The following is a 64,735-nucleotide window of genomic DNA, read 5'->3' on the forward strand; positions in this document are numbered from 1 at the left end:
TATATTAGTAAATAAACATAATTTGTGTTAAAATATTATTATTCATTTAAACAATTTATTAATGTAAAATTACTTATAATTAATATTATATTTGTGTTAAAATATTATTTATAATTGATTTATTATAATAATACTAATATTGATTATAAATTTACTACTATCACTACGAATAATATTATTAAAAATTATAAATAATAATACTTACAAAAATATTAAAAATGACAATATTACTTGTACTGCACCTAATCGGCCTAGACGAAATACAACGGACACTTATCACCATTTACCGACATAATTATATCGACAAAGGCTAGGAGACTGGTGTACTGCACCTAGTCGGCCTAAGCCGAATAATAGCAAGCACCACGTAAATGCTAAGGTACCCGGACTAAACCGCTAAGAAGAGTCATTTATAAAAGAAACTGAAAACAACAATAGCGGCCTAAGCCGTTAAAGGGTAATCGGCTTAGGCCGACAACTCTATAAACAGGACGCTCCAATGAAAATCACCAGTCCCCAATAATCGAATTAAGGGCCTGGGCTAAGGCCCAGACCCACCTACGACCCAAGCAAGGGCCCAACTCATGACGTGGCTAGACATAATTAATGATCTATAAATATGCATGGACTCCACGAATTAAAGGTACGCATTCATTACTTCCCTAATCATCTGATTTGACTTTCTGAGAGATTTTGCTGACTTGAGCTTTAGAGTCCCTTCTGCAGGTAATCCCTCCCGGGTTCAAGCAGACATATGCCAACCGGGAAGAGACCTACTGAGGAGATGACGGACTATGGGTAAGGTGTTACTTGTGCCTAACTCATTTTATTTGTTCTTTGCAGGAACATTACTTATAATTAATATTATAGTTGAAATCATAAATAAATAAAAAAGTAAAAACAAATTGACTTTTGTAAGATTTGAACTTAGATCCTTTTGTACCAAAATTTTAAAATGAGGAACAAACTAATTTCTATGACACTTATTAATAAAAGATAATGGATAATATAGTAATTTTGGTAGTATTTTCTTTTCTTAATATGTAATAGATAATAGATTCATGATAAATATTTTTAATAATTTATTTAAAATTTGTATTTCCTTTAGTTATTTTACATGATGAATTTATTTTAAAGAATATAATATTTGTATTACTATTTCCGTTATGTTAATATATTTTTTATTATAAGAAATAGTAAAATGAAAAAAAAAATCTGAATTTTGCAGTATGAGAACCACGTATTTTTTCCTAATATTTTTAAAGTTTAGAATGAAATAAAAAAATAAAATTCAAGCATGAAAACAAAGCTAATATTTTTTAGTTTATTTTGACATATTAGTTAATATGATTTTAAAATGTTTACATATTTAAATTAATATATTGGAAAATTGATTCTCAATTAAAAATTAATATTAAATTAAAATAGTTTTAAAATAATTTATGTAAAGTGTCATATAAATTCTTTTAAAACATGAATGAAATAATTTTAAAATTATTTTTAATTAAAGTAAGAGGATTGCTTAAATATTTAAAAGAGGAATGTCTGTATAACAACATTACCCCTTGCTATTTCAGTGACGTCACCTCATCGGTGGGCCCTCACCACATTCTATATAAACCGAGCTGTTTGTATTTATAAGTGCTTCAATTCTCCTTTCCCCTCGTTTCAGTTATTTCTTCACCCCGCATTTCATGCATTCTCACGCTTCCCCGTATAAATCACACAACATCAAAGACGGACGCAAATTAACACAAATTTACTAACAAACATAGTTTTGTCTGTTTCATCTCTCTGGAGAAAGGAAAAAAAAGGGAAAGGTTTCTTTTTTGGGGATCTTATGTTTGTTTCTTGTGGGAATCTGATTCCTCATGGTGGTGTTGGAAAAAAAATTTTGAGACCGGAGGGATACTCAATTGGCGTGTGTTGATCAAATGTGCAAAAGGGGAGTGAGAAAATTCGATTGTGGTGTCAGGGGTGGGTTTTGTTGAATTGAATCAAGTTTGAAGTTGAATTGAATTTTGAACCGAGTCTGGTATCGGGGCATGTGATTGGAGTTGAGAGTGGGAACGGGTAAGGGATGGCGCGGGATGGGAGCGTCGTCCCTGCGGATCCGCAGGCGATTGTGAAGAAGAAGACACAGTCGTCGAGAAGTTGGATTATGTTCGATGCTACAGGGCAGGGCTCATTGCTGGACGCGGACAAATATGCGATCATGCATCGGGTTCAGATTCATGCGCGTGATCTCAGAATCCTTGATCCCTTGCTTTCTTACCCCTCCACCATTCTCGGTCGTGAGAAGGCCATTGTTCTTAACTTGGAGGTCCGCCATATACTTAGTTTTGATTGTTTAATCTTTTGTTACAATTTGTTTTTTACTTTTTTTCTTCTTATTCTGTTTTTCAGCATATCAAGGCAATTATCACCGCGGAAGAGGTTAGTCAGCTTTTTATCCTTCAATACTTCTATCTCTCAAGGGCGGGATTAGAGAACATGAATAAGAACATCATGAAATTGGTTTCGGGAACAAGATTTAACTCTTTTTATTTTAGGGTAGTCATAATTGAAAATCTGACATTTGACTGGGGTTTGCTCTCAGAGCATTTTATCCTACTCTTGTATTTAATGTCATGGCTAATCTGAGGATGGATTGAATTTTTGTTTTTATTGTCAAGTTCATTGAATAAAATGGGTAGGAAGACAGTAAACGACTTGTTGGCTTCTTTTTCCTTGCTTAAAGTAGTGGCTCTTGTACAGGAATATACCTTACATGACTTGCGAAAGAATATACCTTACATGGCTTGTACAAGAATATCTCAGCATAGGACATTTTCTCATATAAGTAGAATATTGCAGAGGCAGTCTCAATTGGCTCATTAACTATCTCTCTAAGCTGGTTTTCATATTTGTGAATTCATGTATCAAACCTTTGGTCCTTCGTAGAATGCTTAATTGTTTCTAGAAATTGAAATGGCATTGCTTCCACATCCTGAATTCCTGATTGTGTCTAAATTATGGTATAGGTATTGTTGAGAGATCCAACAGATGAAAATGTGATCCCTGTTGTCGAGGAACTGCAAAGGCGGTTGCCTCAATCAAGTGCCGGTCTTCAACAGCAAGGAGATGGTAAAGAGTATCTTGGTGGCCAAAATGATGCTGAAGCAGCTGAAGATGATGGTATGCTATATTAATGGTGAACCATAAGTAATCAATATACTCAATGATTGCATCTATTCTTATAAATCTATCCTTTTATTTGCATTATCTATTGCTCTCGTTATCTCAGTGATCTAAATTATGCAATGTAGAGTCACCATTTGAATTCCGGGCCCTGGAAGTTGCTTTAGAAGCCATTTGCAGTTTTCTTGCTGCACGTACAACAGAATTGGAGATGGCTGCTTATCCTGCACTAGATGAACTTACCTCCAAGGTACATATATTATTTAATTCTTTCTCTTCATGTTTACGTTTTAATCTGGAATCCCCTGGTCCGTATCCTTTCATTATAATATTGGAGATCCCAAACCAAGGAAATCTTCACTTTTAGAACTAATTTTATAAGGTTGAGTTAGACTTATGGTTCATTTCTTGATGCATTATATATAGCATAAGCTAACACATTATGAAGCTGCTTGAAAGTGGCTAAGGGAAAATTTATTTCCTTCATTTCAGTTACTATCCTTTTCATTTGTTTTAACTTATCATTGCTGAGGTGTTCTTTCTAGTTGTGCCTTTTTAATGTTTTTCTTTTGTTGTCTGGCTTGAAATGTGTATGCTCTACTTCCCTTTCTACCTTTTTTTTCTTGACTTTTTTGGATCTGTCATGAACCTTAGATTATTGTAATCTGCAGATTAGTAGTCGTAATTTGGACAGAGTTCGTAAACTGAAGAGCGCAATGACAAGGCTGACGGCTAGAGTACAAAAGGTAAGTCAAGTTTTTCTGTTAAGCCTGTGAAAAAATTTCACTTATATCCCTTTTTCCTCTTCAATCACCAATTCATGATATCTGGAACAGGTCAGAGATGAGCTGGAACAATTGCTGGATGATGATGATGATATGGCTGACCTATACCTGTCAAGAAAAGCAGGTTCATCATCACCGGTCAGTGGAACAGGTGCTTCAAATTGGTTTGCTTCCTCCCCCACCTTAGGATCAAGGATATCTAGGGCAAGTAGAGCAAGTCTAGCAACAGTACGTTTAGATGAAAATGATGTGGAAGAGCTTGAAATGTTACTAGAGGTTATAAACTGTACTTGCTTTAAAGAATAGTAGGAAAAAATATTCCATTATTTTAATGAGGAAAAGTTGTTATTAATGGCGTTTATCCATTTTGCAGGCTTATTTTAGTGAAATTGATCATACGTTGAACAAATTAACCACAGTAAGTATCATGTATGTGTAAAGATGTGCAATAAGGAGCCATAAATGTTAAATTTTCAGACATGGCAGATACATGTTAGATAGAAAGTGTTTGGGAAGATTGTTTCTTTGTAAATATGTAGAATTTTTTTTTTTTGTTTCTTATTAATTTAGAACCCATTATTTGCTTGGTCCTCTGGTTATTAGACAGTTAACTCAAGGTCTTTTCGGCAGGGAGTTTTAGTTTCAGACTAGTAAGCTTGTTAATGTTTGGCAAAATTAATGCAACACTTTGGGAAATTTTTTATCAACAAAGGGGATTTTCCTTTTGCTCTCTTCCTTCTTCCATCTGCTGCTGTTTTAAAGTTGAACTTTGTGGTTTATATTCAAAATCTTGATTTGGAAGTATTTTGTGCAACTTTTTAAAATTCTCCACATCAGTTTTAAGAACTTGTGAGATGATATAGTCTTTGTTGGATTACTTCTTGTGTGAGATTGAGTGATTTGTGCTATTTTTCCTTTTAGTTCAAGTAGACCATACTTGGGTCTATTCTGTACCACTTTTTCCTTTAAAATTAAATATTATGATAATTCTGCTTCTATGTCTAATTCACGTTGTCAAGATCCCTGAATTTTGTGAGGAGATGTTTTAAGAGACTCTAAGCGCATTAGATTAGACTTTTCTAAAACGGGACTGAAAACTAGTGCCCTGTTTTCATATTTGTTTGGTCTCTTTAAAAGTCTGTGTTATTTACTTGTATAATTTTACTCAAACTTCGAATGTGCTGTTTAGGGTAGCTTTACTTTTACCTAACTATCTCCTTTTTGTTTTCGTTTAAAGCTGCGGGAGTACATTGATGATACTGAAGATTATATTAATATTCAAGTAAGTAGCTATCAATTTACTGAAGATATCTGAATATATGTTTAATGACACGAAATTCAAGTGATAGTTTTCCATTTTGCAGCTTGACAACCATCGCAATCAGCTCATTCAGGTGCTTTCCATATTTCTGCACTTTCTGTTGTGTTTTTTTAATGAAATTGCTAAATGGTCTTCAACTCTTGTGCAGTTAGAGCTCTTTCTTAGCTCTGGAACTGTTTGCCTATCTTTCTACTCTTTGGTGACTGCAATATTTGGCATGAATATCCCATATACTTGGAACGACAACCATGATTACATGTTCAAATGGGTATGCAAATGATTACTGGTTTACACATGTGCCTATATATTATGATATGGAATTTGCTAAATTGCATCTATTTGTTTTCTTAGAAAGCAAAATATATTAGCAAGTTGTAATCACGGTTATCTTAAAATATATCAAAGATGTAACTTGCTAATACATTCCTTCTTAAAAAAGCAAGAAAGTATATGTTAGTGAATTCTAGTGGAGTGTGCTATCAGATACCTATTTATTTTTAAGGAGTATGTAATATTTTGGACTTGATGATGTGAGTAAAGAATAAAAATGATTATGGTTTGTTGCAGGTAGTTATCATCTCAGGAGTACTTTCTGCTTTGATGTTTGTCATAATTACAGCCTATGCTCGCAATAAGGGATTAGTTGGATCGTGAAAATAATTTACTGGGAAGGGTTATGAATCATGTATATAATAGTCTAATAATTATGTTGTGCAGCATTTTGTTAGAGTTAGTTCAACATATGGATGAGTTATGGGTTCGCGTTAGTACCAATGAGGGTGTTAGCCTTTGGATAAGCTATTTTGTTATGTGATTCAGTAATTATCATAACACATTGTAAATACTCTTTACACAGTCACAGTTGATTCCTCTTTCTGAATAAGCTTGAGTTCTAGATACTTGATTAAATTACAATTAAGTGGAATATACTAATTAATGCATGATTTTATCTTGTTTAAATAAGGTTAACAAAGTGATCTCAAACTCCATAACTAAACCATTTCAAAGGTTTAATTAGGAGTTGTTGTTGCATTTTCTTTGGATTTCCAATTTTAGACAACGAAATATTAAGAAATTATGTTCGAACTGGTTTGGGTATAGTTGGAAATGAAGTTGGAGACTATCTCGTAGTAAGTTCTGTCATCAAATGTTTTGTGGATTCTAAGGCCTAAGTTCAACACAGAAAACCAACATGGTAGGACAATGAATCCATTTTTATTTTAATACATTCTTAATGAATTTTCTCACAATTAGGAAACAACTTTTTAAGATAATTATTATACAAAGTTATATATTCTGTTTGGTTTGGAATAATTAATTCTATCTTTGTATAGGTAAATAATTTAGAGCGAAGTAAATAAATTTAAAGATAGATCTTCCTTGGGATTCAAAATGATTTCAAATTAATTTAAAAAAAAATATTAATAAATTAAAATGAATGTAGAATACATTCATGTTTTATATTTATCATTTTTTATGTTACCATTGAAATACACTCTAATGGATACAATATATGGATAAAATTGTATTGTAATAAGAATTTAATTTTAAAAATAATGTAAAAGAATTATGTAAATATGTAATTATTTCAATTTAAAATAACAATTACTTAAAAGAATAAAATTGAAAAAAAAATTACACAAAAAAAAACTAATCCTCTTTATATAATAAGAATTTACTTTTAAAAATAATGTAAAAGAATTATGTAAATATGTAATTATTTCAATTTAAAATAACAATTACTTAAAAGAATAAAATTGAAAAAAAAATACACAAAAAAAACCTAATCCTCTTTATAATATATATATATATATATATATATATATATATATATATGTAAATATTATATGATAATGTAATAATAAAAAATATAATGTAAGAGATATAATAATATTATTATTATTAAAAAGGATAATATATTAATCAATGCAATAATAAAATTTAATATATAAAAATTTTATGTTTGGAGAAAATAATTTAAGAGAATAATTCATTTATTTAATAAATTTGAATTTTTTTAAATAAAATTAATTATTTTGATGAGAAAAAATGAGAAAAAAATTAAGAATTTTAAAGAAGTATTTTAAATAATTAAAATATTACCATTTGAAATTCATTTGAAAAGAAAAGATATTTTACACCTCGTCATTATGTGATAACTATTTAGAATGATTTATAATAATAATGAATAGCGAGAGAGTGAAAGTATGAGATGAGAGTTAAGCCTACTTTAAAATATTATATTTATAGACTTGTAAGTCATGAGCAAATAGATATATTAATAACTTTTTTCCTTTCGAAAATCACATAACAAATATTATGTCTTTTAAATATTAGATAATAATGAGATATTATATTATTTTTAAATATTAGATAATAATGAGATATTATCTATAACAATATATAAAGGGGATTCCCCTTTTTGTGTCCACTTTTCAAAATACCGATTTTACCCTTTAAATATAACAATTTATTAAATTTTTTAAAATTGACCGTTATTTTTACAAAAATTTTATAAAATCAGATGTCTCTGCTTCTTCTTTATTTATTAATGGTTATTCTTTTATCTGTTCTGATATATTTCACTTTATTTTTAATAAATATAATTCTAATATATATATATATATTAACTTAATAACATTATCATATTATCACCTACTAATATAATATCACGTATATTTAAAAAATATATACACACAGGCGCTATCGCGCCTGTGTTACGCTAGTATTATTATTAGGATGACAATACGACCGTGATGGAGACAATACGACCGTGATGGATAGATTAGTTTGCTGAACCTGCAGTGAATAATACAAGATAAAACAAGATTTTGAGCCGAACTGATCCATAATAATTTTTTTTAAATGAAAACTTTAATGAATAGTTTTCTTTTTCAAGTGAATGATATTATTATAAAATGAGTAGAATTTTTTTTTTCACTATAATTTCTAAGGTTTCTTTTTAAAAAGACATTGTCATTTAATTTGTATTATAGTGTATTGGATAGAAAAACTTTTAAATTTGACCTTTGGATTCATGGTGCATTAAATAGAAAAATCCTTAAATGAGACCATTAAATTCATAATGTAGTAGATAGAAAAGTGTTAAATTGAACTACAGCAAATGCATAGTGCAAAAAAAGAATTAAATTCATGATTAATAAAGTTATGCTATAAATTATAATAATAAATTAATAAATAATGTATTAAAAATATATTGTGATTTATTCCGTTTAAACTAAATCTTGGAATTCATTCAATTTTAAATCATCAAATTGAAAATCTATATTTCTATACAAATATATATATATATATATATATATATATATATATATATATATATATAAATCATTTGATGTCCACATTTTAATTTTTAATTTTATCTTGTAATAAGTAATTTTTTTTAAATTAATATAGTTAACTTATAGATCTTGTCTTTACAGTTATAACAGCAAAAACCTCCATGATTTCAATTAGTGTTCAGTGTCACATAAAATTTATATTATTCTATTTTCAGTTCATCTTCCTAAATATAGGATATTATTTTCTTGCCTTATTTTTTAAAAAACTTAATTCACAAAAACTAGAATAAAATACAATAAATAATATTGAGGCTAGATTTGAATAATAACCTAATAAGAACTAATAAACAAATCACTAAATATTTTAAAATAAAATCATAGAAATATAAAATCAATTATAAAATGGAAAATATTTGATATAACATTAAAGATATATTTAATTTATAATTTTATTGTACTATCTATTTAACGTACTTAATTATTTCATATATATATATATATATATATATATATATATATATATATATATATTAATAATTAATAATTATTTATGTGTATATATAAATATTATATTACGTAGCCAATAATAATAATAGCATATAAATCATTTTAAGGAGAGGAAAACGTTTAAGTAGTTAAAACAGATTTTAACTATTTAAATTAAAAAAAAAATGATTTCAACTACTTCGTTTCATCTCTTTCTCCATCCTTCTAAATTTATATAGATTATTATTGTTATTATTATTATATTATTATTATCTATAAATATTTTTGAGACATTTTATAATATTCGTGAATATATATAAAATATATCTTTTTGTACAAAATACATGTTTTTTAAATGAAAATTTGTTTTAAAAAAATACTTCATCAAAATTTAAATGTAATATATATTAGTTACTAATATTTAGAAAATAAAATTATTTAATTACAACTAAATTAAATATATTAAAATCCCCGCTTTGAAAAAAGTCATGCATATTATAATTTAATCGAAAAGAAAAAGACTTAGACGAAATTAAATATAATATATTCAATTCAATTTATCAAATTATATCAGTAGTTATAACTTCAACCTTTCTTAAGATAAAATGGAGTATCTTAGTTCTCCCATACATCAACCAAAAGTAAATATTATAAGATTTTTGCATTAGAATAAAAACTGAAAAAAGAAAAAATCTTACCCATTATCACTCTACGATAAAGTGTAAATTACCAAATAAACTTTAAAAGGAAGTACCATACTCGTTTGGAAAAGATATTAGTTACATAAATTTATTTTCACAAAAATATAATTTGATAAGGATTTAATATAATTTGAACATAATTAATAATAATTAAATTTGTTAAAATAAATTTTAGAAATCAAAATTACAAATAATATCAAACCATTTTATGTTATTTTTGAGGTAAAAGTAGTTGTTGTTTTACTTTTGTCAATGATTTTAATAGATAAAATGGAGTATCTTACTTCTCCTATACATAGGCAAGCATGAAATAGTGAAATGCAAGGGATTGATATAATAAAGATTCTTAATAACATCATTTGTTTATTCTTAATCATAAACTTAAATTTAAAGTTAGAATTTTATTATATTTTTATGATTTGCAATCACAAGTAATAGAAATAAAAGATCATCTCCACACAATCTTATTGCAAAAAGCTATATTTTCTCCAGACAAATTATATTATATACTATATATTGTATATTATATATAAATTGTAATTTGATTTTGTTTGTTGAACAGTTATAACAGCAGAAACCTCCTTAACGTCCATGATTTCAATTAATGTTATTCTGTTTGTGTTACATAAAATTTATATTATTTTATTTTCAGTTCATATAAGAAATAATCTATTATACATGGATATGGTACGAATATAACACGTATTTGATATGCTGATATGTTTATTTTAAAAATAATAGGATAGCATATATGATATATGCATATTAATAAGTATATAAAGATAATTAAAAATATGATAAATATATGATTGTTATTATGTGAATCCAAATTAAAATCATATGCATTAAACTTTGTCAAAATACAAAATTGTAAATTATTGTCATCATAAAGATACTACTGCTTTGTAGATTATATACTTCAGAAAAAAATTATAAATTATCATAAAGTATCGAATACAGATATTAGGACGGATAAGTGATCCAAATTGAACTATTGATATATCATAAAAAATAATAAATGAAGTCACTAAATATAAAATCAATTATAAAATGGAAAATATTTGATATAACATTAAAAATATATTTAATTTATAATTTTATTTTATTATCTATTTTAAATAAATATTTATTTAATATATATATATATATATATTATATTTATATTATAATAACAGTTAAGAATTATTTATATGTGTACATACCTATTATGTAAATAATAATATATAAATAATTTTACAAGGAGAAAAAATATTCACGGATAAATATCTATCATGTATCCGTATCCATATCCATGCGGGTATTCGTTATGCGGGTACCGTGGATATTTAGAAAAGAAAAATTTAATATTTAATAAAAAAATTTAACCATAAATTCAAATATAAATACAATGCATAACCTTTATAAATTTCATACAAATTAAAAATAACTTATTTAATTAGTATTAAATGACAATTTACAAATAAATGAAGATTTTTTAAAATCAATTGATAAAAAATAACCCATTAAAATTAATGTGTTAATGCTTTAATAATTTTTTTTAATTTAAATTATAGTATAACGTGTACGAGTATTCACGGGTACAGATACTATAATACCCGTACCCGCCCCATTAACTTGGATTTTTTTGACATTTTTGGTTAAAACTAATTTTAATGATTGAAATTAAAAAAAAACAAAAAATGATTTCAACTATTTACATTTCATATATTTTTTTTGTTTCTAAATTTGTCTAGATTATTATTGTTATTATTATATCATTATATATAACCAGTAAAAATAATATCTATTTTTTTACTGTATCAAAAATTTATTATAGATAAAATAAAAATGTAATTTTTGTTATCATAAATAATTATTCTTAAAAAGTCATTAATAGATAAAATGGGAAAAAAAAAATATGAACACAAAAATAATCTTATACCTTTAACTGATGAGGTAATGCAATTATTCTTAACTGGTTAGGTCAACTATATGATTTTCCTTTAATTTAAAATAAAAAAAATTCAGTTTATAATTTTACAAAATTCGCAAAAGTAGCATTTAATAAATTAAGTATTTATCTTTAATTAGTAACGTGATTAAAAATTTAGATTAAAAAAAATTATATAAGTTGTTTTTAATTTTTTTTGTTGCATGATTAGGAAGATAACAAACATGGACTTATCTCGAAAGTATCTTTATAAAGCAATTTTTTTAAAACTAAAAATTAAGCAAATTAAGATAAAATTATAAGAAAAATATTCTGATAAAATTTAAAATTTTACGTGAATAAGTGAATAATAAAAATTAAAATATATTTATTAAATATTTGTTGAAGATTCAGATTTTTTTTTTATATATAAATTGAAATAAGTTACCTGATAGAACAAATGCACAACAGAGGAAATAGGTGTAACGTTCTATAAAATCCAAATCTTCCTCCCTAACTTCTTCCTCTTCTTCAGTTCGTTCTCTATTTTCAGAAGAGAAGAAAGAGAGGAAAAAGAATCCTAACAGGAGAATGACATCTCCATGTTATAACAACTAGGATTCATTTATATTATTTTTTCTTCTATATTTTCATTCCAACGGTTGTTATTCCTTATTTTCTTTCCATCGAGTATCAGTTATTCTTTTTGTGAAAGAATAGTGAATGGCAGCAGCGGTTTCTTCACCGATGACTCAGTCTGTGACTGCAACAGCGGCTCCGGCAACTGCATTGGCCGGAGGAACATTTTCAAATGCCTCGCTGTATGTGGGCGATCTCGACGGAAATGTAAATGAGGAGCAACTTTATGATCTTTTCAGTCAGGTTGCTCAGATTGTTTCAATTAGGGTTTGCAGGGATCAGAGCAAGCGATCCTCTCTTGGTTACGCTTATGTCAATTTTTCTAACGCTCAGGACGGTTGGTTTAATTCTAAACTTTTGTTTATTTTATTTTTTTTTCATAATTTTTTGTGTGATACGTGAATTGTTTCTATGTGTCGATGTTTTTATTATGATCGGCGTTGAGGGGAACCGATTTGTTTGCATTGAATTTAAGAATGGATATATTCAGAAAGTTTAAAAAGGTAAATCATTTAATGTTTAATATGTGGGTTTGTTTGTGTAATATGTGTTTGTGGGTAATATAGAAAATATTAATGTTAAATTTTTTATCATAAAAAATAGATGTACAAGATAATTTCATACACTACAATAGGAAAGTTGATGTCTTTGGTGTTCATTTTTTGGAGTCGATGTTTTATAGGATAGGAGATTCATATAATTAGGGCAACTGATAGAATAGCTGTAACTGTGTGAGAAGATTGGCTGGCTGGTTGATGGTTTGAAGGAAGTTGACTTACATGCATTTAAATGCCTGTGCTGTTATTTTTTTCTTCTTCTTATTTTTCACTTTTTTATCCTGTGTCTGTCTAACTTTTTGACAATTTTATCACAGCAACCAATGCCATGGAACTTTTGAACTTCACTCCTGTTAATGGAAAACCAATTCGAATTATGTTTTCTCAACGTGATCCAAGCATTCGGAAAAGTGGACATGGCAATGTGTTCATCAAGAACCTGGATACGTCAATTGATAACAAAGCATTGCATGACACTTTTGCTGCTTTTGGCACTGTACTTTCTTGTAAGGTGGCTACTGATCACAATACTGGTCTGTCAAAAGGGTACGGTTTTGTTCAGTATGATAATGAAGATTCTGCCCAGAGTGCAATCAAACAGTTGAATGGCATGTTGATCAATGACAAGCAAGTTTACGTCGGACTCTTTATCCGGCGTCAGGCTCGGACAAATGGATCACCCAAATTTACTAATGTCTATGTGAAAAATTTTTCGGAAGCATTCACTGATGAGGACCTCAATAAGCTGTTTAGCTCCTATGGTACAATAACGAGTGCAACCATTATGAAAGATATGAATGGGAAATCTAGATGTTTTGGTTTTGTAAATTTCCAGAGTCCAGATTCAGCAGCTGCTGCAGTTGAAAGGCTAAATGGTACCACCATTGATGACAAGGTTTTATACGTGGGGAGGGCTCAGAAGAAAGCAGAAAGAGAGGCTGAGCTGAAAGCTAAAATTGAGCAGGAAAGAATTAGTAGATATGAAAAATTACAAGGTGCTAATTTGTATTTGAAAAATCTTGATGACAACTTCAGTAATGAAAAGTTGAAAGATCTTTTTTCTGAGTTTGGGACTATAACATCTTGCAAGGTATGTGAGATATGCAAAATATTCGCATTGCATGTCTTGTTTTATTTGTGCAGTAACTACCAAGTGAATGGTCATGTATGAAATACTTATTGATTATATCATTGTTATCTGAGTCGAATGTTAATATTGGTTTATTTTATCATTATCATTTGAGCAAATGGTAATTCTTGTTGGTTTTATCGTTATTATTTGAGCGGATGACAATACTTATTGTTTTTATCATATAATTTGATCAAATGACTGTACATTGAATTGAATATGTTAGGTGACTGTCGATTCAAATGGACATAGCAAGGGATCTGGTTTTGTTGCTTTTTCTACCCCAGAGGAAGCAAGTAAAGCTGTAAGTCTTAATTTTGTTTGGTTAAATATATCTTGCATATATATTAGGTGCTACCTGTTTTTTTTTTTTTTCTTATTGAATGGGTAACCTTTTTATCGTGTTTTGTCCAGTTGAATGAAATGAACGGCAAGTTGATTGGACGAAAGCCTCTTTACGTTGCCGTGGCCCAGCGCAAAGAAGAGAGGAAAGCTCATTTACAGGTGACGCTTTTCTTTAATCTTATTGTTAATATTCTTGTATTGTTTAAATCTTAAATACTTTCTTATTAAGCAAATGGCACTCGTAGTTAACTGGCTTTTCTTTAATCGTGTTTCTTGAGATATTCATCTGTGCTTTATGATGTACGCGCCTTATGACTAATGTGCTTTATTTGTAGCATTAATGATAATTTTCTTTGGGTTATTTGAGTTTCTCCTTTTTGCTGTAACTCTTATTTTGAATTGGCATGTTGTATCCTCAAAGAAGTTCTTCCTTTTATAATTCTCTTAGCAGTTTTCCCTTAATTTGATGGTATGGTAACAAATTGACTTTGTACAGGCTCATTTTGCTCAAATCCGAACATCGGGTGGAATGACACCTCTGCCTGCTGGCATTCCTGTTTATCATCATCCAGGAGCACCAAGACTTGCTCCTCAACAATTATATTTTGGTCAAGGCACCCCTGGCTTCATGCCGCCACAGCCTGCTGGATATTCATTCCAGCAGCAAATTTTGCCTGGAATGAGGCCTGGGTTTGCCCCCAATTTCATTACTCCCTATCCCCTTCAAAGGCAGGCTCAGTCTGGACATAGGACAGGAGTTCGACGAAATGGAAATCTTCAACCAATGCAACAGAGCCAGGTGATTATTCTGTAATTCTAGGTTTGGAACTAAATAGTTTTTTTAATCCACAATTACATTGTCAATGTTGAAAAAACATGAATGTTTCAAAGCAGATGATGATACATCGTAATTCCAACCAAGGAGGGTTTCGATACATGCCTAATGGTCGAAATGGTCCAACTATGCCTATGCACTTTGATGGTTCTGGAATTAATGCAGCACCTAATGATGGTCAGCGTTCTGGACCATTGTCTACTACACTTGCATCGGCTCTTGCGTCTGCCACTCCTGAAAATCAGCGCATGGTATGTATAAACTGTATTTTTAGTTTAATCACACACAAGTTAAGTTTAGTATTAAATTTAGGATTGAAATTCAGTTCATCTAAACATGAACTAAATTTGAATTAAAGAGCTGCCTGTAAACGTATGTATGAAAATAATATATTTCATATGCCCACTTTAACTACTTAATTCTGTGAGCATTTTTTAGGATTAAACTTTGTTTTAATAATTTTTTGTTTGCCTTGAATGGATAAGTTTACAATGAAATTGACCTGTTATCTAAATGGTCGAACCTGAACAGATGTTGGGTGAACATCTATATCCTCTCGTGGAGCGTATGACATTAAACCATTACACAGCAAAGGTGACTGGGATGCTACTGGAAATGGACCAGTCCGAAGTAATCAATCTCATCGAATCCCCTGAGGACCTGAAGACAAAGGTGTCTGAGGCTATGCAGGTATTGTATGAGGCTGCACCTGAACCTGGAGTTGCTGATCAGATTGGATCGTTAACCGTGAATGAATGAAGCACATCTGGTGTAAAAAGTTTTCACCAATATCATATCATTCTTTTTGCGGGATTACTAATTTATGAGATGATGATATAGAGGGTGATGATACGGAGGATTTCTTTTGGTAGTCTTTTTTAGCAATTTTGTTTCAGTATTTTTCGACTTTTTTATCATCCTATTTAATTTAGGACTGAGTTTGCAGTAGAGTACTCGGTTTATTAGCTTTGGATACAATTTTGGAATTTTAGACATTTGAATTGGGATTTTGGTAGACACATTCTTCACTCTTTTAATTTCTTAAGTTATTAATTTTCTTTGTTGGAATATCCATCTAATGTCTGTGGTGATGAATTACACATGCAACTATTTGTTTGTGTTTTTGTGTCTTTACCTTTTCTGCAATAGCAATGTAATGGATTGTGTTAGTCTCGTTCTTCTTAATTGTTAAAGTCAAACAGCAGCTCTCGTTTTAGACAGTTTAGTTTAAGTTGGTAAATTTACTCTAGAATAAAACCAGTCTTTTAGAATAAAGTTAATTAGATTATTTAGATAAACAAACTAATATAGTTAGTTAACATTCATGTGAATAAAATTATATACACGTGCTTTTAAATGGCAAAATAAATATGAATTGTTCTTTTTTTATGGAACAGATTTCATATTAAAAATAAATTGTTTAATGAAGATTTATTTGTTGGAAAAAAATTATTTCTATGAAAGCTGTGAGTGGTTTACTTTAAAAATATTTTTAATGAGTTATTCGCATTAGTTGTTTATATATAAAAGATATTTTAATATAGATCCTGTACGTATATAAAGTACATATGTAAGGCCCCATTTTCTTTTCCAGCCCTAAAGGGGTAGTGGGCTGCCCCTAAGTGGGCCTAAGGGTTGGTCCAGGGTACATATGTCCTTAAGTCTGCCCTAAAACCCTAGGGTACCCTACAACTTTCAGAACCTTTGTCCCTGCTAGGAGCTGCAGCCGTCACCCTTCTGCTAGGGTGGCCAGCCATACTTGTCTCGATCGTTCATTTCGTTCCTTTCATAGCTAGGGTTCCAAATATCTCATACTGTGCTTCTGTCTCGCCACCTTTCCAGTTCTCCCGTTCGTTCTTTGAAGCTGTCGTGCTCGTGCGTTCAGTAGCTAGGGCGTGTCGGAGCGTTTGCTAGCTTGAATCCCAGGTACGGGAAGTTAGGGTTATGGTTTTGAGTCTCTTTTGAATGGTTTGTGCGTTATTTGTTGAATGTATGGTCGGATCTGTCATTTGGATGTATAAGATTGCTTTGCATGCGTGGTTTAGTTCGTTTTCATGGCTGCTACAGTGAAGGACAGTGGCGAGACCTGCTAATCTCGCCCAAGCGAGTCAATCTCGCCTAAGCGAGATAAAACAGGGAGCTCGCCTAGGGTTATTGCACGAAAGGTCGCCTGGGCGACCTGCTCGAAGTTTTGAGCGAGGGAACGCCTCGCCCAGGCGAGAGGGGTCTCGCCTAAGCGAGATCCCGTGATGTTCCCTGAGTGGCCATCGAATCCTCGCCTAGGCGAAGGGAAGGCTCGCCTGAGCGAGCACGTCTCGCCTGAGCGAGATTCCCCAGCCTGAGCGAGGGGTTTGGGCGAGACAGTGTGGTGTTGGATTGCGTTTTCGATCTCTTGTGCTTGGATTTGTTTGGGTATGACTGCCAGGATTAGACACATGTACTGATGTATGAATATATACCTAATGGGTTGCCATATATGCGTGACATGATTCATAAATGATGAATGATGAGTGTGGTGAGGACTTAGCATGTGAAATGAATGTGTGGTTCGAAATCTAAGGAACATGGTATTGACATGAGAGGAGATTCTAGACTCATGGGATGGTGATGAACAGTGGTATGGACTCAAATGTGATGCGTATGAGGAATAAATCTCATGGATGGATATGGAATTGAAAAACGTAATTTAATATTCTCTTAATTGCTGATTTATGAATGTTGGTCCGTGTCAGCGTCTAATTCCTTGGAGGTCTCTAGGTGAGACCTCCGGGGTTGCGCTTCAGTGGTCGGGACGTAATTCCATGGCCCCTGTTAGTGGGTGTTCATGGTGGTGCCCCATCTGTATAACTAGGTAAGGATTCAAGGTAAGGTTGCATCCTGACGCTCCGAGGAGTCAGTTAGTCTCACTTAGAGCGGACTGACTCTTGTGGTGGGAGTAGCAGGAGGCCTGAAACTCACTAAGGGCTAACCTTGTGGTGGGAGAGATTTGTTTCATTGTAACACTGGTAATACATGGCTCAGGATCGAGCAGCTCAGGTTCGAGCAGGGGTACCCACACAAGTGCAAGCATCCGCTGAATCCGACCAAGTTATACGTATCCGGATGAGTCGAGTCGAGTCGTAGTGTATTGGATGAAGAGTCGTAACATGTTTGGTTGCTATGTGGATATGAGATGATGAGAATATGTTTGACTGCATGATTTATGTTGTTAGCTCTAGCTTACCCGTTTTGTTGTATGTCTGTGTTGTATGTGGCCGTTTTTCCTTGCGATGATCATCAACTTGGTTGATGGGAGCAGATGGGCGAGGTCCTCGTGGTCAGCAAGGGAGTGGTGATCCAGCAGCTTAGCCATCCGGGCTAGTTTTTCGAACGTCTCTTCTTGTGTTTTCTTTAGGGCCAAGGCCCATGTATTTCTTTCCGTATTTCTACGCTACTTTCTACGTTGTATTCGTATTCAGCTACCCTGTTTTTGTTGGCATCGTGGTGTGCCTAGTTTAGTAGGGGTTGTGTTAGGGACCCCAAGACTACTCTGCAGTACTATTATCGCGTGACGTTTCCTTTAATTTCGTTTAATAATTAAATGGGACGTTACAATTATGGTATCAGAGCGGTCATTCCTTAGGTCTGTGGACTTGGATGTCCGCTTAGCTTCTCTGTGTGTCTTCTGAGTGTTCTTAGTTAAATTCATGCCTTTATCGAGTCTAACCAAGTGATTTTCTGTGTGCCAGTGGATTATGGCACCTCTTCGCCGAGTTTCTCAGTCATCCCAGGGGGACACATCAGATGTCGCCAGAGCTTTAGAGGCGATGGTAGCAGCTATGACGCAGCAGAGTGCTGTGATGATGCAGCAGCATGAGGCATCTATGCAGCGACAGGCGGCGTCGCTTGAGCAGCAGCAGGCGGTGATGCAGCAGATGGAGGCTGCAAGGGTAGCTGCTGAGGATGCTCATAGGCAGCATATGGAGGCCCTCCGCCAGATGGAGGAGAGCAGGACGGCGACACCTGTGGTTGGTCCTGAGCCACGACCTGCGGTCAGGGAGTGGAGCTTGGAGGACTTTCTGAAACACCACCCGGCGAAGTTTGATGGGAAGACCAGTCCTGACGCCGCAGACCAATGGCTGAAGGACCTGGAGCGCATCTACGACGCCAAGATGTGCCCTGCAGAGGACAGATTGGCGTTCTCGGTCTATATGCTCACTGGAGAGGCAGAGCATTGGTGGAGCAGTACCAGATCCATCCTGGAGGAAAGGGATGAGCCAGTGACGTGGGAGACTTTCAGGGAGAAATTCCTCTCCGAGTACTTTCCTGACAGCATCCGGTACGCTAAGGAGGTGGAGTTCCTCCAGTTGACCCAGGGAGGGAAGACTGTCACCGAGTATGCTGAGAGGTTTAAACACCTCAGTCGTTTCTACACACTGCCGCTTGACGAGGAGTGGAGATGTCGTAAGTTTGAGAACGGCCTCAGGGGAGACATTCGCTTGATGGTGGCACCCTTGTCCATCAAGGATTTTGCTGCCCTGGTAGAGAAGGCCAGGGTAATGGAAAAGATGAAGCGCGAGGTGGAAGGCCAGCGCCCACCGCAGTCACAGCCGCCCCAGAGGATTGGTGGACCATCTGGGTCCAGGCCCAGACATGAGGAGAGGAGGAGACCGTATGATAGACCACACCATCAGCCTCAGGAGTCTAGGAGCTTTCCTCCGCAGCAGGGTCGGGTTCGGTGTTACTCATGTGGAGGACCCCACCCGAGGTATGCGTGTCCACGTAGGGAGGGTTACCGTCGATGCAACAACTGTGGCAAGGAAGGCCACTTTGGGAGAGATTGTCCCAACCTTGCTAGGGCAGCGACACGCCCTCCAGTTCAGGCACCCCATCAGCATCAGGGGAGAGACAGAGGCAACAGGCCTCAGGCGACGGGCAGAGTGCACGCCATGTCAGGAGCGGAGGCATCAGGCTCAGGTAACTTGGTTATGGATAGTTGCATGATAGCTGGTTCTGCTTGTTGTGTGCTATATGATTCTGGAGCGACACACTCTTTTGTGTCTTTTGCCTGTGTGGAACGGTTGGGTCTGCCGGTGCGCGAGCTACAGTGTGAGCTTGCGGTGTCTTCTCCGGCGTCGGGTTTGGTCAGGACGTCGTCCTTGTGTGCTAGGCTTCCAGTGGAGGTAGAGGGACGCAGGTACAAGGTGAACTTAATCTGCCTACCTCTACAGGAGTTGGAGGTGATCTTAGGGATGGATTGGCTCTCTGCCAATCGCATTCTGATAGATTGTCGGGAGAAGAAGTTGTTGTTTCCCGACTCAGAGGAACATGAGTTGGTTTCCTCCCAGGGAGTTATGAGGGAGCTACAGGACGGTGCGCAGTGCTACATGATCTTCACACATATAGAGGTGGAGAGGGGAGAGACGACGTCGGTGATACCAGTCGTACAGGACTTTGTGGATGTGTTTCCGGAGGAGGTACCAGGGTTGCCTCCCAGTAGAGAGGTGGAGTTCTCTATTGATCTAGTCCCAGGAACAGGGCCGATCTCGATGGCCCCATATCGTATGGCTCCGGCAGAGTTGGTAGAGCTCAAGAAACAGATAGAAGACCTGATGGAGAAACAGTTCATCCGACCCAGCACTTCACCTTGGGGAGCACCAGTGTTGTTGGTGAAGAAGAAGGACGGGAGTTCACGCCTGTGTGTGGATTACAGGCAGCTGAACAAGATGACGATCAAGAATAAGTACCCGCTCCCGAGGATTGATGACTTGATGGATCAGTTGCATGGGTCTTCAGTGTTCTCGAAGATAGATCTACGATAAGGGTACCACCAGATTTTGGTAAAGGCCGATGATGTACAGAAGACAGCCTTCAGGTCAAGGTATGGCCACTATGAGTATGTGGTCATGCCGTTTGGTGTGACCAACGCCCCAGCAGTGTTCATGGACTATATGAACAGGATCTTCCGACCCTTTTTAGATAAGTTTGTCGTGGTCTTCATAGATGACATCCTTATCTACTCCTGGACTCAGGAGGAATATGCAGAACACCTTAGGTTGGTGCTCGGTGTTTTGAGAGAGAAGCAGTTGTATGCCAAGTTATCCAAGTGTGAGTTCTGGTTGGACGAGGTTCAGTTTTTCGGGCATGTGATATCCGCCCAGGGGATTGCAGTGGATCCGACGAAGGTCGAGGCAGTGGTGAAATGGGAGAACCCTAAATCAGCCACAGAGATCAGGAGCTTTGTGGGGTTAGCAGGATACTACAGGAGGTTCATAGAGGGATTCTCCAAGATTGTGGCACCTTTGACTTTGCTTACCCGGAAGGATCAACCCTTCATCTGGACGGATAAATGTGAGGAGAGTTTCCAGGAACTGAAGAAGAGACTGACCAGTGCACCGATACTCGTGATTCCGGATGTCGGAAAGCCGTTTGAGGTCTACTGTGATGCCTCCCGCCTTGGACTTGGATGTGTTTTGATGCAAGGAAAGAAGGCAGTGGCGTATGCTTCAAGACAGCTTAAGGTACATGAGCGTAATTACCCCACTCATGATCTTGAGTTGGCAGCGATAGTTTTTGCCTTAAAGATCTGGAGGCACTATCTGTATGGTGCTCAGTTTCGGGTGTTCAGCGACCACAAAAGTTTAAAGTACTTGTTTGATCAGAAGGAGCTGAATTTGAGGCAAAGGAGGTGGATGGTGTAACATCCCTATTTTTAATAAACTGTATTATTTATTTTAAATAAAACAATTAGAAAATCTTATGGTTTTACTAATGTTTAATATTTTATCATAATGTAGTTTTTACTTAATAAAAATAACAATAAGAACAAAACAAAACAAATAATATATATATATTAGGTAAAAATATTTTAATTAAATAAGTATGTGAAAAAAAATAATAATAAAGAATCTTCTAAAAAAAAATTAGAAAAGGAAAAGAAAAATAAAAACAAAGAAACGAAAAGAAATAAAAGAAAAAGAAAGAAGATAAGGAGATTTAAAGGAGTTTTATCTAAATACATGGAAGATAAGAATAATTAGAAGTGATAACCTTACATTTAATGCATACATTCATTACTTGGCAAGATGACACATGCATGGCTTGTAAATGGATGAAAGAAATGGATGATGAAAGAAAATTGACCTAAGATTACATCATCCACATGGATTACTTTGGAAAGTTTTGGATTACCTTTCATTAATGAAAGGAATCTTATCCTAACCTATAAATACATGGAAGAAATGAAGAAAGAGTGAAAGTGAGTTACGTAAGAAAGTAAGAAAATGAGAAAGTGAGAAAGAAAGGAGAGAAAGAAAGAAAGGAAAGAAAGAAAGGAGAGAAAGAAAGAAAAATAGAGAAAGAGAAAATAGAGAAAGAGAAAATAGAGAGGGAAAGTTTAGAGCAAATATTCAAAAAGATCTTGGTCTTCTAGAAGTATTACTAGTGTGTCCCTCCAACTAATCAGGTAAGGGGGAGTGAGGTTAAGCTCTTTTTATATTAATCTTGATAAACTCATGGATTTTATATTAATCTTTTATTTATTTTGACTCATATATTATTCTATTAACTTATTTTCATTTATTATCCTCTTATATTTATTTTATTTTATCTTAAATTATACACTGCTCCTGTTTATTTATTTATTTTATTTATCTCCAGTTACGTACTGGTCCTATTTATTTATTTTATTTTATTTATCTCCAGTTACGCACTGATCCTATTTATTTATTTTATTTTATTTATCTCCAGTTACGCACTGGTCCTATTTATTTATTTTATTTTATTTATCTCCAGTTACGCACTGATCCTATTTATTTATTTTATTTTATTTATCTCCAGTTACGCACTGGTCCTATTTATTTATTTTATTTTATTTATCTCCAGTTACGCACTGGTCCTGTTTATTTATTTTATTTTATTTATCTCCAGTTACGCACTGGTCCTGTTTATTTATTTTATTTTATTTACCTCCAGTTACGCACTGGTCCTATTTATTTATTTAATTTAATTTAATTTATCTCCAATTATGCACTGGTCTTGTTTATTTATTTTATTTAATCTCCAATTACGTACTGGTCCTGTTTAATTTATATTTTTGTTTATTTATAACGTTCTTACCCTTATCTAATTATTTATTTAAAGTTCTTGCTTTGATTCTTATTTTATCATTATTTTTACAATTAAAAATAAATAAATGTGAAGTGAAAGTATATATTATTTTATTCAGTGAGCTTGGATATAAGAAAATTGTATGTACATTTTATCGTTGTTTTATATTCTTTGTATAGTTTATACAATGACATGAATTGATAGTCATCACATTTAATGACCTTTGAAAATATCCAAGAGTATGTTAGTTAAGTAAGAGTTAAGTCTGGTTTCAATAAGTTGAGATTAAACCAGTGTCAAAGTGTTTATATTTGGGAAGTCACAGTTTGGTACACTGCGGGATGAAAGGCGGGGACCATGGTGGGGTCTAAGGAAGTTTTACCAAGTAGGTGAATATCTGGATAGTTCAGAATAGCGCCCTGGACTAGGATATTCATAGGCCAAACTTGGGACTATCCGATACCTGCTCGGCATCGCCAAGGTTAGGTAGTGAGTATTGTGAGCCGATGAATGGCTAATATTCTCGAGAAAGAAATAATTATGATTGTACCAATATTTTATGAGAAATACTCAACTACCTAATCACTTCCCAAAGTAACTTTTGATGTTCATATTGGATCATCAGAAGTGGAATATGGATCCATATGTCTGGTAAAACAAGATCAAGTTTGGTGGTTATAGGTCCAAATCTAGGCCCCCGGTGTCTGCATTGTTTGTTGAGTTTATTAAGATTGATATTTAAGGCTTATAAAGACCTCACTCCTTTCATATTTTTCTTTCATATGTACCTGTTGCATGAACAGAAGATGAACCTGCTCAGTGAGAGTTATTCGGGATATTGTTGGTGGATCTTCTGAAGATTAACTCATGAATAATTTCTATTAATATCTTTAGGAGATATTAAAAATATAGATAAATCTTCTATTTTGATGTAAGACTCTTAATATTATACAAATATATATTTTTGTAATATTTCATGAACAATTACAGAGATGTAAACCATATATATGAATATGATGTTATGTTATTATTAATGTTCTCTCAAGGATAATCTTATAAAAAAAAAATAATTCCATATCTTTTTATCAGATAATAATTATTTAGTATAATAGTCGGGGTGTCACAGATGGAATTCCTGAAGGACTACGACTTCGAGCTTCTATATCATCCGGGGAAGGCAAATGTAGTGGCAGATGCTTTGAGTAGGAAGACGGTACACACATCACATCTCATGATAAAAGAGGCAGAGCTACTAGAGGAGTTCAGAGATATGAGGATACAGGTGGAGTTGGAGTCCGAGTCAATTAGGTGTAGTGCCCTTACTATATCTAGTGACTTCTTGGGATCGATCAGAGAGAGACAGTTGTTGGATGCTAGTCTGAACAGAGTTAGAGAACAGCTTGGATCAGATGAGGCTAGAGACTTTGCTGTGAGTGATGATGGCATACTGAGGTTTCGAGGCAGAGTATGTATACCGGATGATGCTGAGTTGAGAAAGTTGATCCTTGAGGAAGGACACAAGAGTCGCCTTAGCTTGCATCCTGGCATGACTAAGATGTACCAGGATCTCAAGGAAACTTTCTGGTGGCAGGGAATGAAGAAGGATGTGGCTCAGTTTGTATCCGCTTGTCTGACGTGTCAGAAGGCGAAGGTGGAGCATCAGAGACCCGGTGGCGTTCTACAGTCGTTGGAGGTACCGGTGTGGAAATGGGACAGCATCTCCATGGATTTCGTGACTCATCTTCCACGAACTTTTAGAGGACATGACACCATCTGGGTGATAGTGGATCGGTTGACCAAGAGTGCTCACTTTTTGGCGATGAACTTGAGAATGTCTATGGCCAAGCTAGCCCAGTTGTACATTAAGGAGATAGTAAGACTTCATGGAGTGCCCTCGAGCATAGTTTCCGACAGAGACCCGCGTTTCACGTCCCGGTTTTGGCAGACGTTACAGAATGCTATGGGTAGCAAGCTCACCATGAGCTCAGCTTATCACCCTCAGACCGATGGCCAGTCTGAGAGGACGATCCAGTCATTAGAGGATTTGTTGAGGACTTGCATTTTGGACCATCTGGGAGCTTGGGATGAAGTATTGCCTTTGATAGAGTTCACCTACAACAACAGTTTTCATGCGAGCATTGGCATGACGCCATACGAGGCTCTTTATGGCAGGAGGTGTAGGACTCCTCTCTGTTGGTATCAGGATGGAGAGGCAGTGTTGGTTGGACCGGAGTTGTTAGCGCAGACCACCGAGAAGGTGAGGATGGTGAAAGATAGGATGTTGGCTTCGCAGAGTAGGCAGAAGGCCTATGCAGATCGTAGGAGGAGGCCTTTGGAATTTGCAGCGGGAGACCATGTATTCTTGAGGGTGACCCGAACCACGGGCGTGGGAAGGGCTCTCCGCTCAAGGAAGCTTTCACCTAAATTCCTTGGCCCGTATCAGATCACGAGGAGGATTGGACCAGTGGCTTATGAGATAGCTTTACCCCCGCAATTGGCAAACCTCCATCCAGTGTTTCATGTGTCACAACTGAGGAAGTATGTATTCGATCCGGCTCACGTGTTGGAAGCTGAGGATATACAGGTCAGGGAAGATCTCACAGTAGAAGTACCACCCATCGCTCTTGAGGATAGCAAGGTTGAGGAACGTCGTGGAAAGACCGTCAGCCTTGTCAAAGTCATCTGGGATCGGAGGACAGGTGACTCGACTTGGGAGTTAGAGGAGGACATGAGAAAATCACATCCACATCTGTTTACCTGGTGAGTCTTTATTTTCGAGGTCGAAAATTTTCTTGTTGGGGAGAATGTAAGGCCCCATTTTCTTTTCCAGCCCTAAAGGGGTAGTGGGCTGCCCCTAAGTGGGCCTAAGGGTTGGCCCAGGGTACATATGTCCTTAAGTCTGCCCTAAAACCCTAGGGTACCCTACAACTTTCAGAACCTTTGTCCCTGCTAGGAGCTGCAGCCGTCACCCTTCTGCTAGGGTTCCGCCCCCACTGTTGTTGAGCCAGTTCGAAGTCCTCTCCTACTCCAGGTAAGTACTGTGGCCAGCCATACTTGTCTCGATCGTTCATTTCGTTCCTTTCATAGCTAGGGTTCCAAATATCTCATACTGTGCTTCTGTCTCGCCACCTTTCCAGTTCTCCCGTTCGTTCTTTGAAGCTGTCGTGCTCGTGCGTTCAGTAGCTAGGGCGTGTCGGAGCGTTTGCTAGCTTGAATCCCAGGTACGGGAAGTTAGGGTTATGGTTTTGAGTCTCTTTTGAATGGTTTGTGCGTTATTTGTTGAATGTATGGTCGGATCTGTCATTTGGATGTATAAGATTGCTTTGCATGCGTGGTTTAGTTCGTTTTCATGGCTGCTACAGTGAAGGACAGTGGCGAGACCTGCTAATCTCGCCCAAGCGAGTCAATCTCGCCTAAGCGAGATAAAACAGGGAGCTCGCCTAGGGTTATTGCACGAAAGGTCGCCTGGGCGACCTGCTCGAAGTTTTGAGCGAGGGAACGCCTCGCCCAGGCGAGAGGGGTCTCGCCTAAGCGAGATCCCGTGATGTTCCCTGAGTGGCCATCGAATCCTCGCCTAGGCGAAGGGAAGGCTCGCCTGAGCGAGCACGTCTCGCCTGAGCGAGATTCCCCAGCCTGAGCGAGGGGTTTGGGCGAGACAGTGTGGTGTTGGATTGCGTTTTCGATCTCTTGTGCTTGGATTTGTTTGGGTATGACTGCCAGGATTAGACGCATGTACTGATGTATGAATATATACCTAATGGGTTGCCATATATGCGTGACATGATTCATAAATGATGAATGATGAGTGTGGTGAGGACTTAGCATGTGAAATGAATGTGTGGTTCGAAATCTAAGGAACATGGTATTGACATGAGAGGAGATTCTAGACTCATGGGATGGTGATGAACAGTGGTATGGACTCAAATGTGATGCGTATGAGGAATAAATCTCATGGATGGATATGGAATTGAAAAACGTAATTTAATATTCTCTTAATTGCTGATTTATGAATGTTGGTCCGTGTCAGCGTCTAATTCCTTGGAGGTCTCTAGGTGAGACCTCCGGGGTTGCGCTTCAGTGGTCGGGACGTAATTCCATGGCCCCTGTTAGTGGGTGTTCATGGTGGTGCCCCATCTATATAACTAGGTAAGGATTCAAGGTAAGGTTGCATCCTGACGCTCCGAGGAGTCAATTAGTCTCACTTAGAGCGGACTGACTCTTGTGGTGGGAGTAGCAGGAGGCCTGAAACTCACTAAGGGCTAATCTTGTGGTGGGAGAGATTTGTTTCATTGTAACACTGGTAATACATGGCTCAGGATCGAGCAGCTCAGGTTCGAGCAGGGGTACCCACACAAGTGCAAGCATCCGCTGAATCCGACCAAGTTATACGTATCCGGATGAGTCGAGTCGAGTCGTAGTGTATTGGATGAAGAGTCGTAACATGTTTGGTTGCTATGTGGATATGAGATGATGAGAATATGTTTGACTGCATGATTTATGTTGTTAGCTCTAGCTTACCCGTTTTGTTGTATGTCTGTGTTGTATGTGGTCGTTTTTCCTTGCGATGATCATCAACTTGGTTGATGGGAGCAGATGGGCGAGGTCCTCGTGGTCAGCAAGGGAGTGGTGATCCAGCAGCTTAGCCATCCGGGCTAGTTTTTCGAACGTCTCTTCTTGTGTTTTCTTTAGGGCCAAGGCCCATGTATTTCTTTCCGTATTTCTACGCTACTTTCTACATTGTATTCGTATTCAGCTACCCTGTTTTTGTTGGCATCGTGATGTGCCTAGTTTAGTAGGGATTGTGTTAGGAACCCCAAGACTACTCTGCAGTACTATTATCGCGTGACGTTTCCTTTAATTTCGTTTAATAATTAAATGGGACGTTACAACATAGTTATTTATTAATGTAATTTTTTTGAATAAGGTTATTTTTTTAATATTTAAACAATTATTATATTAAAATGATGTTTTCATTTATAAAAAACTTTTCACCAAAATGTTGCAATAAGCATCCCAAAGGCTTCACTGAACTCGATCGGAATGGCTATTATTACACCATTTGGTTTAAAATGCTTCTCCGGAGGTTTAATACTGTATCAAATTATAGTAAAGTATTTTTACCAGAAAGTTAAGTATTGAGATTTTTATGCATTTATTTTTTTAAATATTATACTAAATCATTTTAGTTTTCATCGCAATTTCAGTCAAACATTTTTCGGTAGTGATTTTGACATCATTTCAGGCCTTCTATTACTTTTCCAAAATTTTGATCAAACATTTTATTATTCTCTATTCTTAAAATATGTACCTTTTCAGTTGAAAAATTATAGTCTTTTTAACGTTAGAGTACATTGGTTAAGAAATATTTTTGTGATACAAATTTAATAGAAAAGTACTCTTAAAATTTTTATTTACACATTGCTAAAAATCAGCCACAAAAAAGCCAAAAACAAGTTATCGTCTTTGTAAAACAAACAAAAGATTAAAAAGGCCTTTATTTTAAAATGAAAAAAATATTTTCTATATTACCCATTTGTGTATGTTACCCATGTGTAAGAGAATAACATTAATGCATTTACGAAAAGAAAAAAATATCGAAAATTGAGTGAGTAAACTAAGACTTATGTGTAATTTTGGTAAATTAAAATTTTAATGTAATCTGAAGTAAAAAAATTAAAGTCTTTTAAATAACACTATTTAATGGGTTTAAGTTAAATAGACTAAATATGTTTCTAGTGCAATACAACACTCATATTTCTTAAAAAAAAAGGAATATTTATTTAAACAATATTAAATTCAATAGAGTAAAAAAATTATGTGAGCATTACTCAACGGAACAAAGTAACATTTGTTGTAATTTGTGAAATAATGTAATTTAATATATTCTAGATTAAGTATTAAATAAAAAATAATAATAGTCATCGATTTATAAATTATTTTTATTCTTCGAAAAAGAAAATATTACAATTATATGAATAATAACAAAAAATAAAAATTACAAAAGTAATAAAAAAATAAAGATAAAAAAATAATTATTCTCTTTTTATTAATAAAATTTAAATTAAATATAAAACAAATTTAAATTCAATTTCTAGATTCTTTAGGTCGACTTTTAAACCTTTAATATTTATCTTTTGAGGTGAAACCAAAAAGGACTTCGGTAGAATATCATTTTCCTTTTTTATTATGGGTTGCTGATTATTATCTTTGAGGTGAAACCAAGGACTTCGGTAATTTTTTATTATGGGTTGCTGATTATTTTAATCAGATCTAATAAATAATAGAAAAGAATGTTTAAAAAAATATCTAACTTTCTCCAAATAGAACGAGGAAACGGTAGAGAATCTTAAAAACCCTAGTAGTAGTTGCAAAGCATCCCATAAACCCTTTCTAATGAACACGACCATGCATTCCCACATCAAGACTATTCTGTGGAGCGAGGACCAAATTTCTCGCCGTGTCTCGGAGCTCGCCGCCGAAGTCTCCGCCGACTTTGCAGGTTGTTCTCTAGCGCCCATAGTCGTCGCTGTGGCCACCGGTGCCTTCCTCTTCGTGGCAGATCTTGTTCGCAAAATCGAGTTCTCAGTACCCGTTGATTTCGTCCGAGCTGAATCCTACGGCTCAGGAACAGAGTCCAATGGTGCACCCACCATTTCCCTCGATTTGAAGGTCGACATCAACGCTCGTCACGTCATCTTGGTATTCCTCTTTTCCTCCGCTCAACACCCAATGCCACTGTTTTGCAAACGCGACACTGTTTTCAAATTGCTGGAATAAAACTAATACGTTGTATTTGCAAACGAAAGTAATTAGTTCGTTCACTCTTCTTTTCAGTTGCATCTGTCCTTTCAATTTCCGATATACTTATTTCTTGATTTCTTGTTCGCTTTTTTGATAGTTTTTTTTTTTTCTTCGAACTCGAATGATAGCCCTATGGTATGTTTTATATTATACATGATTGTATTGGACGAGCTTAAATGGAGAATCAAAGAAGCTATGCAACATTTTTTTTACAAATTAGTTGTAATTTTAACTTTTATTTTTTTAATTTTTATTTGATTATCAAAGAAAGAGACTGTGGAGAAACTACTCGAACTTGTTATACATGTTTTAATCATTAAGATTGGATTGATAATTAGGTTGAAGATATTGTAGATACTGGTCATACCTTATCTAGAGTCATTAAGCACTTGAAATCAAAAGGAGCATCCTCTGTTTCTGTGTGCACTTTCCTTGATAAACCTGCAAGGAGAAAAGTAAATGTTCAGCTCGTGGGCGAAGGAAAATTCTACCGTGGATTTGAGGTATGATGCATGTTTTGGGTTTTTACAAAGTATGGATTTTTTACGCACACCAATACATGCTAATGAGCTTCTTATATAGTTGTTGAACTTAAACACAATGTTCTTAACTTCTATTGAGACTGGCTCTGATAAACTTATCAAAGTATAAAAATGTAAAGTCAACCAAATTTATCTCATCTCTTAGAATTATTTGTTTACCTTGGTTTACCTTCATCTAGGATCAATGGCCAATTAACCTTTGGGGTGGAAAATAAATTTTGTTTTCAATTTTTTTGCTGTAGCTGATTCTTTAATCCCTAGATAATTTTTAGCACGGGTCTGGATATATGCTCTAAGCAGCTATGGGGACTATATTTATGGTACTGACATGAAGTGCTATGGTCTAACTACGTAGAAGAATGAGTTGGAAGTACTGATTCTGTCTACATTTGTGTTGTATGCAGTGCCCAGACTGTTTTGTTGTTGGTTATGGAATGGATTTTGCCGAACAGTATAGAAATTTGCCTTACATTGGTGTTTTGAAGCCTGAACTTTACGAGTGATCTTATATCTCTTAGTGAGCACTTGTAGCAAATGGAACCTTAAGAGTTTCGGAGCTTTACAGAGTCGTTCACACCATTATCTTATTTATAAGAGAAACCTGACAGTGTACTTTTGAAAACTAGCATTGTCGTTTATTCTTTTTAATGATAAAGTTTTTTCTTTTTACTTTTTCTATTTAAATGCGTGAAGTGACTCTTAGATAAAGATACAGGTAAGATGTTTACTTATTTGGAATATATTCCAAATTTCACGTTAGTATAGGGTTGTATAATGGTGCCTCACGGGAATAGTAAATGGAAGGAAATGATTGCCAATACGTAGATAAAATCAAGTACTTTATGACTATTGCCAATACATTGTTCTATCTTTTAATTGTTTTGACAGTTTTTCCTATCTTCAAGATTGTACTAGGGCTGTAAAAAAGCTGTGTATTGGAAGGATTGCATTGTGGTTAATATAATTATTTCTGTTGTAAGAGGATATCGGTTCTCTGTCTTCTATAAATAATTAAAAAAAAAATGATAATTAAATTTTAATTAATTTAAGGTATATGGATGTGATGAAAGTAAGCTTCTTTTAGATTTGAGTGGACTTTATTAATCATATTTTAGTTTAAGGGGAGTGAAATTAGTAATTTGAAGTACTAAGTACAGAAAAACCGGTTGAAGTCTTTGGTATTGGGCTGAAAAAGGAGATAGATCAATACATGGAATGAGCTTACCAATAGATGATCCCTCTATACAATTAACAACGAAGAATACGTAACCAACGAATTTTATTGACAAATCCATTACCAACAATTTCTTTTTTTATAATTAAATTTGATTTTATCGACGAATTTATTTCTATCGTCAAAATCTCATTGGTAATTACATATTTTTTGTTAGTGCTTATATAACAGAGGTTTGTGCATGGAAATGATTTTGAGGAGATTATATAAATGATTTGTTCTTATATTATTTATTTTACCATATTAACGATGGGATTGTTACAGTTATTCTACAATGAAATTGTGTTTCTGTCAATGAATATTTCTATAAAAGTAATTGGGAGCGTCAATTACAGAGCCTAGGCATAACCTTTGGACTAGTTTTCTGTTGTTGGGCATAGTGAATTTTGATATTTTTTTTGTACGATGCGGGTTTAAACTATTTAGATTATATGGGTTTAATTTTGAGATAGCAAGGTAATAGTAATAAAGTTTAATTTTTATAAACTGGAAAACTATGTATACTTTCACGTGAGTAGAAAGCCTCTTATGCATGATATTCAAAATGTTGGTAAAAATAAATAAGATTACTGCGTATAATAACTTATAATTTGATGACAATAAAAATAGCCTTTAATATTTTAGTGTAATTTAAATAAATTCATAGAAATAAAAACACTAGCAATAGACAGGCAGTGTAATGACAGACAAAGAATAAATTAAGAAATAAGGTATCTATATCCATTAGTTTATGTCTTATTATGTAGTCATGTTCTAACTTGAGTTATATATATGTAATTTATTATTATGTGTTTTAGTACAAATACAAAAGTATATCAAAAGATGAGAATGAATATTTATCAAAATATTTATCTACATTTAATTTTTTTATTATATAAAATATATGTTTAATAATTTATTTATCTTAATTTTTGTTAGAATTATTTGATGCAATTCTTCAAATTTCTTCTTCTTCATATAGTCCTTATTTTTATTTGAAAAAAATAATCAATATGACAGGTTATGTTAAATTGGTACCGTTTAAAGAATAATAAGATGACACTATAATGTCAATACATCATTCTGTAAACAGTGTCAACTCCAATTTAATAAAAGATATCATATTAATTTTTTAACAAAAAATAATATTATATTAAAACAACAAGAAAAACAACAAGATTAAATTATTACATTGAATTATTTCGAAAATAATTGGAATCGAAAACAGCTATTAAACCTAAAATCTAACAATTCTATACAAAGTAACAATAAATAAATAAATTTAACAGATAAACTTGTCAAAATAAACATTGAATGTCATATTTAGCAATTAAGAGATTAATATAAACAACTATAATCCCCATATGTGATTTCAGAAACAACACAATTAATATATAAAGGGAATGGAATATTGTTTTTGCACTGCGTTTATCTATGTTGCTATTGTAGCGTAGACTCATAAAAGTGTAATGGTCTCATCAATCCTGCTACAGATAATCACCCTTAAGTTTCGTGTTGCACATGCATATATATAATGGCCCAGATTTCCCTGCTTAATTATTGAAAGACCAAACAAAACAATTATTAAGTATTTTGTTTTAATATTCTAATGCTCCTTCACACCATTAAGTCAATGTCTCTTCTGAAAAACCCAAATTTTACTTCACCTTCTCAGTTTTAAATCTAACATATCAGAATAAGAGAGAAGCTTACAAGATTGACCAAATATGCAAATGTATGAAAATAATTTGTAATACCAACGAATTTGGCATTATACATAAACCATTTTTCTCTAATTAAAAAGCATGAAAGCAAAGTCTGAATTTCTGATCCCATATCTGGGAAAAGAACAAAATGAAAAGGGAAAAATTTGTAACAACCTGAAATTAATTATATGAAGATAACTTCATTCTGAAGAATTGTAACAACCTGTTCCCTACCTAAACCTTAGAAACAAAAGTTGTTGGTGATGACTCTAGCGCTAAACAACTTTAATTCAATTAGATGCTCTTAAAGGAAACGTTTTCTTTGATTTTCAGTTTTTTTTTTTTTTTACTGATTTACTCCAATCATTACTACATTATAAGCATAGAAAGGGACTTACATAGTTGTGTTTTCTCTATCTGATTAATCATTTTCTTCCAGACAAACCTTCTCTCTTTCTGGCTTTCAATATCCAATTTACCTTCAAATTTTTATAATCAAGTCAAAGTCATTTTTATGCCCTTAATCCAGCAACCATCACGAATTTAATATTCTATTTACCCCTCAATCTAACACACGGCATTATAAACAATTATGGGGAGAATAAGAATGTGGGTGGCTATTACAAATTTAGTGTTACTCCACAATAACGTCTATGAACACAGCTAATTAACTAGCTACCATAGAGGAATAAAAGTGCTTCCTCAGCTACAGACTAGAGCTAATTTAGTTGGCAAATGCTTAGTTGTTGAATTATATTGTATTATCAAAAAGGGCCTAACGCAATTTCATAAGGGAACAATAGTGTCCACGTTTCATTCATTTATGTTACAATCATTGATAATTGATGTAAAAAAAATGTTTTAGAAGCTGACTTTGATCAATTGCTTCAACCAATAAAGATTAATTTTATCTATAATTGGCGAATGCTTAGTTGCCAACTACGTTTCTCGCGCAAAAAATTACGCGGCAACTTGAACTTCATGCCGGTTTGACAACATCACATGTTAAAACTCATCATTGATGAACCACATGGCTGATGATAAAAATATTGAAGAAAGAGAAAGAATGTAGTGAGGTGAAACAAACCTGTTGATCAAATTGTTCTTTTCTCATTCTCATTCTCCGTGTTTGTCATATTCGTCCAAATGAATAATTATGGATATACACCATTTTTTGGAGTTACCTTTGGTCAAGATAGGCAACTGAGAGAAGGGGAAGTAGGAAGGAATGGTGATTTATATGTTAATTAGTTGTTGGGGATTTGAATGGAGTCCGATTCTGGGCATGTGGAGGAAAACACATAAGAAAGAGTTTACAAAAAGAGTGCTTTCTAAAATTCACAAGGCCAGCTAGGGACTCTCTTAATTTAAAGAATCAAAATCAAAATGAAACCAATTGAATAATTTGAAGTCTCTCATGACAGCTACCCTTTAACGACTCACTCGCACTATAAATATTTCATGCATGCAGCTTTTCTCAACACTCAATAACACCAAACCTCTTCCCTCTCCTCTCTGCACTTCCAACAACAATATCTATCATTGAGGATCTCAGCAGCATTGGGCAGAGGTGGAGAGCTTTTTTCTTCTACACATGACTGCTAGGGGCAACGACCCCAAAAGGGGTCGTCTTTGGCCACAAATGATCATGGCATTGGCCATAGCTTTCATTTCTACTACTGTGGTTTCTGTCAATGCTGATGTTTACCCTTCCTATGAATACAAGTCACCACCTCCACCTTCACCATCACCTCCTCCTCCTTATGAGTACAAGTCACCACCTCCTCCATCACCATCACCACCACCTCCTTATGAGTATAAGTCACCACCCCCTCCTTCCCCATCACCACCACCTCCCTACTATTACAAGTCTCCTCCACCGCCCTCTCCATCACCTCCTCCTCCATACTATTACAAATCTCCTCCACCGCCCTCTCCGTCGCCTCCTCCTCCATACTATTACAAATCTCCTCCACCGCCCTCTCCATCGCCTCCTCCTCCATACTATTACAAGTCTCCACCACCACCCTCTCCCTCACCACCTCCTCCTTACTACTATAAGTCCCCTCCTCCACCCTCTCCCTCACCACCTCCTCCATACTATTATAAGTCTCCTCCACCACCTTCTCCCTCCCCACCTCCTCCATACTATTACAAGTCTCCTCCACCACCTTCTCCCTCACCACCTCCTCCATACTACTACAAGTCCCCTCCACCACCCTCTCCTTCCCCACCTCCTCCATACTACTACAAGTCCCCTCCACCTCCCTCTCCTTCCCCACCTCCTCCATACTACTACAAGTCCCCTCCACCTCCCTCTCCCTCACCACCTCCTCCATACTACTATAAGTCCCCTCCACCACCCTCTCCCTCCCCACCTCCTCCATACTATTACAAGTCTCCTCCACCACCCTCACCTTCACCTCCACCTCCTTACTATTACAACTCCCCACCACCACCTTCACCATCTCCCCCACCACCCTACTATTACAAGTCTCCACCTCCACCAGAAAAGTCTCCATCTCCAACTCCATATTACTACAAATCTCCTCCACCACCATCTCCAACACCTTACTACTACAACTCACCTCCTCCACCACCTTACTACTACAAATCTCCTCCACCACCATCCCCAACTCCTTATTACTACAAGTCACCTCCCCCACCACCATACTATTACAAATCTCCTCCTCCTCCATCTCCAATACCCCATCCCCCTTACTACTACAAATCTCCTCCTCCACCTTCACCCAAACCTTACTACTACAGTTCTCCACCACCTCCATACTATTATAGCTCTCCTCCTCCACCAGTTGTATATCACCCACACCCGTACCCGCATCATTACAACCACGGATTGATTGTTAAGGTAGTAGGTAAAGTTTACAGCTACAAGTGCTATGACTGGAACCATCCCGAGAAGTCCCATAACAAGAAACACCTCAAAGGTACATCATATTCATCTCATTACCTTTTTGTTCAGATATACAATTTTATTATGGTTAAAAAATGACTAATCAAGAAATTTTTTTATATATCAACATCTTACTAGCACATTTCTTTTGTCATTTTAAACTTAAAAGAGAATATTGATTATTACATATCTAATACCTTAAAAAGTTTATTCATTTATATGTCAATTATTATCTTTTCAATCCTATTTTATCTCATTTAAAATCTTAAATGTTTTAAAAATAAAAAGCTAATAGTGGTAGATAATTTATTAAAAAATTTAAAATAAATAAAGATTTTAATTGAAATTCTTATTTTATGTGTCATCTCCAAAATTGTATGCATAAAAAGAAGAAAATAAGGAATAATATAATTTGATTAGAAGAAGATAAAACCTATATATAATTAATAGATAAAGAGAACAGTTGAGAGAAAGGTAACAACCATAATGTTGAGCAATATAGTGTGCTTTCGTATAAGAATAGTTTAACTTATTAACATGTAGAAGTGCATTTATGTGTCCTAATGAATCGTTTTGGGGGCATGTAGGTGCTGTTGTGGAGGTGGAATGCAAGGCAGGGTGGAAAGTGATCAAGGCCTATGGTGAAACTAAGAGCAATGGAAAATACAGTATCACAGTTAAGGATTTTGACTATGTGAAGTATGGAGCCACAGTGTGCAAGGCCAAGCTTTATGCTCCACCTAAACACTCCCCCTTCAACATACCCACTAAATTCAACGAAGACACCAAGTTGAAGGTGAAATCTAAGGACAAGTATGAAGTGGTGCTTAAGGCTAAGTCATTTGCTTATGCTTCAAAGAAGTACTTTAAAGAATGTGAAAAGCCTTCACCCACTCCTTACTACTATAAGTCACCTCCTCCTCCAACTCCCGTTTACAAATACAACTCTCCACCTCCACCATCACCATCACCAAAACCTACACCTTCATACTACTATAAATCACCACCCCCACCTTCACCATCCCCTCCTCCTCCATACTATTACAAATCACCTCCACCACCATCTCCATCACCCCCATCTCCTTATTATTACAAATCCCCTCCACCACCATCCCCATCACCACCACCTCCATACTACTACAAGTCCCCTCCACCACCATCTCCATCTCCACCACCTCCCTATTACTATAAATCACCTCCACCACCATCTCCATCACCGCCACCTCCTTACTATTACAAATCACCTCCACCACCATCCCCATCACCACCACCTCCATACTACTACACATCCCCTCCACCTCCCTCTCCATCTCCACCACCTCCCTATTACTATAAATCACCTCCACCACCATCTCCATCACCGCCACCTCCTTACTATTACAAATCTCCTCCACCACCATCCCCATCACCACCACCTCCATACTACTACAAATCCCCACCACCACCATCTCCTTCACCACCACCTCCATATTACTATAAATCACCTCCACCACCATCTCCATCACCGCCACCTCCTTACCATTACAAATCTCCTCCACCACCATCCCCATCACCGCCACCTCCATACTACTACAAATCCCCACCACCACCATCTCCATCACCACCACCTCCATACTACTACACATCCCCTCCACCTCCCTCTCCATCGCCACCACCTCCCTATTACTATAAATCACCCCCACCACCATCTCCATCACCGCCACCTCCTTACTATTACAAATCCCCACCACCACCATCCCCCTCACCACCACCTCCATATTACTATAAATCACCTCCACCACCATCTCCTTCACCACCACCTCCATATTACTACAAATCCCCACCACCACCATCTCCATCACCACCACTTCCATACTACTACAAATCCCCTCCACCTCCCTCTCCATCTCCACCACCTCCCTATTACTATAAATCACCCCCACCACCATCTCCATCACCGCCACCTCCTTACTATTACAAATCCCCTCCCCCACCATCCCCATCACCACCCCCTCCTTATTACTATCAAAGTCCTCTTCCACCAGTAAAATCGCCTCCACCTCCAACTTACATTTATGCTTCCCCACCTCCACCTATCTACAATTAAGCTGCGAATGGAAGGATCACTCATGATAAATCATGTAAGTTTACGATCCTTTATTCCTTTCAGAAAAAAAAAAAAAAAAAAAAACACACACACACACATTACACGCTACATCCATAAATTTTTGTAATAAAAGTTACTGTTTAATTTCTAACAGATTCTTGCTTTCATTGAGGAATAAAGACAATCTCCATTTGAAGCCAAGTGATCTATCTTCCTATTTAAGTTTTTTGAATAAAAGTCTGAAGGTGTCATCTCTGCACTTCTATACTCGTGATTCAGACCCGATTGATTCTATCTGTTTGATGGTCGTCTTGCACGTTCCAATCATATTGTGTTCAAATGCCTCACAGATCAGAACAAGAGAGATTTGAAATGTGAATGACAAGTGAAAGTGAAAAATATAGTACACTTTTAATTTATTTGTTCATAGATTAATTGGCCATGTATGATTGGTTTTCATTTATGCGGCATTTCCGTATTGTGCCATGTCGTTTGTGATAAGAATGTTATTACATTAGAAATAAAGCATCGCATTCAGCTTTTCTCTTCCCAACTGCAAGTATTTATGGTTACCAAAGTTTCAAATAGCTCCACTATTTATGAGAGTCTTCTAAACATTCTGAATAACAAAAAATAAATCTGCTGATAAAATTTTTAGTTCTTTTCAAATTAACTCAAACAAATTAAGAATGAAAAACATGAATTTCATTACTAATTACTATTAGAGTGTCCAACTTATAAATCTTAAATTTTTTCTATTCAAATAAATAAAATACGCAACAATAACTAAATCACAACAGTAGAAGTCAACTGCGCATAAACTTTACCTATAACATTTATGTAGTTTTCTGTAGTTTTGGAGATCACAGACATAGTGTTGTTCTAACCAGATCTCACTGAACCTAGTGTTGTTTGTTACTTTTCTTCTGTAATACAGTTTTGGAATTCTTTCTTCTCTAGGGCTCTCTGTTTCTATATGTTCTTCGAGTATACCTATTCCTAGAACTTTTTTTTTTCATATCAAATTTGTCTGATAAGAACTGCATGGAATTGAAGGAAAGGGATTCATGCACTACGAGGAAATTTGGTTTCTAAAACCAAATTATTAACCTCTAAAATGATAAAATTAGTCACTAAATTAGTGACCGATTTAGAGTCTAATAGTCATAAGTAGCTAAAACTTTAGTATAGCTAATGTTAGATACCAATTTAGCTTCTAATTTAGAGACCAATTTTGTAATAAAATATATAGAAACTAATTTTGCAACTAATTGCATAGAAACTAATTTAGCAACCGATTATATTGAAACCAATTTATCAATCAAATATATAGAAATCAATTTAGTAACCATTTTATATAGAAACCAATTTAGTAACCATGGTATCTAGAAACCAATTTAATGATCATATTACCTATATAGAAACCGATGTAGTAACCAAAATATAAAGATAAAAGATGGTCACCATATTGGTCTCTAAACAATGATAATTTGTTTTCAGATATTTTCTACTTCCTTTATCTACTTAATCTTTCACATTTTATATTTATTTCTAAATTTAATTTCAATAACTTTAAAATAAATTATCAATAATTAAAATTTACTTTTTACTATAATTTAAATTATTCATTACAAATTTAAAATATTCATATCAACAAATTAAATGATTCATTATCTGGCTACCCTAAGTCATGTTAATGCTAATACATCTAGCATTTAAGTTTACTTAAAAAGTATGTTTGTTTGTGTCTCACATCTGCTAGACGTCATAATTAATAGCTTCGCATAATAAGTGTATATATATATATATATATATATATATATATATATATATATATATATATATATATATATATATATAAAGGAACGCTAGTAAACAGAGCAAAAACGACACTCTTCAAGACACAGTTTGAAATGGTTCAGTCGATGACACAGAATGAGATTTAGAAACTCACCTTCACAATATCACCACGACCGCAAATAACGCCTTCCCCCAGAATCTTCTTCCAGTACCTTCACCGAGTTGCGCCAATGTGAAATTGAAAGCAATTAATAGGTAATTTGTTATTAAGAATTGTATTTAAGTTAAATGGGAGAGAAAACGGAGAGAAATGTGAGAAAGGAGACAAACCCTAAGGCTCTTCTCACTTGCGAAGATAGAAGATAGATTTGAGGGAGAGGATGGGATTAGAATTTGAGAGAATAATTTGTTGTGTTTCTTTGATAGGATTTTTGATAGGATTTAAGAATGAATGTGAATGAATTTTAGGATGAAATTTGTAAGAATTTGTGAGTGATTTGGATACGTTAGATAAAAATTAAGTTTAATAAAGTAAAAATATAAAATTATTATTTTAGCTTTATAGTTAAAATTAATATATTATTATTATTGAATATTATTAGTATTATTTAGTATCATTATAATTATTTATTATTATCATTATTTATTATAATAATTATCTATTGTATCTTACTATTTGCTTTGCATCCATTTCATCACAGAAAAAGAAAAAAAAAAGATGAAATACAAAAGTTATATAAGTGCACGAGGAGGATATAATAGTAAAAGCCTTCATCATCCACTCAAATCAGCACACCTTTAAGAAGATAATAAATTTATTTTATCCTTCAAATTAATTCTTTCCCTTTCCTACAAATCAACAGATTAGAACATAAATTAAACCTCAAATTCATCTCATCAAACTCCTCTCTACAGTAGTATCTTCTCGTACGAATATAGGCTAAGACTCAAATGGCAAGCCCGGAAAGCTCTGAAATAGTTTGGTCTTTTCGCAGAATTTGGAAAATAAAGTAAGTGTGGCAAGAAAGAAATCTCTCCTCAAGTGATTCTCTTTCCACCCATAAAAAATACATACCATTTGATGAAAAAAAAAATTGCTAAATTTTAAAAAATTGGGGTCCACTAATTTGTTTATATTGTTTAATTTTTTTTTTCAAGTCACCTAAATAATAAGAATTGGTTGTTGTAATTTTATAATTAAATTCAATTCATGATACATAAAAGATATATTTCATTGCATAACAAAAAATATTTATTAATAAGTTTTAAAAAAATGTACAAAAAAATAATACACAACTTCCTATTTATTTTTTAGTTAATAAAATAATACACAACTCCCTATTTATTTTTTAGTTAATGAACTTTATTTATTTGTTTATTTTTTTTCTTCCAACCAAATCACCTAGTGCAGACAAAGATTAATTTTTGTGATATATATTAAAATTCATGTTATACAAGATAAACAATTGGATGAAATAAAAAAAATTGATTACAAAATTATACGATAAGTAATTTTTACTTTAAAATTTCTAGTAATATTATATTATATGTATATTAGTATTATAATAAAAATTAATTATCAATTTAGCAATTGATTTCAGTCACTAATGTGAATTATGACCATTCGAATAACTAAATATTTTGGCACTAAATCTAAATCAATCATCATATTGAAAAAAAAATGTCACACGTTCGATCATATATATATATATATATATATATATATATATATATATATATATATATATATATATATATATATATATATATATATATATATATATATATATATATATATATATATATATATATATATATATTAAATTTAGTCACTATTTATAACTTTTTTAATCGAAGTGACTAAATTAGTCACTAATGTTTTGTGAATGAAATATCTGGTCACTAATTTTAAGAAACAATTTTGATTAGTAATTTAATCAATAAATAATAACTAATATATATCATTAAAATTAGTTATTATTTATTATAAGACTATTAATGATCATATGTCTATTAGTGATGAACCTGGACATTTTTTCAATGGCGTAAGCATGACCGGGCCTTCTTGTCCATTTATTTTAATTAATTAAAACTTTTGGACGATTTTATGCTCCTCTAATAAAAGAACAACGGATAACTATTATGTTAAACAAAAAATAAAATTAATATATTTTTCACTAACTTTCTCATTCTACTTCACATTACTTGTTTTGCAGAAAAAAATTACTTAATCATTTAATTGCCAATTATTATTATATATAATAACTCTCAAACACTTGTTGGTTATGATTTAGACAATATATAGAAAAGTTTATGATATATACGTTAATATTAATGTCAGTAGGTATTTTATTATTATTTTTTATGATACAGAGATATTTTAAAAAAATGTAAAAATGTAAAGTGACAGATAAACAGAAATAAACAAAAGTTTCTGGAAATAACATTAAATCACTTTCACATTAGACATTATATGCTTTAATTTTGATTCGTTAAAGTTAGAAAAATCTAACGTGCAAAGAAATGATTTTTTTTTTTTTTTACTTTTCTCACATTTTTTTTTCTTGAATCTAAGGGTGGAGTTATTCATATAGGCCTGATATTATCTTACGTTGTTTATTTCTCTTTATTAAAAAATAGCTTTTATCCATTTATATAAAACCAAATTAGTCATATATTCAATTAAAATTTACGCAAAAATCATCTTAAAAAAATATACAATAAAATTCCAATCTTTTTTAATATTATTTTTTTCATAACTGCTAAAAAATTTCAAATTAATGTTCCACCTTAAAAAAAATCACAAAATGAAGTATCACAAATTAAGTTTCTTTACTATGGAGGAAAATAATGCGATAAGTGAGTTTTGCTGTCAGTTTACTCTTCGTTTCTGAAGAAGGATTGCCAAAAATGAAAATTCGAACCAATGGAGTTGTACCATCGTGTTTTTTCTCTCACAATATAAAACACTCTATTGAACCATGTATTTGTTCAAATATCTTAATTAATTTCTCATTTTGATTGGTTTGAATTGCATCCTTATTTTCAAACATGTGTAACAATTAAGTCATTTATTTTAGAATTATACTAATTAAGTTAAACACGTGTCTATTGTTAGTCTGTATTTTTCTTTTTTAGTTTTTTATATAAAAAATTAATGTTGTCTTGGGTCGTAAAAGTGGTCCCAAAATAATAATCAAAATTGATAAAACCTGCACCGTCTCTATTTTTTAGAGTTATTAACACTTGTAATTGACCAACACGAAAATACTCCCTTGATAGAATGCAAACAATAACAAAATGTTCAGATTCTAAATGAGGAATACATCACTTATTCGGATCTCGGAAACATGGTTTAATTTTGGGAATGAGAGATTAAACAAAATTGGAAGCAACACAATCAATATTTATGAGTCAGTATGTAGTTCACTAGTTTATTTGCATTTGTCAGACGAAATTCCTTTTAAAGCAGTATTCAGTATAACTCACTTGTCACCTAAACGGCCAAACCTACGTAGGCAATCAGCAAAACTGGTAACAAGACTAGCACACTTCAAAGGATCCTTGAAATGTTCCTTGTAACATGATAAGGTCGCAAATCTCTCGGCCGTGCATGGCCCAGGCTTTGGGTTTGGAAGCTTATACTCTTTATCATGAAGATCCTTTGCCTTCTGGGTTACTTCCTGCAACATAGTCTCCTCTTGCTTCTGCAATCTTTCCAAAACCTTCTCACTTTCCTGAAGCGTAGACTGAATACTCTCTAACTCTGACTGTAGAGGTTGAGCAGGAAACGTTCCAGGTAGATGCAAAGGGGGCTGCACTGGCCACCCTGGAATAACTGCACTCTCTGGCTTTCTAGTTTCATTAGATTGAGACTTTTCAGTGTCTCTTGCTATCTTTCGTCTGCTCTTTCTAGTTTTTTTCTTTGGCATGCCATCATCAACAAGCTGATTGACAAGGTCATTGCTAATCTGAATCGTAAACTCACCCATGATTGATAACTAACTCCTGCATACGGTACCCGAAAGATATCATTAAAGTAATGATGTTAAAACATACTGATGCAGGTAATGTAGAATAAAAGAAAATTGAAATTATCTTTATGATTTATGGATATTTTTGTTGATTTTGGTGGCTCCTGTTGTTATGTATCATAAGCATTTAAGTTTCTTATTTGTAAATCCAAGGACTCTGACGCTATGTTTAAACAACTGAAGGTGGGTTAAATGGAAGGTTGGAATAAAATGGTGGAATGGAATGAAATGGAATAACCATCAATCTGAACATAGCCTTGATGAGCTAGGGTTAGTAGAAAAGTAACAAATTACATATATTGGGAATGTCAACCATACAAACATCCCAAAAAAAAACAATAATCCTTAGAGATTGAGGTAGAAGAGTAAAATACTAGACAATGCAGACGATCATACAAATACTCGAACCTTTATCTGAGATGTCAGATGACAAACGCCCACACAAACATCCCAAAAACTTACCTTTAAAAATACACTTAGATAACAAGGTCGGATACCAGAGATGCGGACGACCATACAGGCATCCAACCTTTTCAAAAATGTAAAATCATGAAATTAAAATGTGAGAAAGGAAAAAAGAAACGTTGAACTTAAAATACTTTTAAGATAGACATTAAATCACGTTTAGTGAAAAAGGTAGCAAAAGAGTACCGGCAAGTGTTTGCAGCTAAAGCCCATTCTTTCCATGTATCAAATTAAACCAGATTGATCAAATTCTCAAAGATAAGCCATACATTCATAAAAAAATAAAAAAAATAAAACTATCATAAACCAAATAACAAACTTAAAGGGGGATCCGCATCATATATTATTAAAACCCTAAGTAGATCATCATCATAACATCCACATAACGTTACTTATCATGTACGTCTTAAGCTTACAATCATTTTCATTACATTCAAAATTATATTATATAAAATAAAAGAGACCCACCCATGCACCATTCAATCACATATACAAAGAAATGTATCAATATTTATAAAATCTCAGTATATTAAATGCACTAGCATATGAGCTTCACATATACTCATCCTGCAAACGAGTTCAGCCCATTGTAAAATAAAAATACAACCGCAAAACTTAGTTCTCAAAAACTTAGTTTCTGCAAATAAATTCTTAGGCCACAAAATCAAGCTAAAACTTCCTGTATATGAAATCCTCCATTCCCAGAATCAATAGCTTAGCAACAATTGAATAACTCCAAAAACACTTAAACCAAATATCAATTACACCTAGAATCTCATGTAAACAATTTTCAAACAATCATTCAAATTATTTAGACAAATCACACAATTTCATCAATTCAATTCCAGAACCCAACAGTATTTAAAACATCATAGTTCCTCTGTAAATTCAGTCACAATGCTCATTTCCAAAGGAGACAAAAATCAGAGAAAAAATAATAAACCCCAAAAAAAATCATAAAACGCACAAACAGTTTATCGATTTTCAACCATAGCATCTCGAACACACACCCCACGCAAATCAGTAGACTAATCAATTCAAATCGGCTTAAACAGCACATAATCCAAAACAAATTACAATTCATATTCAAGCTATGGGTCCAGAAATGAACAAAACGGAGATAGATGGGAGTAACAGTTTTCAAAACACAGTTTGAAATGGTTCAGTCGATGACACAGAATGAGATTTAGAAACTCACCTTCACAATATCACCACGAACGCAAATAACGCCTTCCCCCAGAATCTTCTTCCAGTACCTTCACCGAGTTGCGCCAATGTGAAATTGAAAGCAATTAATAGGTAATTCGTCATTAAGAAGAGATGTATTGAAGTTAAATGGGAGAGAAAATTGAGAGAAATGTGAGAAAGTAGACAAACCCTAAGACTCAAATGGCAAGTCCTGAGAGCTCTGAAATAGTTTGGTCTTTTTGCAGAATTTGGAAAATAAAGTAAGCGTGGCAAGTAAGAATCTCCGTTTCATATATCTCTTTCACGTGATTCTCTTTCCACTTACTATTCGTCAGGTTCTTCTATGCAATTAAAGAAATAGTTTATAACTATATAAACTTTAATTATTAATTATTTCATAAACAAAATCTAGATCTACGTAATATATTGACTAAAAATTTAAGTCTCTAGTGATGTGATAATTAGAAACCAAAGAATTAGTTTTTAATTTGTTGTTTTTATTGACAAAAATTAGTCTCTAAAATAAAAGTGACTAAAAAAATTGTTTCTAATTACATGTTAGTGAATCATTAAAAAAATATCAGTTACCAAAAAATTAATATCTAATTATATTATAAATTTTTATTAATAATCAATAACAATATATAAAAGGATTATTTTTTTGTGTCTACATTTCAAAATATCAATTTTACCCTTTAAAATATAATTATTTATTAAATTTTTAAAAAATTTTCGTTACTTTTACAAACTTTTCACTTTATTTTTAAAAAATGTATTTTATTTTATATAATCATCACCTACTAATATAATATAACGTATATTTACAAAATACATACACACATGAGCAACAACGCCTGTGTATGCTAGTAGATATTAATTTCGATATTAATAACTCTTAATTTATAAGATGATATCTATTTAATAAATACTAGCGTATACACAAGCGCGCTTGTGTGGACGCATTTTTTTAATATACATGATATTATATTAGTAGTTGATGATAATATAATGTTATTAAGTTAATAAAAAAAATAAAATTACATTTATCAAAAATAAAGTTAAATATATGGAAAAAATATGAGAAAATAATTGTTGATAAATAGGAGAAAAAATAAGTAAATATTTTTTAAAAACTTGTAAAAGTAATGTTAATTTTAAAAACTTTAATAAATAATTATATTGTAAATGGTAGAGTTGAAATTATGAAAGAGGGAATCCTCTTTATATATAGTTATAGATAATGATTAATTATTTATTATTTCTAAATTAATTATTATTAATAATTTTTTTAGTGATATGATATTATAATATATATGTATATTAATATTTATGATAAAATTTATAATTATTTTAGTAATTTAATATTTTATTATTGAATTAGAAATCGTGATTGAAATTAATTATTAATTTAATAACCAATTTTAACAGCCGAATCAGTGTGAATTATCGACCGATTTTAGTATCTAAATACTTTGTCATTAAATCTAAATCAATTACCAATTTTGAAAAAAATAATTGATCACTCATTTCATTATTAACAATTATTAATATTTTAGTCATTAAATTTGATCACCATATATTACTTTTCTAATAAAAGTAACTAATTTAGTCGGTTAGACTATCGTCACTAAAATTACTAATTTTAAAAAATAAATGTAATTACTACTAATAAGTAATATTTTCGATCACTAAAATTACAATATTTCTTTATCATATTTACGGTAGTTAGCTCTAGACATCTTGTTAATAGTTTAAGTATGATTAGGTCTTTTTGTCCATTTATTTTAATTAATTACGACTTTTAGATGATTTTATGCTCCTCTAATATTTGACAAATTTAAAGTTACCAAAATTAATAAAAGAATAACATATAAATTTTATGTTAAACAAAAAATAAAATTTATTTTTTACTAACTTATTCTATTTCATATTCTACAAAAACAAATTACTTTATGAATAATAATATTTTAATCCATTTTTTTATTTTTTTTTAATTTATTATTTTAATCACTAATAAATAATCTATTTTCATTATTTGTAGTGATGTAATATGATAATATGATGATCCAGTGATAATTAAAATGATAGGTTAAAAGTAAGTCAAAAATAATGGGTTAAGTATCATTATTTTTTAGTATTTTTTGTGAATCAGAAATATTTAAAAAAAATGTAAAAATGCAAAGTGACGGATAAACAAAAATAAGAAAAACAATTATAATAATTACAATAAATCACTTTAACATTAGATATTATATATATGATTTAATTTTTACTCATGAAAAAAAAAATCTAACGTGCAAAGAAATGAAGTATTTTCTAAACTTACTCTCTTTTATATTCTTAAGCCTCATTTTGTTCTATCTCTCCTTTCTTTTTCTTTTTCTTTTTTTTTTTACTTTTCTCACATTTTCTTTTTTTTTTCTTGAAATTAAGCGTGGAGTTATTCATAAAGGCCTAACATTATCTTACATTGTCTATTTCTCTTTCATAAAAAAATGTTTTTATCTATTTATATAAACCAAATTAGTCATCTATTATATTAAAATTTACGCATAAATCCTCTTAAAAAATTATACAACAAAATTCGAATATTTTTGGTATTATTTTTTTTTACAACTGCTAAAAAATTTCAAATTACTGTTCCACCTTAAAAAAAGTTTCAAAATAAAATATCACAAATTGAGTTTGTTTACTATGGAGGAAAACAATGCGAGAAGTGAGTGTTGCTGTCAGTTTACACTGCGTTTCTGAAGAATGAACGAACCAATGGATTTTGACCATTATGTTTTTTCTCTCACAAAAACCTTAGCCTCAAAGTAGATTTTGTTTATGCAGCGCCTATTTTGTGTTCGCTAATGTATGAATATGCTTTAACTTCATCAAATAAAAAACAATTTCACTGACATGAATAAAAAAATGCTGACTGACATGGTAAAAGAAAAAAACGGTAGTTTTGTCATTATTAATTAAAAAAACCACTAATTATTAACATCAAGATTAGTGAAAAACATCAATTGAAAATAACATCTAAATATTGTAATATTAATTGAAGAAACCCTGGTGCTGTTCATAAAAAATAATCCACTAACATAAAAAAATAAAAAATAAAAACATTTAAGTTGAATTAAGTTAAGCTTTTACACTTTTTATTAAATAAAATTTAACTTAATTTATTCTTACATGAGTGAGTCATATATTATGATTTTTCAATTATTTATTTTAATTTATTTTTTATGATATAATTATTTATCTATTTTTAGAAATTAATCTCTACTTTTATATGTTTTTAATAAAATTATTTTAACAGTTATTTTTTTCTTTTTTTAATTTAATTTTTAATAAATATAATTATTTCATATATTAACTTAATAATATTTTAAAATAATCTCATACTATATTATATTTAAAAATTAGTTTCATAGTGTAAATACAAAGTAATAATAAAGTAAATGAAATTATAATTATATTTTTATTATTTTATTATTTTATTCGAATTAAGAAAAGTTCAAATTAAGCTAAATTAGTTTGAGTTGAATTTAATCCAACTGAAAAAAGTGAACCAAATTTATTCATATTAAACTTATCTGATATATGATATAATAAACAACCTTATTAACACTAAGTAACTCAATAGAGTAAAACTTAAAATCATTTGAACAAACCCTAAAAAAAGTAAAAAATGAAAAACAAAGGCTGAACTTTGATAAAGATAATAAATTTAATTTAATCCCGTAAAGAAGCTAGGGATCCTTGATCTCTGGCACAATCAATCGTATTGAAGTTGCATTTCACACTCTGTTGCTTATTCTTCAATTTCCAGGTTTAAGAGTCACTGTGTGTCTCTTTGCGGCCGCTGCAGCTGCAACTTCAACTTTTGTTGTAACCAAAAGCAGAATGAACGGCCGGTGGAGGTTTTCCCTCTTCTACACGTTCTTCAGAACCCGACACCCTTTTCGCCAATCCTCAATTTCCCCCCTCACTTCATCGACCCACCTTGCGTGCACCTCGAAGTTCCACTCTTTTTCCTCAATCCCCAGCACCCACTACGCGATGCGGCACAATCCAAGGAGTTTCAGTGGTGGGTCGGGCGAGTTGGACCACACCAAGGAGGTGGACACCATCAACCTTAAGTTTGCCGAGGCGAGGGAAGAGATAGAGATGGCGTTGGAGTCCAAAGACACCGTTTATTTCGACGAGGAAGCCGAGTGTGCACGCGACGCCGTCAATGAGGTTTTGGGCATGTTCGAGAACTTGTTGGCCAAGTTGCCGGAGAAAGAAAGAGGGGCTTTGCAGAGATCTATGGGTCTCAAGATTGAACAATTGAAGGCTGAAATTGCACAATTGGATGAGTAAGAGGTTTTGGTATTTGATGGTTGTGACTTCTTCATCACTTATTTGCGAGAACCGATTATTGTTGTTCTTTTCATTTAAAGGGATGTTCGTTTTGTTATACCAACTATTGGATTTTGTGATAGTGCGAGGAAACTAGTTTATTGAGATGCTTATTAGATATTAGGAAACTGAAAGTAACAATCAATAAATTTATTTTAGTAAGATAATAACTCTTACTGTTGTTTGCACTTCTCCCATCCTCTGCTGATGCTTGTTGTTCTGCTTATTTTAGCTGTGGGATGAACATTTGGATAATCTGCTTCTAAGTTAGAACATGTCGGTATTTTATATTTTATACCATTCTAATGTAGTTTTTTTTAACTATGTTAGCAGCTGGTACATTACATAATACTAATAAATCGCCAAACATTTTTCAAGCCTTAAGTCTTCACTTCACACTTCCACTTCTAGCTGTTTAGTTTGTTGCTGCATAACTGATTCAACGCGATGATTACCATATTAAAGTCTACAGACTGTGGGAGTGAACGAATTGTCTTTATATGCAGAAGTTGTTAGTCTGGTTCTATTCTTATAGGCATAGCTTAACTCATGAAGAAAGACAAGTGTGACTAACATGAAATCTTAATCTCCTTTGAGTTGACAATCCCTAAACCAATAAAGTGAATAAACCACAGCTGCTTACTACAGATAGGCTTCATGGGCAAAGGAGTTCTTGTATCTGATTTTGGCAATGCTAATTCAACTGACTTAAATTATGGATAATTAGTGGTTGTCAACTTTTTTCTTTAGCGTAATTTCATGTGTTTGGTGTCGGTTCAATAATTTGTCATTTTCCTTCTTTTAAATATACAATAATACTAATTGGGTTTTTTTTTTTTACATCGATACTAATTGAGGGTCGATGTGCTTGTCATTACTACATATGTCAACAATGTGAATGGCTGACCATGCCAAATAGGTGTACATGGAAACAATAATTTGTAATTTTGGAGTCTTACTCCCAAGTTTGGGCCTTTCTGAAGACCCATTAAGAAACCATTTGTCCTGCCGTATGGATTTGTTTGCATAAACTTCTACATAAGTTCAAGTATGTTGGGTCTGTCTTAGATAATAATTCTAGGTTATCCTGCGGTTAATATACAAGAGGAAAGCTTGTAGTAGCAAATGGGAAATATAAGAATGCATATACTTGTGTCATTCAAAAGATTGTGAATTCGGTAGTGACCAAGTGATACTAATCTGAAATGACAAGGTTAAATTCCTTGGTAGAACTATATATATTTCTTTTAAACTACACTTAGGAGGAAATATTACTGTAAGGATTGTCGATTCAGAAAATCAAGACGAGCTTTCTGTGATCATCGCAGTTCCACTGATAGAGAATGAAGGTATAAGAAAGGGAAAGTAATCCCTTGTGTTAGCTCCAGAAAGAATCCATTTTCTTAAATCAGTATTGTTCAATACAGTTACTGTATGGTCTAAGCATGAAGGAACAAATGTTAAGATGCCAACTTCTTGATAAGTTTAAGATTAGCATGGGAAAATTATCCTTACATGAAAATTGACAGATAGTCTTACAGAACAATCTAAAGAAACCAGCAGAGACACAATTTGAAATAACAGTGCTGTAGTGAAAGAAAACAGAAATGAAATCTAAAATAACACTTTTTTTACTGTTGACAAAATTTACTATCATACAAAAAAGGTGGAGGTCCGTGGAGGGATGAATGCAATGAGAATTAAGAAGGGAGATTCAGAGAGGAAACTGATGAGCATGACGATTCTGCCTTTTGACGAACATTGTCTGACAAATGAACGCGCAATGTAGTGTGTCTGATAAGACATGGAAGAAGGAGGGGGAAGCAAGACTTTGTTTCCTTTTGTCTCCTTACACGCTGCTATCTTGGCCCCCACACCTAAGCCTCTCCATATGGCTCCTGCCTCTGTAAGTCGATTCTCCAAAGTAAAAAATAAGGCTTCTATTATTCTACTTCCTATTTCATGATATGACAACCATTCCAGGTCCTCTCCACTTACATTCAGAAATCTTTACAGCCATCACTTCTTCACCATTGCAATAGTACTTCAGTAAAGAAAATAAACCACAATAAACTAGTCATTTTGGTCATCTTGGATCGGTTAATAACATTAAATCTTATATTTTTTTCTTATATAAACTTTCTGATCTCAGCTTTCTCTGAATTTAATTTAAGTACTTATCTTTTGACATTGAGCAATAATTGAATGAAATTCAACAAATGCGATGGCATGATGTGTAAACTTAAAAAAATCAGTTCTTTCATTATTGAAGCTTTAATTTCTCTGCAGGAAAGCATGCACTTTGTCTATAGCCATTATTATTGTTCAAGGAAATTTCTGAGCCAATGGGCCCAAAGGTTCCGAATTTTCCTGTTAGGTCACCTCACACCTTTCGGCTCTCTCTGGTCTCTTGTACCCTTTTGTTGATGCGAAAACTAATGTCGCCAAAGAAATTATATACGTAGAATCAGAATAAGATCTAAAATATTTTTTAAAATAAATGAATAAGTGCGTGTTTAAGCTTTGATGTAGGAGACTTGGAATTGGAAGTGACATGGACATGATCGAAATGGAGGCACATGAATTCAGCTAAGTTTTAAATGCTTGATTTCTATGTTTACAAAACTTGAGACAGTGCCCAATCATAACGGGGCTTTTCGCCACTTAAATCAAAGTAAAAACCTTGTAGATTCTTGTGATCGGAAGCTTTAACTCTATAATTCTCAGCTTTGTAAGAATAATATATATCATTTTGGTTATTTTTTACTCATTTCTTCACTGTCTTTCTGCAAGGAAAAAGAACAAAGTGAATTTCACAAAACTTGAAAAGTTAACATATGGATTTTATAACTTCAGCAACAACAATAAGGGTGTTTGAAAAATATATATATTACTTTTGGTTCCTACCTTAAAACCAATTTGTTGAAGAAATTATCAGAAGAATTTCAAGCAGATAAAGTGGTAGCATTCAACAAGCACGTAAATGGTGTCGAAACACAAATAGTACTGCTTCACGATGACGTGATGTGGATTACTGACATCTGTATTTCTAAAACTGTACAACAATGGCCGTTTCAGCGAAACATTAGTTCCTCTCTAGCTCCCTACTCTCGAATTTCCACGTTAGCAGCACCCTCATTTCCATCATGGAAGAGATGAAAATCAATCACTAACCATTGGAGTTTAGAAGCAAAAGAAACAAAGAAAAAAATAAAGGGGTGGAATCAGCTTTGATTTAAGGACTGTTTTATTAGAGGTTGAGAGGTCTTTCCCATCTCCTCAGGTTGGCTCTTCACCTCCATTAGTAGTGCAACCACTTCCTTCATTGTGGGGCGCTCTGATGGGGAAGAGTTCACACAAAACATAGCAATTCCAAGTGTTTGAAGCATCTCTTGCACCATTTGATCTGGTAGACCTTGCAGCTTTGTGTCTAGTATTGAAACGGCTGGTTCAAAGCTTCCCATCTTCCTCTTCACCCATTCCACTATGTGTTGGCCATCTCCAACATGGGATTCAACAGCACTGCGACCACTTAGAATCTCTAGCAAAACCACCCCATAACTATAGACATCACTCTTCTCTGTTATGTTCATGGAGTAGCCATATTCTGCGTTAGTGATAAAACATGGTTAGTTTTGAACCAATAGCATTAAATGATAAAATACGGATGTCATCATATTCATACATTCCTGGGCTTGAATTGAACGTGTGCACATTGTTTCTACATTTAAACCAATAGCACTAAATAACAAATTAAGGGCATTGATTTTATCAATTATGTAAAGGATGTAAGAAAGGTTCGAGAAAGTAAAGCAAGATAAACTGACTTACCTGGAGCAATATAACCATAGGAACCAGCAACTCTGGACATTGCATGATGATAATTTGGCGAATGCATTAGCTTTGCAAGACCAAAATCTGCCAGATATGCCTCAAATTTGGAGTCTAGAAGTATGTTATTGCACTTGACATCTCTATGGAGAATTGCAGGTACGCAATCATGATGAAGGTAAGCTAGACCTTGAGCTGATCCGACAGCAATCTTGTATCTTGTTTCCCAGTCTAAGTTCCTGTTCGCTTGTAAAAGCTGTCGCAGATTACCATTTGGGATGTAGTTATAGAGAAGAAGATTAACGCTCCTGTTAGAACAATAACCTATGAGCCTCACTATGTTCCTATGCCGAATGTATCCAAGAATCTGTATCTCTGCAGCAAAAGAATCCACTATTTCATCTGCTTTGCTTGCTTTCCAAAGCTTCTTTACTGCAATCAACTCCCCATTTGGCATCTCAGCCTTATACACAACACCTGAGCAGCCCTTTCCAATCACATTTTCATCTTTCAAGCAATCCAAGATATTATCGATGCTGAAGTTTACTTTCTGAAATGGGATGAAAGTCCAAGGATAAGAGAAATCCTCAGTTCCTAATGTGGAAGTTGATGCCCCCAATGTTTTTTCAACCTTGTATCCATGATTACGAGTTACTAGAATCCAGGAAGCAATGAGAATTATAGTAACCGAGGCTAGAATGACTGTGACCAAAGCAATGGTTTTTGCAGATTTCAAACCATTTTTTCGAATCAGACTAGAAGAACAGGTAGCCCCATCAATGGACTGACAAAGCTCAGGGTTCTGAATATATGAACTGGAGGATAGTGTTCTGAAGAATGGAGTAACTGGGATAGGACCTGAGAAGTTGTTGTAGGAGATATTGAGAGAGGTGAGGCTAGTGAGAGACCCCAGAACCTTGATTTCTCCATAAAGCATGTTGTGAGAAAGATCAAGCGATTGTAACTGTGTCAAAGCAGACACTGATTCTGGGATTTCTCCTGTAAATGAATTGTAGCTCAAGTCCAAACTGATGGTTAAGCTTGTAACATGACCAATCTCAGGGGGTATGCCACCAGAGAGGCTGTTGTAACTCAAATCCAGAAGAGTTAACTTCTGCAAATTTCTAATGGATTTTGGGATTGATCCTGTCAGTACGTTATTGTTGAGGATGAGCTTGTTTAAATAGCTGAAGTTTCCGAAGCTCCAAGGAATTTCTCCTGTCAAACTGTTTCTACTGAGATCAAGCTGCTCCAAATTTTCAAGCTCCCCAATCACAGATGGAATTTCCCCGGTGAGGTAGTTGTTGTGCACATCTAACAGCTCAAGAACTGTGATATTAGCAATCTCCACTGGTATGCTTCCAGAGAAATTATTCATGTACAGGTCGAGAAACACCAGATTTTGCAATTGACCTATCTCTTTAGGAATCTGGCCTGAAAGCTGGTTCTCTCCAACCCTCAACCTCACCAAAGACTGGCAATTTGCAACACTTGGTGGCAATCCTCCTGTTAATGAATTGCCCAGAAGCAGAAGCTTACTCAGCTTCTTCAAGCCGAAAATCTCTTCTGGTATAGAACCTGTTAGCTTATTCCTTGAAAGATCAAGTGCATAGAGTTCTGTGCAGTTTCCAAAAGATGATGGTATGGTTCCAGACACTAGATTACCCCATAAGAAAAAGCTCTGCAGAACCTTTAATTTACCTAACTCCCAGGGAATAGTACCTGATAACTGATTCTTGTCGAGCTGAACAGTGGAAAGGCTGGTACAGTTGCTCAACTGCCATGGTATTTTACCTGTGAGTGAATTATCTGATAGATGAAGCTGTTCTAGAACCACCAGCTTCCCAAAGTCCCCCGGTATTTCACCAGAGAGGTCATTAGAAGAGACATCAAATATAACAAGTGATGAACAGTTTGAGAGCTCTGCTGGGATTGGACCAGTTAAGGCATTGCCCCAAAGTAGCAAGCTAGTAAGTTTTTGCAACTTGCTCAATTGCGGAGGGATAGAACCAGTGAGCTTATTCATGTGCAGATACAGATTTCTCAGCTCAGAACACAACCCAAGCTCTGGAGGCATTGAACCAGAAATTTCAGTATCATAAAGTGCTAGAGTCTGTAGATTGATCAAGTTACCAAATGTAGAAGGAATGGCACCAGAAAGTCCCGTGGCAGCTGCACCAAAAGTGGTGAGGTTGGTGAGCAGGCCTAACTGTGAAGGGATTTGTCCAGTGAGATATGGATTGCCCCCTATCCGAAACTGCTGCAGAGATGTCAAAGAGCCTAGCTGTGATGGGATTGAGCCGTTGAGAAGATTGTCTTGGAGGCAGAGAACTTCAAGTGAAGTGAGATTAGAAAGATGTTGAGGAATGCTTCCTGTCAATCTGTTGGAGTTCAAGAAAAGGAATTGAAGTAAAGAGAGGCTTCCAAGTTCAGCAGGTATGGAACCAGTGAGAGAGTTTGAGGAGAGGTCAAGCAGCTGAAGATGGGAAAGTTGACCAAAAGAGGGTGGAATGGTGCCAGAGACATTGGTGGAAGAGAGATTGAGAAGTTGAAGCATTGATAAAGAGGATAGCTGAGGAGGTAAATAGGAGAGGTTGAGAAAAGTATCTGGAATAGAGAGGGAGATAACTCTACCTTGTGGGGAGCAAGTGATACCTTTCCATGAACATGGTGTTGAGCTTGATGGGTTCCATGAGGAGAGAACAGGTGATGATTTTGCAGCAGAGCCTGCTGCAGGCAGAAGAGAAAGAAGGGATTGTCCATCGGGTGAGAGACAAGTGACTCCTATCTTTGTCAGGGTGAGGCAGAAAAATATCATGGAAAATAACAAAGTGGTAACACTCCGGGGAACAATGCTTTCCATTTGGACTACGAAAATGGCTTGGTTTTGGAGATTAAGAACTTGGTCTAATGGAGTGTTGGTTATAGGCTCACCACGTCAGTCTTGCATCTGTTGAATGATAGTGATTGGTGAAGCTGAAGCTGAAAAAAGTCCACTCTAGGAGACCAAGTGCATGTGCAAGAGGGTCTCTGTTGCTTGAGTTTCACACTAGCGTTTTCAATACTAGCATGTGAAAGACTACATGTATATCTGAGATATACAGTGAAGAATGCAATCTATTTCCCTCTTACCCCAGAAAGTGGCTCTGCTCTCACTACTACCAAATGGTAGAATCAAAGCTAGGCTTCTGATGATGCTTATTGTTTACTGAGCTTCTGTTCCTGCACTCGTGATGCTATGCAAATGGTGATGGAAATGGTGGCATGGCCATCTAAGTTCTGGCACTTGTGGTGCATGCACTGTTGTTGGTTTCCATGATTCGCGTGACTGCTTACAGGTAATAATAACAAAGGAGAATACCTCAGCGGTGGTAGTGCGGTGGCTGAGCTTTTCTGAGTTCAATGCACTTTGAAAACCTCCACTCTCAATATCTCTTTTACATTTAAATAGTAGTTAGTGTAGTTCTAACTTCGTTGTTTGGCTGTATTCTTTGTTGTGTGCATGTACCAAATTGACCCTCCATTATGTAGGATATGTAGTTTGTGAATTGGGACATAGACCTTTTACAAAAACCAAATTGTTCTCCAATCACTCACTGACACTCCCTTACCCTTTCATTATCTTACTATTTAGGGAGGAGTGGGGCTTCACTGTTTGTTCTTGTACCTGCTGTAGTGACTGACTTATCACACAGACAAAAATTCTCACGCCATTGATGAATCCTGTGAATTCGTATCTATATTCACATGACTTAAAACTGAATCAGTATTCATTAATGATAATGAAGTTAAGCAGAGAGGAGGAAATTATTTTCTAATCTACAACATATATGTGTTGTTAATTTTGAAGTATATCAATCAAAGTAAGTGTTTGCTACAAAATGTTTTAAAAGTATATTACAAAAATTAGACCAACAAATTTATGGGTCCAACGAGGAAAGAATTCCCTTCTGAGATGTAACATTGATGAAATCTGAATCTAATTTACATAAGAGATTGATACTACTTCCAACTCAAAATTTTAAGACAGTAAATTTATGGATTTTTATTTCTATGTTCTAACTTTTTCTTGTCCATTTAATGTGGGAGTTACACTCAAACATGATTATTAACAAAACTGTAAGACTTCTGACAGTGAAAGCAACTTTGATGTAAATAAGTGATGCCTAAAAGGACAAAAGGCCCTAAGTAGACCTGCATAAATTTGTCAAGGTTTTATATGAAATGCAAAACAGTACTTGCATCAACGTGACAAAATTTGGCATTGTGGATAAGTTCCCTCTATCTCAATCCTGCTGGTAAGGGCTCGGATTGGGACAATGCAAGAGATTCAGAGCTTTATGTGCAAATGTGTCCATGGCGTTGGCATGGCACACACAGTAAGATTGCCTTCTTGGGAAGAGGAAGAGCACTTTGATGATAATATAAGGAGTGAGGCAGCTTAGGAGATTGTGAAAGGTTAAAAGTTTAGAGTAGGAAAAACAACTTCGATGTCTTTTTCTTTGCATAAACCAAGCATCATTAAACGTGGCCTTGGTTTTAAGCAAGTAACACTTGTTATTTTAAAAGAACATGAAGGGTAAGGTAGCGTAGTAACAGAGGAATTCCTACGTGGGAGGGGTGAAATTGGTAGTGTAAATTTTGTAAGTTTTACTTTGTTTGTTTATGCTTTTTTAACTGTGTGAGTGATTAGTGTTTTGAAGATTGAATTAAGAAAGGGGAGAGTGATTTGGTTACCGAGGAGGAGGAGGTGGGTTTGTTTTGGGAGTGGAGCAAAAGAAAATTGCATGTCACATGACAGAGAGGGGGTTTTGGAATACATTAGGGCACAGGTAACGATTAGGGTTTTTATTTTGCTTTAGGTTTTGACTGTTTTCTTATTTTTCATCTGCACGAGGCTTGTCTCTCATAAATGTCACAAAATTTTAGAATTAGGGAACCTTTTGGAATGGTAACTATGATATTCTCAGATAACCAGTGGCCTTGCACCACTGCGCAGGACTACAGAAATTCTTAAATTGAGTGAGAATATGAAAAATACCATGATCATTGATATTGTCAAATACCATTCAAAAATTATGTTTAAAAATTGTAACCATTAAACGAAGAATATTTAAACTTATTTATTTTGAATATTATAAAAACTAAAAAAAAAAACTATGAACATTGTAAACTATTTTTTAATTACTAGATTGATGTAAATTGGCGAGGCACCCTTTTGCATTTCGTAAGGTAAAAGCATATCATTGACTCAATGGTGTGTGTGGATTGGTCTAAGCTAGCTTACAAAATGGTGAATTTATTCGTGAAAAAATGTTATAGTGTGTCCCTCCTTTAACGTATATTGTAAACCAAGATCTTCATTATTTAATGTGTACCATAATGATATATGTACACACTCGAACTAGAGATACACATAATTACGTCTTCTTTTCCTCCTTTTGGGACTACACCAATTTAAATAACATGACGAAAGACAATAAATAATTTGACCCTGCAACTAAGAATCACTTGAAAAATATTGGAATACTTTAATGCGCCGCTACATTTACAACAACTATGAATACAAAAAATAGTTTCAGTTAAAATTGATTTGAATTGCATTATGGTTCATAATGAAAGTTTTATTATTTATTGAGTTATGTGGCATATCCCGATAGGACATGATGAATCCATTAAGATAAGGAGGTGGACTGAAAAGCAATCAAAGACAAACCTAGGCTTCTGCACTCTGCAGTGAACTACAGAGGGGACATGAATCTATTATTTTATGAGCTTTGTATTTAAAAATGGATGCTTTGTTTTAGCGTACAAGTTTGAAGCTTTTATCCATTAAAGTATAGAATAAGCATTTTTATAGTAACACTGTAAGAATACGTAAAAACCCTAGCTAGAGAATGGATGAGTGGGGTATATGGAGTGTATTGGGCTCCCTTGTTTTCCGGGGTCCTAGCTAAGGGTCATGAAAAAACAAAGAAAATGGGCATATATATGTGCTGTGTAGCCCCTCCTACTTGTACCTCACAAACTACCATGGTGATGTGCAAGAAAAGATTTTGAAAGCTCATGGCCATATTTATATATTCTAATCATGCTTAAGTTCATAGAGCCCCAAACCCTATGATGAGATAAAGGGGTTCCAATTTTATCACTTTAAGATTCTTTTTATTAGGATCAATTTTCCTATTAGTGAATCAATTTGTCCATAGCATATTACTTTTTAAATTTGGAGAGATATGTTTAGTCCATTGTTAACACAAGAAGAAAGAACTACAAGTCAAAAAAATATTTCTTTTATAAATAGAACTAACAAAAAATCATGATAAGATAGGAAATTAATGTTGTTTTTGTATTTAGAGATTTATTTTTTGCAAATACAAAATAGGGAGGGAGTGATTGATTGGTTTATTTCTATGAATTTAATGTGAAATGTGAGAGTGAATTTGAGGATTTATATTCAAAAGGAAAATGGTAATATGATCCTCATTTTTTTTATTTTCATCTTTTACTTCATAACTTTCTCACATGACCAACTCTTCATTGATTTAAAAAAAAAATGGTACATTAATTAATAGTTTACACTAAATCACGTCAGAGAATAAAGAATGAGAGTAAAAAAAAATAGAAGTCATAGTATTATTCTCCTATTCAAAAATCTAGTTCGCACAAATGAGAAGATTAAAAAGAAAAGTCACGTCGTTACATACCAAATTATAGATTTGGACCTCTAAATGATGGGAAGTGAAGTTACTTTTGACTTGAGAATAGATTTCGAAATAAAAGATGAATGAACATGAAGGTTGAGAATTGATTATAGGAACAAGAAAATTGATTATCTCGCATTTAATAGTTTGAAATTATCCTTTATCTAAAGCATTATAGGATCCCTTATAACTCACACATAATCGGTTATAGAAAGAAAAAAAACTTGAACCTCTATCATGAAGAAGAATTGATTGATTATCTTATATGTTATAATACAAGACAATAATTATCATTATATATAATAATATAAAGTAACGTAATAATATTTCATTATAATAAATGATACTTTATTTTAATATAATTAACACTAATAATATACTATTTCAAATTACCTTTATGATAAATGACAAATTAGTAATTTTTTTTTGTCAATTAAAATATTTTTTAATCTATTAAACCTATTACAAATTTATTAACTCATAAATTTTCATTTCAAAATCCTTTGATATTTTATTATCTTTTCCTTAATCTAAACAAATACTTCTTCACCTCTTCTTCTCTTCAAATTTAGTATTCCAAATTCATATAAAAATATAGGCTAAAAATCTTATTTACCCTTTAATTCTTATAAAATATTCAATTAAATTTCTAATTTTTATTCAATTCATATAGTCCTCCAGTTTCTAAAATTGATCTCTTTATTAAATCTCTCTTAAAATTTATTCATCAAATCATTTCATTTATAAAGTCGAAATATTTAAATTAATTCTATTTATTAGATTAAATAATTTAATGTATAAATTCTAATAAAAATTTAACCTTAATTTAGTTGAAATGACTTAACCGGATATTCTTAAAAATAAAATATTAAATTGAACTAATTAAAAATTAGATACCTAATTGATTTTTTTATAAAAAGTAGGGAAAAAAAGATTTTAGACTAAAGTATAAATAGACCACAAGTATTTTAGTTTATAAGATGATTTCTTCGAATCACTCTCATTTAATGTAGAAAATAAATTTGTACTAATGATAATTTTTTTGTTGTTAATGATAAGCTAAAGGACTTACTAATATAATGTTGAAGATTTTTATAATTTTATAATTTTTAAGTATTATTAGGATCTTGTTAACAGTAAGATGTGGATCTGTAAAAATCTAATATTTTTAATATATTACATTAGACATTTTTATAAAAAACTAATATTTCATAAATATAACTTTGTAACAAATTTTATGTGAACACGGTAGGATTAGTGTAGTGTTGAAAGACTGCATAAACAAATAAAAAAAAGAAATATAACTAGGATTGATGTAGTTGAAGAAGAGATTAAGTAATTTGAGAAAATATTTTTATTTTTTTACTTCAAGTACATTAAAATTAATGTATAAAATATTATCCTTTGAACAGTTTAATTACGATATTTTTAATATTTAAAAACTTCTTTCAAATATAAAACTGATGTCACCAAATTTGAAATCTATTTGTAGTGGACTTTTTTGTATTTAGGAGTTCTTTTAAATTTAAATTTGTAAAAATTGGCCCGTTGAATTTTTTTTTTTAAAATAGGGTCAAGTCGTCATGGTGGAAGACGATATTACAGGTGAAGTCGTCTTCCACCATGCTGGTTTCCTTTGTTTTTTTTTTCAAAAAGCAAAACCGTGCTCTAGGAAGTCGGTTTTCATTCACTTTAAAAGTGAAGTCGTCTTTGGGCATGACGACTTCACTTTTTGTTTTTTTTTTTTTACGTTCAACTTTATGTAAATTTTTTAAATATATATTATTTAGTTTTTTTTTTAATATTTGTTTATAGTCGAGAAACAAAGTGACATCCTCCTTTCATCTAATGACGATTTTTCCGCCAGTTTCTTCCGATTTGGTCAAAACATCCTGCTTCTCCGTTTGATTTTACAAATTTAGTATTTTATTAAATGATACTTTTTATTTGATAGTTAGTAGAGTAACTAAAACACAAATAAAATAAACCTAAACAAATTAAATATTCAAATATAATTATTGAAGGATTTTTTAATATTTTTTAATTTGTATCATTTTATTTTTTTTGAATTTTGTATTAAGATTTAAAGATTAAGTACTTTAGAATTTTTTAAAGCTATTTTTTTTATATTTTGACTGTTGATAGATATTTAAAAAAAACTAAATAATATATATTTAAAAAATGTACATAAAGCTGAACGTTAACAAAAAAACAAAAACAAAAGGTGAAGTCGTCATGTCCAATGACGACTTCACTTTTAAAGTGAATGGAAACCGGCTTCTTAAAGCACGGTTTCGTTTTTTGAAAAAAGAAAAAGGAAACCGACATGGTGGAGGACGACTTCACCTGTAATGTTGTCTTCCACTCTGACGATTTGACCATATTTTACAACAAAAAAAATTAACAGACTTATTTTTACAATTTTAATTTAAAAGAACCCTTAAATAAAAAAAATAAAAAAAAGCCATATGCGGTGACCGCGTTTTAGCCAATTTAATATCAAAATAAAACAAAAAAAGCATTACTAGACAGATGGATTGAGTTTTATTTAGTTTATTTTTTAAGAATATGATAAAATAGAGCTTCAAATCATTTGGAAAACAGAAAAATATTTCAAAAAGGTTAGCTTAAGAATTATGATCTAATACTTTGGAAACAAGCGTTACCATAAGATATTTTCAGAGAATGATTGTTTATTTTTCCAAAAACCTCTTAAGCCATCCCCTCAAACACATGCGCACCTTCATTGTTTTTTGCTTGATAGATTTTCCCGTTGGAACTTGTGTTTATCAGGCATCTCTCAAAAATACGTGTTTATTTAAGAATATTGGATTCTTATTCTTTGCCATATTAACATTAAGATTAATAAAATGTATATTAATGTAAGGTAAGAGTTAGATAGTTTGTGAAATTTGTTTAATGTAAAAATTAAACTTGTTCGATAGGATAAGTAGTTATTTAAGTTATAAAATATAAAAAATAGTCAACTGTATGGATGAAATTCACTTGGTTAAGAAATTATGTTTGAGTTGTGATTTATGATTTGAGCGAGAAAAAATATTCTTAATTTGTGTTTTTTATCATCTTCTTTTCGATTTGTTGCAGACGCGATTTGTTGGGATAGCGTCATCTTTGCCTATGGCCCAGCCCATATATTTACGTAAGGCCCAACCCATATATTTCATCTCAACTTTAACATCTTTAGCGCAAGAAGGAAGAAAAAATATAAGAAGACAGGAATGAGAAAAGGAGGAGATAAAAGAAGTACATGTATTTTTTTTTTCGTGATCTGTTAGTCGTATAGAATATTTTGGTAGGAATATGACGATAAAAGATAAATATTATATCCGATTTAAAATTTTAAATTAATGAGTTTATGAATTGTATTTTATAAAGTATTTAACTTTTATATTAGTATCTAATTTAAACTCACACTTAAATTCTCAATCATGTGACTCATTTGATTTTATCATTTAGACAAACATTCAATCTTGATATCACAAATGAGTATTTTAAAGAAGATTTACTAGATAGATAATACTAATGAGACATGAGTGTAACTCAGACAATAAATTACACCACTTTAATCCAAAACAAAACCTTAATGTTGTGTTTGTTTCTAGAGTTTACTGTTTATAAGATGATAAATCATGATGGATTAAGGATGATAACGAGTCGGGTCGAGTACGGATAGTGTCTATCTGCAACCCGATCCGCAAAATAAAAAAATTCACCCATAACCAGCATCTTTACTTACCGAGTACCCATTTAAAAAATATCAT

At 33.4% G+C, this 64,735-nt stretch overlaps 8 protein-coding genes and 1 long non-coding RNA gene across 16 annotated transcripts; 6 read left to right on the forward strand and 3 right to left on the reverse strand.

Moving 5' to 3' along the window:
- The first annotated feature begins 1,661 nt into the window (after positions 1-1,661).
- Positions 1,662-6,169, forward strand: LOC114190234 (magnesium transporter MRS2-2-like). 2 transcript variants are annotated; one of them, XR_003605782.2, is made up of 11 exons: positions 1,662-2,323; positions 2,407-2,436; positions 3,024-3,177; positions 3,309-3,430; positions 3,852-3,926; positions 4,017-4,241; positions 4,339-4,394; positions 5,203-5,247; positions 5,330-5,359; positions 5,435-5,554; positions 5,854-6,169. XR_003605782.2 is itself a non-coding variant. In XM_028079036.2 (11 exons), exons 1-11 carry the CDS (start codon positions 2,081-2,083, stop codon positions 5,938-5,940), a joined length of 1,176 nt encoding a protein of 391 aa, XP_027934837.1. In that variant the 5' UTR covers positions 1,662-2,080; the 3' UTR covers positions 5,941-6,169. The 2 variants fall into 2 exon arrangements, 1 of the variants encoding a protein (XP_027934837.1); XM_028079036.2 differs by having other exon boundaries at positions 4,339-4,383.
- A 5,990-nt stretch (positions 6,170-12,159) lies between these two features.
- LOC114189476 (polyadenylate-binding protein 2-like) lies at positions 12,160-16,257 on the forward strand. Of its 2 annotated transcripts, none has more exons than XM_028078038.2 (7): positions 12,160-12,660; positions 13,198-13,970; positions 14,236-14,313; positions 14,424-14,513; positions 14,851-15,153; positions 15,246-15,440; positions 15,721-16,257. In XM_028078038.2, the coding sequence occupies exons 1-7, from the start codon at positions 12,408-12,410 to the stop codon at positions 15,946-15,948; spliced, it is 1,920 nt and encodes a 639-aa protein (XP_027933839.2). In that variant the 5' UTR covers positions 12,160-12,407; the 3' UTR covers positions 15,949-16,257. The 2 variants fall into 2 exon arrangements, with proteins under 2 accessions (XP_027933839.2, XP_027933840.2); XM_028078039.2 differs by having other exon boundaries at positions 12,161-12,660; positions 15,249-15,440.
- A 1,944-nt stretch (positions 16,258-18,201) lies between these two features.
- LOC114163528 (uncharacterized) lies at positions 18,202-24,134 on the forward strand. The gene is made up of 7 exons (XM_085676060.1): positions 18,202-18,225; positions 18,918-19,046; positions 19,146-19,936; positions 20,052-20,145; positions 20,517-20,750; positions 21,303-21,689; positions 24,081-24,134. The coding sequence occupies exons 1-7, from the start codon at positions 18,202-18,204 to the stop codon at positions 24,132-24,134; spliced, it is 1,713 nt and encodes a 570-aa protein (XP_085532186.1).
- Positions 24,135-29,670: 5,536 nt separating this feature from the next.
- Positions 29,671-31,289, forward strand: HGPT (Hypoxanthine-guanine phosphoribosyltransferase). 2 transcript variants are annotated; one of them, XM_028078705.2, is made up of 3 exons: positions 29,671-29,976; positions 30,417-30,581; positions 31,025-31,289. In XM_028078705.2, the coding sequence occupies exons 1-3, from the start codon at positions 29,671-29,673 to the stop codon at positions 31,121-31,123; spliced, it is 570 nt and encodes a 189-aa protein (XP_027934506.2). In that variant the 3' UTR covers positions 31,124-31,289. The 2 variants fall into 2 exon arrangements, with proteins under 2 accessions (XP_027934506.2, XP_027934507.2); XM_028078706.2 differs by lacking the exon at positions 31,025-31,289 and adding an exon at positions 30,863-31,008.
- On the reverse strand, positions 29,842-40,816 carry LOC114189974 (uncharacterized). Of its 2 annotated transcripts, XR_014996554.1 has the most exons (4): positions 40,670-40,816; positions 40,494-40,551; positions 30,446-30,519; positions 29,842-30,012 (listed from the first exon to the last, which is right to left on the reverse strand). It is a non-coding gene; the product is annotated as an uncharacterized LOC114189974 (long non-coding RNA). The 2 variants fall into 2 exon arrangements; XR_014996553.1 differs by having other exon boundaries at positions 40,494-40,800.
- Positions 34,838-39,092, forward strand: LOC114189971 (uncharacterized). 4 transcript variants are annotated; one of them, XM_085675550.1, is made up of 4 exons: positions 34,838-36,487; positions 37,041-38,486; positions 38,520-38,573; positions 38,694-39,092. In XM_085675550.1, the coding sequence occupies exons 1-3, from the start codon at positions 35,134-35,136 to the stop codon at positions 38,537-38,539; spliced, it is 2,820 nt and encodes a 939-aa protein (XP_085531676.1). In that variant the 5' UTR covers positions 34,838-35,133; the 3' UTR covers positions 38,540-38,573; positions 38,694-39,092. The 4 variants fall into 4 exon arrangements, with proteins under 4 accessions (XP_085531676.1, XP_027934504.2, XP_027934503.2 ...); XM_028078703.2 differs by having other exon boundaries at positions 37,041-38,573; positions 38,673-39,092; XM_028078702.2 differs by having other exon boundaries at positions 37,041-38,573.
- Positions 40,817-43,591: 2,775 nt separating the features above from the next.
- On the reverse strand, positions 43,592-46,353 carry LOC114189892 (uncharacterized). The gene is made up of 3 exons (XM_028078613.2): positions 46,216-46,353; positions 46,037-46,094; positions 43,592-44,347 (listed from the first exon to the last, which is right to left on the reverse strand). The coding sequence occupies exon 3, from the start codon at positions 44,329-44,331 to the stop codon at positions 43,825-43,827; it is 507 nt and encodes a 168-aa protein (XP_027934414.1). The 5' UTR covers positions 44,332-44,347; positions 46,037-46,094; positions 46,216-46,353; the 3' UTR covers positions 43,592-43,824.
- Positions 46,354-49,765: 3,412 nt separating this feature from the next.
- Positions 49,766-50,606, forward strand: LOC114190493 (embryogenesis-like protein). The gene has a single exon (XM_028079401.2). It carries the CDS (start codon positions 49,921-49,923, stop codon positions 50,377-50,379), a length of 459 nt encoding a protein of 152 aa, XP_027935202.1. The 5' UTR covers positions 49,766-49,920; the 3' UTR covers positions 50,380-50,606.
- A 2,755-nt stretch (positions 50,607-53,361) lies between these two features.
- LOC114190340 (Leucine-rich receptor-like protein kinase family protein) lies at positions 53,362-57,755 on the reverse strand. Its single transcript, XM_028079181.2, has 2 exons — positions 54,250-57,755; positions 53,362-54,025 (listed from the first exon to the last, which is right to left on the reverse strand). The coding sequence occupies exons 1-2, from the start codon at positions 57,110-57,112 to the stop codon at positions 53,643-53,645; spliced, it is 3,246 nt and encodes a 1,081-aa protein (XP_027934982.2). The 5' UTR covers positions 57,113-57,755; the 3' UTR covers positions 53,362-53,642.
- Positions 57,756-64,735: the final 6,980 nt, after the last annotated feature.

The sequence above is a fragment of the Vigna unguiculata genome, chromosome 7 (genome assembly GCF_037176805.1).
Source record: "Vigna unguiculata cultivar grain cowpea cultivar isolate G323 ecotype 2 chromosome 7, ASM3717680v1, whole genome shotgun sequence".
Taxonomy (NCBI): Eukaryota; Viridiplantae; Streptophyta; class Magnoliopsida; order Fabales; family Fabaceae; genus Vigna; species Vigna unguiculata.

What these genes read in the sequence shown, in the direction of transcription:
- LOC114190234 (XM_028079036.2), top strand. Translation starts at nt 2,081, where the DNA reads ATGGCGCGGGATGGGAGCGTCGTCCCTGCGGATCCGCAGGCGATTGTG. An exon ending in CCATTGTTCTTAACTTGGAG is followed by an intron (nt 2,324 to 2,406) that starts GTCCGCCATATA and finishes TCTGTTTTTCAG; the next exon opens with CATATCAAGGCAATTATCAC. An exon ending in AAGATTATATTAATATTCAA is followed by an intron (nt 5,248 to 5,329) that starts GTAAGTAGCTAT and finishes TCCATTTTGCAG; the next exon opens with CTTGACAACCATCGCAATCA.
- LOC114189476 (XM_028078038.2), top strand. Translation starts at nt 12,408, where the DNA reads ATGGCAGCAGCGGTTTCTTCACCGATGACTCAGTCTGTGACTGCAACA. An exon ending in CAGAGGAAGCAAGTAAAGCT is followed by an intron (nt 14,314 to 14,423) that starts GTAAGTCTTAAT and finishes TGTTTTGTCCAG; the next exon opens with TTGAATGAAATGAACGGCAA. An exon ending in AACCAATGCAACAGAGCCAG is followed by an intron (nt 15,154 to 15,245) that starts GTGATTATTCTG and finishes AATGTTTCAAAG; the next exon opens with CAGATGATGATACATCGTAA.
- LOC114163528 (XM_085676060.1), top strand. Translation starts at nt 18,202, where the DNA reads ATGGCTCAGGATCGAGCAGCTCAG. An exon ending in CTCAGGATCGAGCAGCTCAG is followed by an intron (nt 18,226 to 18,917) that starts GTTCGAGCAGGG and finishes TCTGTGTGCCAG; the next exon opens with TGGATTATGGCACCTCTTCG. An exon ending in TGATGATGCAGCAGCATGAG is followed by an intron (nt 19,047 to 19,145) that starts GCATCTATGCAG and finishes GCTCATAGGCAG; the next exon opens with CATATGGAGGCCCTCCGCCA.
- HGPT (XM_028078705.2), top strand. Translation starts at nt 29,671, where the DNA reads ATGAACACGACCATGCATTCCCACATCAAGACTATTCTGTGGAGCGAG. An exon ending in ACGCTCGTCACGTCATCTTG is followed by an intron (nt 29,977 to 30,416) that starts GTATTCCTCTTT and finishes ATTGATAATTAG; the next exon opens with GTTGAAGATATTGTAGATAC. An exon ending in AATTCTACCGTGGATTTGAG is followed by an intron (nt 30,582 to 31,024) that starts GTATGATGCATG and finishes TGTTGTATGCAG; the next exon opens with TGCCCAGACTGTTTTGTTGT.
- LOC114189971 (XM_028078703.2), top strand. Translation starts at nt 35,134, where the DNA reads ATGACTGCTAGGGGCAACGACCCCAAAAGGGGTCGTCTTTGGCCACAA. An exon ending in TAACAAGAAACACCTCAAAG is followed by an intron (nt 36,488 to 37,040) that starts GTACATCATATT and finishes GGGGGCATGTAG; the next exon opens with GTGCTGTTGTGGAGGTGGAA.
- LOC114189892 (XM_028078613.2), bottom strand. Translation starts at nt 44,331, where the DNA reads ATGGGTGAGTTTACGATTCAGATTAGCAATGACCTTGTCAATCAGCTT.
- LOC114190493 (XM_028079401.2), top strand. Translation starts at nt 49,921, where the DNA reads ATGAACGGCCGGTGGAGGTTTTCCCTCTTCTACACGTTCTTCAGAACC.
- LOC114190340 (XM_028079181.2), bottom strand. Translation starts at nt 57,112, where the DNA reads ATGGAAAGCATTGTTCCCCGGAGTGTTACCACTTTGTTATTTTCCATG. An exon ending in CTATGGTTATATTGCTCCAG is followed by an intron (nt 54,026 to 54,249) that starts GTAAGTCAGTTT and finishes TCACTAACGCAG; the next exon opens with AATATGGCTACTCCATGAAC.